This window comes from Equus caballus, chromosome 22 (genome assembly GCF_041296265.1).
Source record: "Equus caballus isolate H_3958 breed thoroughbred chromosome 22, TB-T2T, whole genome shotgun sequence".
Lineage (NCBI taxonomy): Eukaryota > Metazoa > Chordata > Mammalia > Perissodactyla > Equidae > Equus > Equus caballus.
Window position 1 is genome coordinate 46,102,146 of NC_091705.1, and position 69,809 is coordinate 46,171,954.

At 48.3% G+C, this 69,809-nt stretch overlaps 2 protein-coding genes across 8 annotated transcripts; both read left to right on the forward strand.

The window, feature by feature from the left end:
- The first annotated feature begins 5,509 nt into the window (after window positions 1–5,509).
- On the forward strand, window positions 5,510–31,688 carry STX16 (syntaxin 16). Of its 7 annotated transcripts, none has more exons than XM_005604817.4 (9): window positions 5,576–6,478; window positions 14,160–14,171; window positions 21,150–21,257; window positions 21,678–21,818; window positions 22,827–22,992; window positions 24,059–24,150; window positions 24,693–24,836; window positions 26,088–26,168; window positions 28,624–31,688. In XM_005604817.4, exons 1-9 carry the CDS (start codon window positions 6,347–6,349, stop codon window positions 28,726–28,728), a joined length of 981 nt encoding a protein of 326 aa, XP_005604874.1. In that variant the 5' UTR covers window positions 5,576–6,346; the 3' UTR covers window positions 28,729–31,688. The 7 variants fall into 7 exon arrangements, with proteins under 7 accessions (XP_005604878.1, XP_005604875.1, XP_070103372.1 ...); XM_001490678.6 differs by having other exon boundaries at window positions 5,576–6,427; XM_005604821.4 differs by lacking the exon at window positions 14,160–14,171 and having other exon boundaries at window positions 5,510–6,427.
- A 10,779-nt stretch (window positions 31,689–42,467) lies between these two features.
- On the forward strand, window positions 42,468–66,541 carry NPEPL1 (aminopeptidase like 1). Its single transcript, XM_023626811.2, has 12 exons — window positions 42,468–42,701; window positions 43,404–43,589; window positions 44,146–44,316; window positions 48,499–48,588; window positions 49,060–49,141; window positions 50,886–51,028; window positions 57,818–57,895; window positions 62,904–63,004; window positions 63,961–64,084; window positions 64,464–64,640; window positions 65,176–65,286; window positions 65,789–66,541. The coding sequence occupies exons 1-12, from the start codon at window positions 42,552–42,554 to the stop codon at window positions 65,945–65,947; spliced, it is 1,572 nt and encodes a 523-aa protein (XP_023482579.2). The 5' UTR covers window positions 42,468–42,551; the 3' UTR covers window positions 65,948–66,541.
- Window positions 66,542–69,809: the final 3,268 nt, after the last annotated feature.

The following is a 69,809-nucleotide window of genomic DNA, read 5'->3' on the forward strand; positions in this document are numbered from 1 at the left end:
GATTTGGGTTCTGCACTTGCAACCAAAGGGGTCCTGACCCATACAAGTCCACATGGCTAATAAGAGGCTGCTGGTTACAAGACTAGCATTTGGAGAAGACTAGAGTCCAGCTCTGTACTTGCACATCACACAGAATACCACAAGGAGGTCAGTGGTTACAGTGCTGGGAAAAAACCAGAAACGGATGAACTGGCCGTGTCTCGGTACCTGTTAGCGTGAAAACACAATGATTTCCTTTATATTTTTCAAGGGTTGAGTCATTCAGGGCAGCCCTGGCTTGGCACATCAACTTATTGTTCCTGCCAAGGAAGATGGTTAAGATGGGAAGGTTGATTTATTTGAGTACACACGTGTCAACATCATCCTGAAAGAGAAAATAGAGGGCAGAAGATATGCTTTGCTGGCATGAGCTATTAACAAAGAGGTCTCTTTCTTGGCCTCAAAGACTAAAAGCCAGGAGGTTAGATGTTGTTTGAGTCTTGAAGTTGACCAAGCATGGGCACATGGTATGATGAGCCTAGGGCCCTGGGAGGGGATGGTCCTTTCCCAGTGGCATGGAAAAAATGAGGAGATTACTTTATATGGGGTGGTCCGAGACCCACGTCAAGAGAAGGAGCCAGTCACATGAAGAGGCTACGTAGGAGGGAACGGCAAGTGCTAAGGTGGTTTGAGGAATAGCAAGAAGGCCAGTGTGGCTGAAGCATGGTGAGTGAGGAGGGAGAGAGCATCACCATACTCCACCTATGCCACCCATTTAGGGTCTTGACTCTCTGGTATACTCTGGTACTTAATATATTTCATCTCATCTTTCTGTCTATCAATCCATCCATCCATCTATTCCACAAACATTTATTATACCAGACAATAGGTGGCACTAAGGAAGTTCACCGAATAGAAGGAGGAAGACCCATGGTCTAGGCAAAGAAAACCGCATGAGCCAAGGCCTGGAAAGGAAAACCTCACCACTTGGGCGGGGCCTCTTGGAAATGGTCTTGAATGCCAAGCCTCCAACCCAGTAGACAGTCCACCACGTTGAGAGAGCAGAACATCAGGAGACGTTGCTATGTGAAAAAAATTCTGGGATAAATCAGGTATAGTATTATACTATATTCTAATACAGCCAAGTGGTAGCAGGGATGAAAGGCTTAAGAAAAAGTGAGGGGAGAAACACTTAGAATTGAGACTATTCCATCAATTAGCTTAATTTTTTTCTGCCAACCAAGAAAAGACCATCATTAGTTACTATTAGTGATGGCCCGGCTTAGAGAGCACCTGTTTTCTGCTGAGCATCGCTGGTGTGGGCCAGAGGGAGCTGTTTCAGGGCCTCAATCAGGCAGTGACATGATGATATTTGTGCTTTGGAAAGGTCACCGTGGCTTCTGGGTAAAGGATGGACGGAGGGAAAGAGAGAGTGGCTATTAGGAGGCTGTTGGAGAAATGCACATGATGAGAACCATCATTTGGGCAGAGGAGGTGGAGACTGCAAATTCCTTGAAGGCAAGAGTTTTGCTGTTTCATCCCTTTTAGCAGTGCCTGGCAAGAGCTAGGCACAGCCGCTGCTAGAGTTTTAGAAATGCCCACTGCATTGAATTGTCTGGTATAAAAACCTAAGAGTCTAGACAAGCAAAACTACTGCCTTTCTCTGGAGTCTCTCTGCTTATCAGAGGCATCGTGGCTGAAGACAGAGCTAGGGAGTTTTCTGAGGTTGGAAATACTCAAGATTTTGAGGAGCGATTTGGGGAGAGAGAACACAAAGCTTCTGTTTCTTAAATCCGGCCAGAGTCTGCCTGTTATGTCAGGTCTGTGCAAATGAGACATTCATTAGGGTTGGGGGCTTTTGTGGCTCATCTTGATAAAAGAATGACCATCTGTCTTTCAGTAGGTGCTAGAAAGGCCAAAGTGAAAAGGTATCCATTTGAGACTGTTTAAACCCCTCTTCCACATGAGAGTGTGTTGCAGACACATCTGGATTCCCAAGCCACAGAATGAGAATCTTGAAAATGTGCTTGGAGAGTACCCGGTTCCCAGGACCACGCCCTCCTCATTGGAGTCTGCTGTGATGCCTTCCAGGGAGGGTCCAGCCCCCCTGAGCTGTGTCAGCAATAAGGCTGCTGGAACAAACCATGTTGCCCATTTTTGGAGCACTTATTATGAGGGCTTCACGAGCCCTACCTCATCTAAACTTCTTCACCAAAGGGCGAGTCTCGCACTGCTGACCCATTTTCTCTAACCACTGACCTGTCAGCTCCTGAAAACCTTCTTCTGCCCCTGCCATCGTCTGGCTTCAGCAGAGAAATTCCATGTTTATAGTTCTCTTCTGCACTGATTAAGATGACAAGAAGACAATGAAACACTTATCTCCAAAAGTGACTTCTTGGATCCATTGGCTAAATGTTAGAAAGTGGGTATGAAGCCCAAGAAACAGGACACCCAGGCTCTTTGAGCTTGGGGAGTATTACAGAATCCTATCCCAGGCCAAGAATGAGTCACAATGAAAGCTTTTAAAATATAAAACCATCAACCTAGATTTCAATTCCAAGGAAACACATACTTGGCCATGAGGGAATGCTTTAAAAAAAAAAATCAGGCTTAAGCCACTTGACAGGAAAATAAAACAGCCAAGAAACATTCAAGTAAAATGATTTACATCCCCCCCACCCCAATCTCTTCCAATATGGGTCAGGATACATATGGACAAGATTGCCACCAGTGTGCATGACCTCTCCAGGGCTCCCTTCTTTTCACTTAACACTATTTCCCACACATAATCTCTTGCCTGTTCGCAGCCGGGTTATAGCTGCACGGTACTGCCTTTGGGTTGCTATGCCAATCTCATGGATTCTTCATGATTTTTTTTTTGCTCTTGGGCTCTTGGGTTGCTTGGAGTAGCTGTTTGGGGAATATGAGGATTTTTCTTCCATTATTTATGTGTGCAAGCACTGTTCATTTCTCTCAAAGAAATGGAAGCTTGATTGATTTCCTAAATGTAAGAACGAGATTGTCCTGCAATAAATATTTAAGGCTGACCAGGAAGGGCGACCACCATCTGCTGAAACACAAACCCAGGAATTACTTTGTTAAGCTTTCCAAGCGAAGGGAATAAATGAATAACCATCGTATATAATATCTGCTCACCACTGGATAGTTTACAAAGGTTTTCACTTATCTCATTTGATCTTCACAATAGCCCCGGAGAGGTAGACAGGGCACAGGTTACAGGATTATTAAAACCCCGCACTTTTTCTTTTTGAACAGGTAAGGGCTCTAAAGGCTTAAAGTCACTTGAGGGAGGTCAGAGAGTTTGGGGACTAAATCTCGGGTCTCTAATTCATTTATGCACATATTTCAAAAACATTTATCCAGAGACTATTCCAAGCTAGATGAAATGGCAGTGGGTACAAAGATGAATAAAACACGGTCCCTGCGTAGGAGGAAGATCACGTTCTAGCCTGGAGGAGAGAGCCAGGAGAAGTAAACAAGTCCCTGCTTTGCAAGGTGATGAGTGCTCTGGAGAAAAGAACACAGTGCGACCACGTTTCTAATCTGATGTTCTCACCGAAAACCGGCTCAGCTGTTATTTACAAAATCTGTCCTCCGAAGGGGGAGTTGGGGGGCTGAGCCGTGTGTCTGCGGTCAGAGCTCGCTGGGGGGATCTGAGGTGGTGTGGGGACACGGTTCACCCTCATTCGGTAAACATGCAAATATTTCCCGGGGTGCCGAGCTAAGCCTGGGGGTCCACACCCGGGCTCCCCGAAATTCCCTCCACGAGATAACAGAGGGTCCCTGCCTTTAGAGCGACGTCTTCATCCCGCCGCAGCCTCTAGCTCGGGAAAGACCGGCTGCTCGTTGTCTGCGGTTACACGCGGCGGCGAGACAGGCTGCGAGGTTTTGTCTCGCCCGAGCATGGTCCACGGCCGGGAAAAGTCGGCGAGCTAGCGCTCCTTCTCTGCGCATCGCCCTCTCCCACCGCCCCGGCTCTGGAAGCCACAGCCCCTTCCTCGAAATGAACGCGCCAGCTCGGTTCTCTGGCTCTCTCCTTTCTTTTTCTTTTATTTTATGCATTGTGTTATTTCCTCTAAAGATATTTTTAACGTTAATTTTTAGTTACACAACTGACGCATGGAAACATTCTCCTTTAGAAAAAGAAATATACATATAGATATATAGAGATCTATCTATCTATCTATCTCCTGGGTCGCCAGCAATTGGCCGAGGTCCCCGCTGGTGCGGCTGTCTGAGCAGCGCCGCTGTCTCCGCGCCACCCGGGCGCCGTTGGTGAGCGCCGACACCGGCTTTCTGTTTCTCCTTTTGCTTTACCCCTCTTTGCAAGCCCAGCGCTTTGCACGCGGGAAACGCTCGAAAAAGACACACGTGTGTGTAAAGTTTGTTTAATGCAAGAACAAACGCAGGGATGAGGGCCCGCTCCCGGGTTTCGGGGCGATTTTCCTTTGTTAGGACCGCACACCCGAGCCCTGCCCGGCAGCCCCGCAGTGATCTCGGCTCCCCGGGGGAAGGGAAGCGGGTCCTGCCCAGGCCCCGGGACCCGGGCTCCGGGGAGGCACGGCAGCCGGGCTCCGCGACCCCAACCTGCACCGGCGAGCGCGCCCAGCCCAGGCCGCTCCCGGCTCGGGCCTTGGTCTCGGGGTGCCCGTGGGGTGGCCTGGGTTCGGGAGCCCAGCGGGACACGGGCCTCCCTCCAGGGGCGGCCGCCTGGCCCCTGCTCGCGCGCTCGGGCTCGGGCGGCTGGAGCCCAACGCAGCCCCTAGCAGCCCCTGCCCGAACGAATGCTCGGATCCGGGCCCTGGGCGACGTGGTGGGGTCGCCGGCCGCCCCCGGCCAGGTCTGAGCGCGGGAAAGCGGGGCGCGGGGCCGGGGCCAGGCCCAGCCCCTGGCGCGCTGGCCCGCTCGGCAGGAAAAAGTTGTCGAGGGGGAGGGCCGTCAAAGTTTCGGGAACTTTTCCACTTGAGATTCCACAACCCTGCAGTGCCCCCTACAGAAAGCGGCCGCCGGGGAGGGCGGGCGCCCCTGCGACCCCGACTGCCGGCGGCGGCGCGGCCCAGCAGGCCTGGAGCGCCTGCTTTTGCTTTTTTTTTTTTCCCCCTGGTTGTTTTTCGGATACATCTTTTTTTCAGAATTGAAAAAAAGCGAGCGCGAGCCGCCGCCTGCAGTGGAGCGTGCTCGGCCTCCAGAGGCAGTCGTCTCCAACTTTTGCTCTCCCGCCCCAACTCCGCGCGCGCCTCAAACTTCGGCTCTGCTGGAGCCCAAACTTGCCTGCCGCGCAACTCCACTCTAATGTGCGCGCCAAGGCTTCTGGCCGCGGTGGGCAGCCTGGGGGCCACCCTGCCGAGGCCCAGGCCTGCCCGCTCGCCCGCTCGCCGCGCCTGGGCCCAGCTGGGGAAGGGGAACCCGAGCACCCGGGAGAGGGCGGAGCGCTCCCGCGCCCCGGGGCACGGGGGCAGGGAGCTCCCGCGCCCGGAACGTTGCAAGCAAGGCTTGCTAACGTCGCAGGGGGGCACTCGCGAGAGACGGACAGGAAGAGGGCCAGGGGGGACGCCAGAACCCGGGACCACAGCACGGAAACGGCCCGGGGCTGAGCTGCAGTCAGATCCGGGGATGGAGGGAGCCGGAGAAGAGGAGTGAGGAGGCCGGGGAGGCAGGCCCTGCTGCCCTCCTGGAGGCTGGCAGCCTGCTGTGGCAGTGGAGGCGCAGGCCTCCCAGCAAGGGAAGGGGTCAGGAGGTCGGGCCCGGCCTTAGCAGGCTCAGACAAGGCCCAAGAAGGGAGCACCAGGCCCTCTGGAGTTCAGGGCCCAGGCCTGGTTCGCTTGTCCAGAGGGGACCTAGGCCAGGCCTCTAGTGGAGACACAGTCAGAGCCAGAGCAAGGCCTCAGGGCGCGGCCTAGCCGCCTGTGAGCCAAGTTAGGGGTAGGGAGCAAGAACCCTTAGGGGTCTCAGAGACTAAGGCGGGTAGGGGGCTTCAGGGCCTCCCAGTCCACAGCCGGATTGGCGAGTTAGACGCTTGTAGATCCAAGGTTGGATTGGGGTGGGGTCTCTGGGACGTTGGCTAACTGTGCAAGGATTGGGGGGATTTAAGTGCTTAGAGATCGAAGGCAGGCCTTGGGTAGGGGGAGTCAGACAATTGGAAAGCCTAGGTGGTTATTTGGGGAGGGGTCTTTGCGCCTTGGCGAAGCGCAAAGCTGCAACTGCTTGGCTTGAGGCCTGAGGCCTTGTCAAGGGAGGCTTGTGTGCAGGGTGGGCCGACTAGGCCAGGCTAAGGGAAAGAAAGTGAATCAATCTGGAATATAAGTGGGCGGGGGGCCCCTGAGAGGGGTGTCACAAGAGGTGAGACATGGCCACCAGGCGTTTAACCGACGCTTTCTTGTTGTTGCGGAATAATTCCATCCAAAACCGGCAGCTGTTAGCCGAGCAAGTGAGTAGTCACACCACCTCCAGCCCTCTGCATTCACGTAGCATTGCTGCGGTGAGTCTCCCGGCGGCCTCTCCGACACACGCACCGTGTGCACTGCGGCTCTGCCTGTCTGTCTGTCTCTGTCTGTCTCTCTGTTTGAAAAAAGGAGATAAGAATAATAAGACTAAGAGTAATACGGAAATGCAAGGTCCGGGGCATCTATGACCCTGGATGGGGAAAAAAACCAGTTTTAGGCCCCTGCTCCACCTCTGCCTGTGCTCTCTCTCTCTCTTCACTTCCGCAACCCTCCCCATTCCTCACCCCCCCCCGCCCCCCCTCCCCGTCGTCACGACCGGCCGCCTTCAATTTACATATGTTTTAACACTAAGATTTGGAAGCGCTGAGCCTTGCCGAAGCCTTTTTGTCTCTTTTTGTTCTAAACCTCCCTCCCTCCCCCCCGCCCCCCCCCCCCCCACCTCTTACCGGCCTCACTTTGGTCCCGATGGCCGAGTTGCTGGATCGAAGACCCAAATCCTTGCAAATGAAAGACTCCCCCAAATGAGGAAGGAGTTGTTGTTGTTTTTCCGCCCGTTTTCTTTTAATGGCCTCGCAGCCCTCTGTGTGGCCGTGTTGTCTCTGAATAATTGCTTCCCTGTTTTTCCTGGGGGCTCTGTTTGTGAGACTGTAAGGTACTAGGTTCTTCGTTTTCCATATCTCAGACAGGAAATTAAGCTTTTCCCTCCATTCGAACTTTAAAAAGAAAACCTGTGTGTGTATGTGAAAAATAACCCCCTAAATAGCCTAGGTTTTTTGATTTAATTAACCTGGACCTTTCTTTAGCCCAGCAGTACAATCTTTTATAGGGAAAGCCTGGAGAGATTACTGATGTTTTGTTGTTTTTATGAGGGCTGCCTTCCCTTTCTGAACCTCAGTTTCTTGCTCTGTTAGATAAGGGAGTGGGTCTGGATTATCCATACAAGACAATGATGATTAGCTCCGTAATATCTTAAATTGAAAATTGAAGTTATGAAACTAGTTTGTGGTCTGGGGCTGTAGACAGGCTGGGTTTGAAGAGAAGCAGCGTTAGAGGATGAGGGAATCAAGTCACCCCAAGACCACATTCTTAGGGATTGTACTTGAAATATACAGCTTTGGGAATCTCACACTTATTTCGCCTCTTAAGGGCTGTATTGCCTTTTACTTTTTGTCTTATGACCTTATGTAAATGCCTCAGAAAAATTATGCCATGTGTGTTAATTATTGACAGGGCATCTGCAAAGACAGTTTTTCCTTTTTGTAAATCACAAGTGGAAAATGTCTTTGGCCGTATTGCTCCTATAGAAAACCTATTTTAATCCGTGTGAGCAGTTTTAGGGAAAAAATCACATAAACTCAGTCAAAAAGCATAGAAAACAAAACAGGAATGGAGTATGTTTAGTTTTTTGTTTACTTAAGAACTTGAAGGTTTTTTGCATTTGTAAACTGAAAAAGATGGTATTATATTGAAATGAGTGTAAAATGGAAACGGGCTAATTCCCGTTTAAACAGTACTAATTTTGAAAAGAATATTCTGAAATAAACCAAGAATTAGAGAATAGAAATTGAATAAATAAAATTCCTCAGTGGAACTTTAGTTTTGTTAAATAAGATGTAAAAATTGCATGTTCCTTAATGGCTTGATTTTATGCTACCTCGAGGGGGAAAAAAAAACAGAACTAAAATTCCCGTTAATGTTTCTGAGGTATCATTTTTAGTTGATTGGAAAACGTATTGTTTGCTTTTAAATTTTTAATCGTATAAGGTTCAGAACACCCTGAACTGTTGGGTAACATGAGATTTTTTTATTATTATTGTTAATAATTAAGTCAGGCAGTTTAAAAACCTGGTGTCTGAGACAGGCAGCTTTTTAACAGTGCATCTCTAAGTCAAACCGATTTTTAAAATAGTTTTCTAAGTTAGGCAATTAAAAAAATATATAAGCTAAGTCAAATAATTAAAAATGAGTAGCTAGAGTGTACAGTTTGGAAAAATAGATATGTCAGAAAATGTACAGGTATATTTAGGTAAGCCAGACAATTTCTTGAAAACAGATTTCTAAATCAAACTAAAAATACATGTCTAAGTCAGAACATTAAAACATATTTTCTGTATGTCACACCATTTAAAATGTTGCAACTTACATTAGTCTATTTAAAATCTTTTTTAGATCATTATAAGCAATCAGATCATTTAAAATATCCTTGCAATCAATTCAGACCGTCTAAAAAATAGATTTTGCAATTAAACAAAAATAGTTTACCTAAGTCAGAATTTAAAAAAGAAAACACACATTCATATATTTTAATTGTGTGCATTAAAAAACACATGGCATATCAAATTTCTGAAGTGTTTAGGGGTGAAGTATTTTATCTTCAATTTGCTTACAATTGCTTCTACAGAAACTATTTACACACACACACACACACACACACACTCAAATATTGGAAGATGTAAACATGACTAAGTAAATGATACAATTTTTTCAGCTTTTCTGAAAGTAAGAAAAGTGTTACAAACATTTTGGGGAAAAAACCCATGTCTAACACGATTTTTAAAAACTTCATTGAATAACTCATACAATGTTTTTCACTGCATATCTACTCTAGAAATTTTAAAACCTTATTTCTAACTTGTAAATTTCAAACCTGTGTAGCAAATCAAACACAACTGTAGCTGTCAATATGGACTGGGTTTTAGGTGATATTAACAAGTTATTACTTAATTAAACTAATTATAATTAATTAAATTTGTTAATAATTAGAAAGGGTTACTGAAACATTTAGTAATGTCAAAATATCACTTATTTCATATACTTAACGCCCCCAAAAGGAAACAAAATAAGGCAAAGTGTTACTAATTGTTAAATGTCCTGATGAATATGTGGGGGGATGTTTAACATTTTACATACTTTTTGGTATGTTTGAAAAATTATAAATAAAAACTTAAAAGATATATACCTGTCATGTTCAAAACATGAGTAAAACAATTAAAAGGAGACAATTTGTAAATATTTATCTAAAAGTCAGGTAATTAAAAAGGAAGTAAATTAAAGTTTACCTTAACTTAAAAAATCATAACCTGAATTTCTAGGTCCTGGTTAGAAGAAAAAGCTGTAGAAGTTGATTTTGGTGTGTGTATTTGTTATCTCACACACAACAAAAAATAAATCACATCTAAAGTAATAGATTTTATCTTTTTTTTTAGGTTAAACCAGAATTTTCATGTCCTTGTTTAAGGAAAAAGCTGTGGAATTTGACTGTAAAGTGGTGTGTGTGTGTATGTATCTCACACACCTCAAAACAAAGCATACCTAAAGCCAAATCATTCAAAAAATTTAAACCTGCATTTTTTGCATCCTAAGTTTGAGGAAGAAACTAGAAGTTGATTGATGGTGATAGGTTATTGTATGTACCTATACATTCCTGCTAAAACAGGTTTGTGCAGCATTCAGGCAAATATGTCACAGCGAAGCAGGAATTTAAGGAGGACGTGCCATGACAAAACAAACAAAAAGTCCCAAGGGCCAGAGGGGACCTAAAGGTCACTTGGCCCAACATCCTCATCTGTGATAACCCCTATGCCTGCCTTCCTTGACCACGGTTTGCGATGGCGATAGGAAATTCCAGCAGCCTGTCATTCCACCTCTCATACGACCAAAAAAGTCTTTGCCTGTATTAACCCTAACTATGTCTGTATCTTGCGTCCTGTGACCCTACCTCTGGTTCTGGCCCTCAGGGTCTCTGACACAGGAAGCTCCTTCTTGCTTCTGCATGATAACCCGGCAGCCGCCTTCTTCCCGGCGCTTTCTGTAGCTCAGCAGTCCAGCTCAGACAGCGTGGTTAAGTTTCTTGCCTATGAACGAAGTCAGGTTTTTCTGTATTCTTTTTAAAGTTCAGCACCCAGAACTGAACAAAATTCTACTTGTGTTTTTGGTTATGTGGATATTAGTGAAACTAATTGTCAAGAACAGACTGGAGTTTGATTTTTAGACTGTCATCAAGATGCAGTTATTGGCATTATTCATTCTGTTTTGACCTCAGTTTTTGATGCCCCATCGCAGTTATGCCGTAGGGCAGTGTGAAATAAAGGAAAGAGCATTGGACCCTAAGTCTGGAAATTTAGGGCTAAGTCTCACTATGTGGCTGACTCAGAATGTGTCTTTAGGCAAGCTTTTAATCTCTTCCAACACCTTTTGCCTCATCTGTAAATTGAGGGGTTTGAGTTAGGTGATTTCTAGTGGCCCTGTGGATTCAAAAGTGCTTTCTCAAGTTCTGATTTAATACATTGTTTCTTCTGACCAAGGCACACAGCCTTAGCTTTAATTTGAAAAGGAGAAACAGATAGTTAACAACATTGCTGTGCCTGTTAGCCCACTGTTCCGGGCAAAAATCCTTAGAAATAGCCCCAATATGCAAAAGTAACTTTGACGTTACATCAGCCAAGTACAGGTTTTAAGGCAGCACTCATTCAAACAGTTACAGGCAGCTTGACATTAAGAAGCTGAAATGAATTTACAAAGCTAAAGCATTCTTAAAAAATGTGTCTCTTAAATGAATGAAAGTAGATGTTGAGTTGCTGTTCTCATCTGATGAGGTGCTGTATGACTTGTGTGATTACCTTTGGTCTCAGGGAATGGATCTAATAAAGGGTGGGAGCCACTTCGTTAGTGTTTACTGCCTAATCTAGTCTCTGCTTTAAAACAACACAATTTAAAAATGGAAGCTAGAGTTAATTGGTCTTAGATTAGTTTGAAACTAGCACATTATTTTTAATAAACTATGTTGTGCTTTAGGAAAAGAAAACTAAGGTTTAGCTGGGATTATAAGAAGGCTGGGGTGCTTCTTGAGTCTTGACTATAACATCAGCTAAGATTTATGGAGAGCTTCCTCTGTGCCTGGCACTGCTCTAAGCCCATTCCATATGCCACCTTATTTCATCCTCACAGAGCTCTGTCAACTAGGTGCTGTTCTTTTCATGATACAGATAGAGAAACTAAGGTTTAGAGGAGTTAAGAAACTTGCCCAGTGTCGCCCACCTCGTGAGCCAGGGAGTTGGATGGGAACTCAGGCAAACCTGGCTCCAGAGCCCTGTGCTAAGCTACTGGGCCACATGAGTGCTGGCTGCTTTTCCAGGACTTGTGCTGCAGGTCCTGGAAAATGGAAAGACCCATTGTTTAAAAAATTTTTTTCGTGCACTAGGATAGCATCTTTCTTTATCTCACTTTACAACTATACGCAGTCACTTTTAACTTGCATATTGAAAGTTTTAAGTTTTAGTCCAGGCTGAGTCTGTTGGAAAATTAGTTCTCTGTCTTTAGAATCCAAGTATGAAATCATTGTATATTTCTCTTTAGATCTATTTGCTTTTCTATTTCTAAAGATTCCATTGGAGCAGTGAGGCTTACTCGAGAATAAGGGTACTTTGTTGGATAAAGGTGAAGCAAACTTTTATTTTGGCAGTAACGGAAATAAAGTAAATATCACTATAGCATAGACCTGTATTTCCAACTCATTTTGCTCAACTTTTCCAGACTTCCTGAGTAAACACAGATGGGTTTCCACTTATTTTTCAGTTTTATGTAGAAAGTTCTTTAGACTATAAATTCCACATGCTACTTGGAGTTTTCACTATTTGCTTGATTGTGTGCCATTGGGGCAGGTCAGAAACCTCGATTTAGACATTATGAAGATTTAGAAGGTGGTGATGTGTAGTAACGTGTTTTCATTTGGCTATGTTTTGGTTTTTCCTGATGGTAATTCTAAATGTTTTGATTCACGTCTTGACAAAATTTTCTGGTAATTTGGTGGCAGGGGGAGTTTTGAAAACATGTTTTTAAGTAGCAAAGTGGAAGGGGGCGCTCTTCGAAAAGATGAACTTGTGAATTTAATTCCTGATGTGGTGTGGTGGTGGCTGTGTATCACTAGCAATTCCCCAAGTTGTTAATAAAATTAGAGAAGCTGGAAGGGAGGCTGGAAGGAGGCCTGAACACCTGGGTCTGTCTCCATCCCAGCCATTAACAAGTTCTGTGACTTTGGGGAAGTGGATCCATACATTCTGAAGCTTGGTGTTCTTATCTGTAAAAAAAAAAAAAAAGTGACATCTAACCCATGATTCTGATTTCGCCTCTTAACAACTAATAATTGTAGAAACCAAAACATCGGGATGTGTGCTTGGTTAATAATCCAGGAGGACAGGCTCACGTGTAGCAGAGAGCTTCACCCTGGTGTGCAGTAATACTTTGTTCAAAGATTAGATGCCAAGGAGCCGCTGTAGAACCGGCTGATGTGCAGATTCAGATGCTGAAGTTAGGGGGTTGCCTTGTGTCTTGTTTTAATAATAAAAACACTCTGGTGCTTTCTTGCTGAAAATGTTAAACTTTTAAAAAATAGAAATGTTTTTCTTTTTTAAAGTAAAAGGTAATTAAATCAGATTTCCATTTGACACTATCTTTTCTATATCTTCTTATACTACTATAGCAGGGTGTATGTATATAAATATAGTTCTCTTTTGCTCTCATTGTAAACTGTAGAAGGAATGAAGAGGATTCAGTTTTCTGTAATGTCTCCGTGGAGGAATGTTATTTAATTACATTTTTATTGCTGTCATTGTTTAATAATATTTTGGCCCTGATAGACTAGTTTCATTTGCACTATTAATTTTTAAATAAGGAAGTTATGTTTTTTATTTTCTAAATTTACTGCTGAGCATAAAAAATCAACACTGTCGATTATTGAAATTCACCACTAATTATTTCAGTGATCAATACTGTAAAAAAAAGACCTAGTTGTTTAGATTACCTATCATTAGTAAATGTCTGTCCGGAAGCTAGAGTTCCACATTGATCTAAAAAAGACCCTTCAGTTTTAAATGGAAACTTAATCCTTAGGGCTGCAGGTGCTTCCTCCTTCCTACTCCCTCTTTAAAACTCTCTCCTTACCTTTTGTTTTGTTTTGTTTATTTGCTTTTATAATCGCTTCATAAATAACTGTGTGCTTTCTAGACTAGTAATAATATATGCCAAGCAAATGGGAAGCGTTTTTTTTTCCTTTAACACCTGTGTCTCTCTCCGGGGAAGAGGGGTTTCTCGGCTTGCTTGTTAGCACGGATGGAGCCAGCTCTGCGGGATTGAATTTGTGCAGACCTTACATATGTGGTCACTCACGTGCTGTCTGAACACAGCCATAGACAGTTTTTGTGGACTGTTCACTTTCTAATTCTGCTGCATTTGCAGGGCTGATTTACATGTTAAAATTTTACATTTATTCGACATGGTAAAATTACATTTTAGCTTTGGCTCTCTTATTTAATCTTTCTAAGGGAAATTTAGAATATTGTGTGTGATATTTGATATTTATGAAACAGGTAGCATTATATTTTCGTGAAACTAATCAAGTGTGTTTTATTTGTTTCTATTGTATTTTAATTTTTGCAACTATTTGTTTTCTATCTCTTTTACCAAAGCAACAATCACAGTAAATAAAAATTTAAAAAAATGTATTGATGTAGCTTTTTTTAAAAAAAAGGAAGAATCAGAAGGGGGAGATTTTTTAAATGCCTTGTTTAGTGGATCTTTATTTTTAGTTAACTTTAGAGTTGCTTAAAATTTCAGTGTTTTCTCGACTGACCGTACTTTGTCTGTCTGTCTGTCCCCAACCTTCTTTCTTTTTGCTATCCCTAACTGGATGGGACTGATGGGAACAACATATCTCTTCAGGAGCTGGATGAGGTATTGTGTTTTGAATATTTTTGTATGTTCGTTTATAGAATTATCCCTGTTTTTCTGAAGTCAATGGTCATATATAAAATGCCAACAGAGTTTACACATGTTGTAGCATTTGTTTTGATTACTTGTAATTATCGTGCTTAACAATTTAGTATTTAGGATTTATTTAATATATTGTCATACCAGGTGAATTGATGATTTAAAGGAGGGTTTAGGAACATTATTTACTATTCTTGGGAGAGTGTCTCAACTTTGGAAGCAGTAAAGGTTGAACATTTTCTTGAACTTAAAATAAGCCAGATTGTTTTTAGGATTATGTGTGTAACTCTTGATTTCTGAGAAGTGTGTGGTGAGGTTGCTCAGGTGGAATGTAGAAGGACGTGATGTCTGGTGACAGCCCTAAGGAAGTATGACTTCGAGCCACTGGACCTGTTGAGGGGTCTTCACAGTCCCTATGTTTGGAATGAAGTGAGTGACCCTCATTTGTGCTGACCAAGCTACTCATCACATGGTCCCTTTCTGCCTCCTTCCCAGCAGCACACCCTTAGCCTTTTCATTACTTGGTAGCAATTTGCCCAGAAGATGGAGAGAGTACATATTCATAGCACTGTTTCTAGTAGTGCTAATAAAGGGGTTGAGGAAAAAGGAGAGTGAACTGTGATTGTTAATTTTGTGTGTTTCTATTGTCTGTTTCAGTGATGAAGGGGTAAAAATATTTTTCCTGAGGGTAGACCTTTTAAAAAGAATAAGTGGGGGAGTTTTTTTGTTTCTGTTTGTTTTAATTATGAGTATGAACAGTGAGATGGGATTAGGGTCACTATCTTCAAAACTCAGGGGGTTCCTAACTAGTAGATTGAGATCTCCCTGTAAGTTCTTGAAACCTTAACCAGTTAATAATAACCAGATGGGGAACAACCTAAACACCCTTCGCTGAGAATTGGCTAAACCAGTTGGAGAGCATCTTTGATTCTCTGCAGCGGTTAAGAAGCGCAGTTCCCCTATGAAGGCTGCGCTGCGATGAGCTCCCGGACACGTCGCTCAGTGAAGGAGCCTGATGCAAAACAATGTGGACAGTGTGATTCCCGTGCCTTTTTTTTTTTTTTTTTAAAGAAAACTAACATTAATGCTTATATACTTAAAAAAATTTCTAAAAAGAGGCACAAGGAACTGTTAACAGTGGATACCTTCCAGGAAAAGTCTGGGATGGAAGACAAACTTCCTTTTTATTGCAAACCCTTTTCTTAGGTTGGATATATATTTTTAAACCAGGTGCATGTATTACTTTTGTCATTAAAAAACAATTAGTATTTAAAAACAAACCCTTAGCTGGTAGCTCATTGAGTCAGGTGCCATGGCCAGGTCTGACTCAGGAACCTCCTTGCCAGCACCCGGCCTGGGCACTGGGCCCTGGAGAGATGAGAAGTCACTTCAGTTCCCACACAACGAAGTTAAGGATCTCTGAGGCACAGCAGACGTGAGGTTTGCTGAGCAGATTCTAAAAGTGATAAGGCGTGGGGGCTTAGAGAGTAGGCCTTTTAGAATAGATGTTACCCCTTACTGAACAGTTTGGAACTTGTGGCCTCAAAAAGGAAGTGTATGGTGAGGGAAAAATAACAAACAATAGAACAACGTAGATTGAAGAAGCATTTGAATAGTTTTCACACAGGGAGCACGTCAGCAGTCACGTTTACTTAGGGGTCTGCCATCTGAACTGATTTCTGGTCTCTCCGACTTCCTCTTCTGGCAGCAAGTTCCAGAAACTGGCTACTCAGTGTGGGAACTGGCAGGCCCTTTTGCTTTTCTTATTCTTAGCTTCTGGATGTTTAAAGAGGGTCTCCACTTTCTGTTACCAGAGCTCCTGAGTGGAGAGCCACTGTCTTCACCACACACACCTCATATGCTGTTTGAATGCCCTGAGCTCAAAGTCCCAGTCTTTCCTTTCTGGCTTCGCACGGCCGCTTCATCCCCCTGACCAGTTCACTTGCCCCTTCTTGTCCTTTGTCCAGAACCATTATATCTTTTATGAAGTGTAGCTTCCAGAATTGTACATGACATGTGTTTTATTTACTTCATTCATTCATTCCGTCCATTTGTTGTTGACTCATTCAGCTAATTACAATTGTACATTTATTACTCCTAAGTGCCAAGGGCTGAGCTGGGAGCTGGGGATGTATGGGGAATGGTATTCAGAACCTTGCTTTGCCAAGGTTGCACTTTGCCTTCAAATCTGTGTCTTCTGGGAATAGTACAAGTGACCCCTAGCTCCTGGCCTGGGTTAGTTGGAAGCCCACCCCTTTGTAGGTGAGGCCTGAGCAAAGTCCTGACTGCATCACTTGGGCCTCCCAGAGTATAGCCATCTCGTGGCTTCCTGTGGTCTGTCCACATCAGTCTGTCATTCTCCTACTCAAACCAACTCTAAAATCTGCACCCTGGGGCTACCATTCTTCATTCTTCTCCAGAAACACTAAGGTGTCCCTGAGGAGGAAGCCCACCCACCATTCCTTCTCTACGCAGAGAACTGTCTGCCGCTTTCCTTTGTTCCCTGTGCTAGTCTACTTCCCTCCTATGACAGAGTCATCTCCTAAGTTGTTGGGTTTTTAAAATTCATAATAGGAAGTATTAAAAAATTACAAAATGTAAATGTCAAGCTCCCAAACTTTATAGCCTGGGGAGGGCAGGGCGATAGAGTGGGGACATGGAGGGCCACAGGCTAAGGGCGGCTTTGAGAAAGTCTCTGAACTCAGCTGGGCCTTAGTGTCCATATTTGTGACGCAGGGAGCAATCCCCTCTGAAGGTTTGTTGTTGGGTCTAAAAAGATCAAACCAGTGGGAGTACAGCCCTGGCAGAATGCAGGTCATTATTGCCCCCTACTTGTTTATTATATATCAGTTGAGAAAAAAGGAAAATCAGTGAAACTAGCAACATTCATCTGGGTGGTGTGACTCTCAGATTTTTTTATTTCTGTATTTTTTGCACACTTGGAAAAATGTCTATTTTGAACATTTATTATTTCATCAGAAAAAGTAAACACTATTTTCAAACTATCACAGATTTTAAAAAACTGCAGTGCTGACATCCCCTGATTCTCTTTTATCTACATGCTTATTCACTCCTTCAGAGAACTCTGAGATTTCTTAAGCTGCTTGTCTGTTAGCAAAGCCATCGAGCCTTCTGAGCCTGGTGAGTTATGCTTGTGGTCGACTTCATCATACCTGCTTCTAGATTGTGTCACATGGAAGCGAGAGATGCCAGGCTATAATTTTGAGTGGCCCTTCTAGATGTTTTAAATGTTCATTGCCTCAGACAGTGCAGAGTTGTCAGTATTGTTTCTTATTACCAATGGATTATGGCTGAACTTAGTTTATTTTTTTTTAGATGGGGGGAACATGTGTCTGACTTTTCTAATCTCTACAGAGGCTTTGCCATTTCCTTAATCTTACAGTGCTCTAAATCAGCCTTCTCGTAAAGGCAAGGTTTTATCTGAGTAGGAAGGCTGTATATTTGGAACAGCAAGATTTATAAGAGTTTGTGTGTGTGTGTGTGTGTGTGTGTGTTCGTGTTCCTTCCATAGATCAAGAACTTGTCCATACTGTCTGGTACTCTTGAAAAGGACAAATGTCAACGTCTAAAGTGAATCAAGGACAAAAGATAACTTTAGTGAGACTAGCAAGAAGCCATTTGAGTGTGCTGTTTTGAGCATCCATTGGAATTTTCCTGCATTGATGACATAGAATTAGGTGGCCCTCGGTTAGGTTAGTGCACCTCCATAGTTCTTGGAGGACAGAGCTACAAATCAGAGAGATGAGAGTTCTTAAATTCTTAATTCTCATAAGTACAATTTTTATAAAATTTTTTTTATTTAAAAAAATATGAAAAGATTTTTCTACTTCAGAAGCACAAGTTTATAAACGAAAAGCTTTAATGACCAAAATCATATATGCAGATAGGGGACTAAGTTGAAACTCAGCCAGGATAAGTAAAGAGAATTAAATATCTGGCAGTTTGTTAAGGTCTGTATTGACTGAGATGGCAACTTGAAAACTGATATATCCTGGATCTTAAAAAAAGAAGAAAACGTTTTCAGAGAGGAAATGAGGTTTCTGAAGGTGATTGTTTTGCACTTAAAATGCATTTTTTCTGTTCATATTTATTCCCATTTCAAATAATTGACATTTATCTTCAGTTATGTTTTCTCTTCCCAAAACAGAGCCTTTTAAAAAAATAGTGCATATTGTGATACATATTACAAATCCATAGAAAATAAATGGCACGTTTCTTCTGAGTAGGGCTGCATTTCTTTACCGTGATGAGCTATTCCTATAGACTATATCATAAAGGCTATTTAAAGTTTGCAGTCCCAAGAATCTCTTACTGACAAAATCCTGATACAGTGTGTGGGAAGGCTGGGGTAGCTAGATGGGCTGGCATCTGTCTCCTTCATGTGGGGATCTCCTAATGAGCAAGCTTCCTTAGATACTTAAAGAGAATGTTTTTGCCCCAGTTTTGATTTACTTGCATTTTGCGGGCAAGACGTCTGTTGTGTGAAATCAAGTACTGGTTAAAAGAATTGAACCCACTTCAACTGACTTTCATATGTGATTTATAATTTCTTATTTGTTTCAGATAATTTAATACTAATTACTGTGCAGATAAATTTAGATAAATACCACTCTCTCCGTCTTTTTTAGTTTAATGTATATTTGTAAGCAGTAGAAACAGTGCAAAAATAAGATCATGAGTTTAAAACTATAAATAAAACAAATTATTACTATTACTCTATTGAAATATGATATAATAAGAAAATATAGTGCATTAGATAATAAGCTGGCATAGTGGAAATTCTGTGACTCATGAAGAGGTACCTTAGCAATTTTGGGTTTTGTTTTGTATAAATAGCTGGAGGCTTACGTTCAAATTCTGCTCCAGTCTGGCAGCTCTCCTCAGCACCTGCTGTATAGCTGGCCGACGCTGGGAGCTCGCTGTGTGGTTTGTCCCTTCTGCCTTGGTCAGTGTACCCTCCACAAAGTTTCATGCTCCTTGGTGACTGAGGAGCAGGAGTTCTGAGGAATAAACAGCTCTGCCCCTCATTGTGTGTGCCTGCTCTCTCTAGGATGAGGTCTGCAGCTCCCCACAGATGGGCCCCGAGAGAGGCTGCTTTTTGTTTATGCTTATATGCTCGCTCGGAGCCCGTCCTGTGGTCCCTAGTGCCTTGGGTAGGGAATGGATGGGAGGCCTGTGTTTTGTGGTGGTGTTTTAATTGGAGGGCTTGTTTTCTTAGCAAATGGCAGTTATATTTCATGGGCCTGCCAAAGTGATTGGCAGCTTGTGGAGTAGATGGGGCTTCTGGAGTCAGCCGACCCGGGTTTTAATCTGTCACATAATAGCTTTGTGACCTTGGGCAAGCTACTTAACTTTTCTGACTTTCAATTTCCTCATTTATAGATTGAAATAATAGTTCCTAGCTCACCTAGTTTTTGTGAGGATTCAAATAAGAAGAATGTAAAATTCCTGTTAGTGAACTCTTAAAAACAAACAACGTGGCGATGGTTGAGAATCACCACTTCACAGACTCAGAGCCCCAGATAGTGCAGGTTGGATGACACACCGTTTGCTTAAGACCTGAAATGACACTGTGGCCCTGCAGGGTCCGCTCAGCGGCTGACGCCACTAGACTTAACCACGACGCACAGGTGCTGGGGAGCAGTTACGGGGATTCCGGTCCCTTCAGCGTGGCCATTGCGCAAGCGGTGCCCCCTGAATACGCAGTGTGCCTTAAGCAGATGGGGGTAGGACCACTGGGGGGTCGGGGGTGGGGGCAGATGCAAGACACCGACTTGCTTTTAGGAGTTTTGCTATAAATTCTCTGTTCAGGATTTAGGGCTTGTTACTTAAAGAATTCTTTTATTCTAGGTTTTTCCTTATGTGATATTTCTTTTCTCCTTCGTCTGTGGACTTTTAAATTTTGTCTTGTTCCTTTATTGTTAGAAAAGCAAAAAATATTTGCTGAATGAAAAGATAAATTTAGGTAAATGCACGGGGGGAAGAAAAGCAATATAAATTCTTCACCCCATTCTAATGTAAGACTTAGAAAACTTACAAGGTATTACCTATAAAAGAGTTTTATATGCTGTTTTCCATTGCTTTTTGATCATCATTTGGATCTTTTGAAACTAGCATTTATAATTTCTGAGCTCGGAGGGCACCTCAAGATCCTTTCCACCCATTCACTGCCTCCAGGCAAGAGAACAGCTTAACCAAGCCAAACCCATGATTTCCCTCCCATTCTTAAAAGCTTTCTAAGGCAGTGTATTATATAGGTAAAATAAACAAGAACTATTGATATCATTTCAAAATAAGTGAAAATGTTGCCTGTGGACATTTGACTGAAGAAAGGAAACGACAGTGTGAAATTGCTTTGAGATTTTAAGGATTGCTTTTGCCAAATGGTGGATGATGTGTTAACCGTTTTCGGCAGTGCTTTTACACATTTTAGCACATGGTTAGTTATCTTCTGACTCAGGCAACTGGACCAGCCCTATTTCCAAAATAAGCTAAACGTGTGTAAGTAAACTTTGCTGCAACTGAAATTTTGTGTTAGTTCCATTTACAGGCTAGTATTTTTTTTTAATTTGTATCTGCTCACATTAATTGCTGAGGTTTATGCCATTCTATCGTAGTACTAGTACTAAGAAATCTTTCTTTTAAGGATTCCCTGTTGACTTTTTCATTACATTTCTATAGCCAAATCAAGTCAAATTCATGTTCACAAGTATGTCCAAGGAAATTAAGAACTGGTGCATGAAAAGATAGGAGAACAGTTCCAAATCCTAGCAGTATCAAAGCAAGTTTACAACACAGGCAAATGCATTCACTCCTACATTTCTATCTCTTCCTAGGGAGCGACATTTAAAAGGGAGCAAGAGTATGCTTTTCTAAATTGCATTTGAATAATTTTTTAAATGTCCCTTTATTTCCCTTTAGCTTGCTGATGACCGTATGGCTCTGGTATCAGGCATTAGCTTAGATCCAGAAGCAGCAATTGGCGTGACAAAACGATCACCTCCTAAGTGGGTGGATGGAGTGGATGAAGTAAGTTGAATGTTAGTTTCACACTATCTTATTTCTTTAATTATGACATTAAAATATTTTAAGATCTCTGTCATTAAATCTGATTTGGCTACAGGTAAATGCTTGTGCCTGGAAATACTTTAGGTTTCTGCAGTTTACATACCACAAGAAAGGGTCTGTGTGTGTGTGTGTGTGTGTGTGTGTGTTAATGATTTGGGCTTTAGTAATAACTTCCTGAATTATAGAAGTGGAAGAACTGTATATAAGAAAGAGGAATGGTGTTTGAATTTCTGGTAATTTGAATTAGAAGTTGCTCCTGCGTCAGTGAGCCTACAAGTTGTCTGAAGACTGAGCTCTGTATTCTGAGTGCAGCTTATTGTCTCAGAGGCAGACAGGTGGCTGACAGGCGTCAGTGGAGTATTGGTGATTTCATTTGTTTAGATACAGTACGATGTTGGCCGAATTAAGCAGAAGATGAAGGAATTAGCTAGCCTTCATGACCAACATTTGAACAGACCCACCCTGGACGACAGCAGTGAGCAGGAGCACGCCATTGAAATAACCACCCAAGAGATCACTCAGGTGAGGATGGAAGTGGATCCCCAGGTGGGAACGGGCATTTCCCAGCCTTCTGACGACTCTCTCAGAAGCTGGAACATGGTACAACTCCAAATCAGACTACAAGTCAGTTTCCTAGAGTTCCGCTTCCCAACCCAAAGTTCACAAAGGGGCTTCAGGAGGCCCTGAGCTTCTCCACTTCTCAGCGTGTGTACACAATGTCCTGGAGGAGTGGAGCTATTTTTCAGTTGTTGATAGACTCTACTGTGGATTGATTTACAAATTAAATTTCAGAGCATTACTGAGTTCAACCATTCAATTTTAAAATGTATAACTTCTATTGTGTACTAGTGCTTAAAATGTTTTCATGTTAAAAATGGTGCCCCTAATTGAAAAGACTGAGCGCTATTGCCCTGGACTGAGTATATTAGTTTCCTAGAGAAACTTAGTATCCTAGAAAAATTTCTTGTAAAGTGTTGAATTTGAGTAATTTTTAGATAATACGGTGTTTAAACTTTCATGATTACATTTTTTTATTTGTTTAAATCTCCTGGGTGCTAATGATCCAAGGAGGAGTGTGGTGCTGTGGGAAAAGCACTGGGGTGTTGGAATCTTTGAATCCTGGCTCTTAGCAGTGTAACAGCGGCATGATTCTCATTTAATCCTTCTGACTCCAGTGTTCTTGTGTATAAAATGGGAATAATCCTAATAGTAACACCTGGCTCATCGAGTGGTTGTAGGGATTAAATGAGAAGAATGCAGTAATAGAGTGATGCGTGGTAACACAGCCTAAGGACATGTGTGTAGTGCCTAGCACACAGCACGCACGTAGACAACGTTTGTTCACATTATGTTCAGTCTTTCTACATGTGTAAATTAAGCCTCAGGTTACTTTTATCTGTTCACATCTCTCCATGCTGGCCTGTATGAGCAGAGCGTGTTATTTATGTCTCCCTCAGACTTGAGTGTAGAGGCCTTAGCACTTCAGGGCTCTCTCCCGGCTTGCTGTGAGCCGTGGGCTTGTTCCCCCAGCTCTTCCACAGATGCCAGCGTGCGGTGCAGGCTCTGCCCAGCCGGGCCCGCAGGGCCTGCTCGGAGCAGGAGGAGCGGCTCCTTCGCAACGTGGTGGCCTCCCTGGCGCAGGCTCTGCAGGAGCTGTCCACCAGTTTCCGGCGCGCACAGTCAGGCTACCTCAAACGTGAGTGTTGCCCGGGCGACAGAAGGGATTGTGAGGGATAAGAGTTCCAGTGCCAGAACCACAGAACTACTCTTTGTTTTCATCTTTCTTTTTTGCTACTAGTTCTCCTTTTTGTTCTCTACCTTTCTTTGTTAGCTTTTGAGTCCATTCATACCTTCTACAACAAAAGGAAGCCCCCTCCTGCGAAGCTGTGCCTGGACTGAGGCTGAGGACCAGGTGTCAAAATAGTCCACATCTAAGAACATAAAACTTACCCTGCACCAAGCTTGAAGAGGTTGAAAATCAATCTAGCACATTTGAGAACTTGCAGATTTCTAGATGTTGAGGTGTGGGGAGCTGCTAATAAATAGGTAAAAAACAGCCATAATCACAAAGCTCCTGATTTGGTGTTTGCGTAACAACTGAAGTATTTGAGGGTGCCTGAGAACCTGTCCTTGGAACAGTTTAACACTTTCCCTGCTGGCACAGTGATTTCCTCAGCCTACCCTTTCTTCCTAAATAGTGCCAATTGGGTTCCAGCTACATCCTCATTCTAATTATCCTGTAGACTGGTTTTTTCTTTATTGCCAGTATAATCAATAATATCCCCTCATACTCCGAAAAAAACTACTACTCCCTTCCTCTGACAACTAGCATATTTGTATTTTAATTTTATTACTTCTAAAATTTGATTAGGGCCATTTGGAATTCTTACTGGAGATGCTTCTAGAGAGAAATATTGATTTTTTTTTAATGTTTTGTAACAGCAGTTAGATTAAATATTTCTGCTTCACTTAGAGATTCTCAGATGGTTGTAAGTGTCATTTTATCATTCACTTGGCATCAAGTGAATTGTACACATTTACAGTGTGCTGTTTGTCTTGAATAACTCCAAATGCTTGCATATTGTGTGTTTATAATCCTTTACTCTCCCCCCACGTCTCTTGGAGATAGGCTTCCTTTAAAGCTGCTAAGAATATCTCCATTTTGATTGTTGAGTTTTGCTCTAGATTTCCCCTTTTTAATGGTGGAACAGTAACCAGGATGGTTTACATATTCGAGTAAAGTGAATTCCTATCTATGATAGGCATGAAGAATCGAGAGGAAAGATCCCAGCATTTTTTTGATACATCAGTACCACTAATGGATGATGGAGACGATAATACTCTTTATGATCGGGTACGTGAAGGGGCTGACAGTTGACTGGTGTACATTTGCCCTCCTCTGTTTCCTTCTCTTCATAGACCTCTAGCTTCCATGCAATCCAGGTGGATCCGTGCTGGTTGACTTGTACATCATCAAGTAGTTTTTGCAACATGTGGAAGAACAGTCATGGGGCCATACTTTCTTCCTTTCCAAAGGCTACTGGGAGACCCTGTGATTTGCCTTCCAGAACCTTAAGGGAGGCAATCTGCACACCCCATTCTTGGGAGGAACCCAGAGAAGCACAGGGTTGTTCCCCCTGGTTTTGCTAATCAGTCTTCCGTGGCTGCAGACGTGGGGTGCTCTCTGTGCCCCCTGCTTTGGCCAAGAGGGCTCCAAATTTGGGAATTTGGATCTTTCCTGCTAGGGAAAAATAAGTGCTTATATGTTGTTTAGAGGCTTTACAGAAATATTTTCAGAATTCATTTTCTTTAAATTTTATCTAAAATGGTACACCATAGCTTTCTTGAGGGGGGAAAAACCTAACATTCAAATTCTGTATTTTTTTGTTTTGCTAGGGTTTTACAGATGACCAGTTAGTGCTGGTGGAGCAGAATACACTGATGGTGGAAGAGAGGGAGCGGGAGATTCGCCAGATCGTACAGTCTATTTCTGACCTCAATGAAATTTTCAGAGACTTAGGAGCAATGATTGTAGAACAGGTACGTGAGTTTGCCTCCTCCTCAGTGATATTCCTGCCTAGATATCTAGTCCTTCTCCAAACTTCTTTGATTCTGCACTCCTGTCAGGAAAAAAATTTGAACCTACTCCCCCAATGTATGTATGTGTATGTGTGCTTGTATGCACACACGTAGATAGATATATATGTATGTGTGTATGTACAAATGATAGACATCTACTACAGTCACTCCCTGTAAAGCTACTAATAAATGTTTTGTTTCAGATAAAAAATAAATGTCACTAGAGGTTCTCATATTCTTTGCCTGTAGTCCAGGGGTACTCACGAGAGCTCCCTGCTCTGGAGGTCTGGTTGGTTCTGCCTGTGCTTAGTGATTCTGGCAATAGATAAGGTTCCCCTTCGAATTGGGGCAGGTTATTGTGTAATGACGACTGGAACCGCTAGCTTTCAAGCAGAATTCAATTGTTTGTTCACTGTTACAATCTGATTAGGGTATTTTATTATCTTGCCAGCAGGGGTTTGGGTCCTGATCCCCCTGGAACCAGCTGCAGGATGGAGTGTTGAGGCTGTGGAAGACCAGTTACGTTAATTACTCCCACGGTTCCTGGGGAACTGCTCTTGCTATCTCTTCTAACACAGTGTGTTTCCGTTAAGAGCCCTGTTCCTCCGCATAGCCCAGTGTTCCCTTCTTTCTGTTTGAAACAAGAGATTAAACAATTAAAAACAAAATTCTCCTCGAGGCACATGTGTAGTTTTACAGGGTGGATCGCAACTTACCGTCATCGCTCTCACCCAGGGAGACCTGTGTTGACGTTTATAGATAGGATAGTCAATTTCCAGGACTAACCGTAACCAGGTCTAGTTTAACTGGCGTTCTCGGCTTACTTGTATCCCAGTATTTAAGCAGCAAGTGGGCACAGAAGCTACCCCTTCACCACTCAGAGCCTGTTTTCACTGAACTGTATATTTTTTAAAGCCCCAGTAAGGTTGAAATGGCATATCCTATAGTGTCTAAATCCAAAGAGGAAATCTCAGTTTGTCAGTATTTCTTTCTCATGAGCTAGACTTTATTGCAACTAACACAGCACTCTGCCATTGAGTGCCTGATACTGCTTGATGATGGATTCCAGAGCTTTCAGTGTGTACCTTTACAACACAGTTAAGTGAAACAGATAATCCTGTGGATAATGGTGCCTGCAATTTGCATATCTCATTTTTGAAGTTCAGTTTTCCCAGTTGTGGTTGTTGATCATCTCTGTCATTTCTTGCTCAGGGTACAGTCCTTGATAGAATTGACTATAATGTTGAACAGTCCTGTATCAAAACTGAAGATGGCTTGAAACAGCTTCACAAGGTAATATCATATCTTTCACTAGTTGAGAATTTGAGGAACTGTTATCAAATATCAAGAATTCATAAGAGGATTCTCTTCCATCATAACTGTCTTCAGCACTCTTGTCTATCTCGACTCTCAATATAGTAGTGTAAAAATGCACAATATCGTTTTATTCAAAACTGACCACATGGCTTGTTGCCATTTTAGGCACCTCACACTTAGATTTGAAATTGCTGAGAACCCCTTCTGTGATGGCAAATTCTAAGTGAATTGGGGTTTTCTTACTTTTAGAAAATATTTCATCTTTTGAGTCTTCTTGTTTTAGGAAATCAATTGAATGGGCATTTGCTAAAATATGTGTTGAACATTCTCTCTGTTGCTCCTGACTCAGGCCTCTCTTGTTGTGGCACATTTCTGATGAGTTGCTGGTAGAGAATTTTCTGGAGAAGATAAAAATCTAATTTTCCCTTTTAATTACCACTTGTCTGTGTATCTGTGTACTACCTTGAGAAAAGACTGGTTATTGAAGTGAGAATATTAGCTCTCTTATTCTTTGCTAATAAGGTTGCTGTTTCAGGAATATTTTTCATATTTGTTAAAAATAAATGGAAAGCATCTTAGAAATCTTGTAATCAGTCATGAGAAACATATACATTATGCTGCTGAATGGCTCTTGTATATAATCGGGTGCATATTTTCTTTAAAGGGAATATAATACTTCACAAATAAAATAAATTCCATCCATTTCCTGTATCTTTGAGACCCAATGGTATTTCTAGCCATATAATGAGCATTTTTCTGACTCACTAATGTACTACTCTCTCATTTTTCTGAAACTAGTCACTTCCTTTAGCAGAGATGGCCCCATCTAATAGTAGTCTCAGGTTTACAGAAGTGAGAACTTGCACAGGTCTGACGAGAAACCCTTCACTTTCTCTTACATGTGCTTGTTGCAACGTGCGGGGTCAGAATGAGACTCTAGCATATGAGAAAGAAAAGGTTTGCCTTGTGCATGCAGAGGGCTGTGTAAGCACTAAGATTCATTTGGTTGCCAAGCCTTGTATATTAAAAAGAGTGAAAACTAACTTTAGTTTCTCACTCTGTAATACCCAGGTTTTGATATGCTGTTGAATTATGCATTGGTTTTGAAGTTTCTTAAATAAAAACTAGTAAAACATGTTTTGTAATATAACACAGATAAAGGGAAAAGCTTTTTCCATGGGAGTGTACAAATCTAGTGGGAACTAAAAATTTTGTTTTAGGTTCTACTTTATAAATCATTTTGAGAGGTTTTAAAGTGTATCATTTAGTATTGGCTTCCCTGGTGTCTGAATTACTTATTAGGAAAGTAAGCATGCTCCGTCTCATCTCCCAAGTCCTGCTGCTGTCGGCAGCACGGCTGGCTGTTTCCTTGGCAGGCAGCTCATCTGAGGATGTCTGAGCCTTGGGAGTTGCTTCACACAGGCCGGACTCTCCAGATGGGTTAACCAGTCTGTCCTGATGTTTCCTTTCGGTTGATGAGTGGCTCCTGGTGGGTGGGTAGTTTCACTTAGGAAACAAAACTACCAGTCAGAAGGTTGGTGGTGAACGTGGAAGTAGAACAAAAGAGATTGGCTGTCCTTAGCAGGTATATCCATTAAGCTGTCTCCCGTCCTTCACTGTGAAATCGCACCCCAGAAAAGGGCAGGCTGTGCCCTCCTTTGATGTGGCTAGAGCCGCCGCACAACTCCCTTCCCACTCTCCTTTCTCTGGCCGTGTTTCTGCATGACAGGCATGGTATAACTCAGGATGCTGCTCCTGGGCTGCCAGGCTGATGTTGACCCGTGAACCTGGGGAAGCTGTCAAGCTTTTGGAAGCTCCTCCCTGTTGTGTCATCAGAAGCACAGGGAGAGCTTACCTCAGGTGGATTCTTTCTGCACTTGACACCCATGGGGTGCACTTTCCCATTTTTATTTCAGAGGATGAATTTTGTGTTGTTTCCAAATTCAGGGGAGGCAGAAAACAAGCTTATTTGGGGCCATCAGTTCCATACATACTGACTGTAGTAAGTTTAGCCAGTTGTTTGATTTCATAGTGAAGGAGGTGTGTGTTCACCCAAGGAACTATGTCCAGAAATGAGAGCTTTCCTAGAAGGAGGGGGTCATTACGGTCAGTGGAAGTAGAAGTAAGGAGAAGCAGATCCATCTGGACCTGAAAGCAGCATCTTTGACTTCTCCCTCCAGCCTTCATCTTATGGTAGACCCCAAACACGTGCCTGAGCGAAGACGGGATAAATAGGCAGTTCCAGGATCATGGACTGCTTCCCCTCATGTTGATTGAATTCACCTGAATTGATGGAAGGGATTACAGTGTAGCCTGTAGCAGAGATGTGAGTTATGCAGATGGAGCTGGAAGCCTAGAACTAGAAACGAGTGAGACTTGATTTTGGACTTTTGGGAAATTGACTGCTTTTTTTTCCCTCCTCTTTCTGTAGGCAGAGCAGTATCAAAAGAAGAATCGGAAGATGCTTGTGATTTTAATATTATTTGTCATCATCATTGTCCTCATTGTTGTCCTTGTCAGCGTGAAGTCTCACTAAGCAGCGTTGGGTCTGTGTGTGCGGCACGTGTGGATTCCCAGGTGTGAGGGGCTTGGCCGCGCTCCGCGGGCTGCCTGCAGAGGTGCAGCCCCACGGATCTGCGTCAGGGCGGCGAGCGTTTCCATGGACTCCTCGTCAAACAGTCATGCTCGAGCAAGGGCAGTGGGCTTCTGTTTTTCTTTCATTGTCAAGAATTTAAGAACCTTTGGTACTGCTGCAGAATAGAGATTGAGTTCTGTCATCAGTTATATATTTTTTTAGAAAGAGAAAATGAATTGAACGTTTACAGGCACTCCGCAAGCTGTTCAATATTATGTGTGTATATGCTATTTTTTTAGCAGTCATGTCTGAGCAGCATGTTAAAATAATTTTTGGAAAAAATTTTTTTAAAACCATCTGGTTTTTAAGAAATTTGGTACCAAAAATTTATGAGTAGAGGCAAAAATGCCTCTTCATCTTTCTCTATATATTTTCCAGTTGAAAACAAACTGAGAAGTCCTTTAAGAATTTATAATCCATTCCCCATTAACTTAATTTAGCTTTTCCATCACTGTTAATGATCAGAGTAACAAAGTGTGAAAAATAAGAAACCATCATTGATGTTAATTAACACATTTAGATGGGCCAGTTAAAACAGCTTCATAAGTTTAAATTAATGGTAAATGGAGTATTCCTCATCTAAAGTGTGTGCACTCCATTTTCTACTGTCAACCAAAAGGGTTACAGAGCAAAGCCACCTAAATTTAAAAGTTGGTGATTTGAACTAACCTCACATTAAAGGGAAACTTAGCAGCGTCATGAGAGTCACCAGAATCAGCCGGTGTGTCCCTGTGCTCGTCCCCAGCCATCCTTGCTCAATCCATTCCTTATATACTAACTACATAATGACCTGTTCAAACCAGACACCATTTAATGAACTGTGAATTTACACAGAGGCCATTCTAAATGGGTCACCCCATTTAGAACTAGTGGCTCTCAAATTATTAACCAAACATCACTCCATTTCAAGGTAAAATATTCCACCAGTGGTTTGATTTATTGGCTCTTACATTGCCACTTAACATGCCCAGAAAGTAGGCATATTCCTGCGGATTGTGAAAATCTTGACTAGGAAATCCCTCACTTGTGTGAGCGTGAATCAGATTGCCAAAGTAGGACTTTGTCGTTTACTTACCTGGTATCAATATGGTGCTCGAATATATTCCTGAAACTAGAATAATGTGGAAAGTGATGATAACTTTGAAAAACTGGAGTTGTTCATGTTTTAGTTGGTCTTGGGACACCAGTATAGTTTTAATGATCTTTGTATAATTTTAGGTGGCTTTTCCATTGTTTTTACCTCTCTTAAAAAGTTTAAGAAGAGCATGACCTCATTAAATGTGCTACATTTTATTTGGACCAGTCACATAAAATGTCTCTCTAGAATTGACTTTGAAGTTGTTTCCAGAAATTTAAACTCAAGTCCAGAGATTCATGTCGTCCAAATAGAGCACAGGCTTAATACCCAAACCCCTGCCCCACCCTTCCCTTCCCAGGTTGTTTATAACACCAGGCAGCCACTGGTTTTCTTATTACTGATGTGGCTATTGAATGATCTCAAGGTGTCCCTGGCATTTGAGGAAATAGCCTGGTGTTCCCTGACAAACAATTATTTATTAGGAAAGAAGGTCAGGGAGTAAGAATCCAGCACCTCTTTGATCACCCCTGAAATGTGGGGCTTTTACAGATCTTGAGAGTAGCTGTAGGTGTCCGTTAGTCCCAGCAGATTTTAACTCAATGGTGAAGTTGAGATGTCCTGTTAGACCAGCTCCTCCTAAGAGTGGGGCTGTTCACATCCTGGGGCTTCCCTCCCAGGTGGTCTACGATGGTGATGCTGGAGTATTGTTAAAGCTTTTAAATGCTGAGTCTTAGCAACCCTTGAAGGAAAGTGACCCTTTAAGAAGGATCACCATTTATTTATATTTATTTCCAGTGAATAGGGTGATTTAGGGTTGGTTTTTATCCCCCCAACCCATTTGGGTAAGATAATGGATCTGATTAGAAATGGTTTTAAGGATCTCATGTGGGGATGGGGCAACAGTCCCATTCTGACTGAAACCAGCGCAGTGCCAGCTAAAGCCCCAGCTGTCCACTGTCATAACCGTGTCCCAAGGCAGGAAGTGGCCCCAGAGCCTGTGTGCTAACTTGCTGGGCTCCTCAAAACACTGTCTTTTTCTGTTGAGCCTTTATGTGGGGAAAGATCAGCAGCATTGGGAGAAGTAAGAAAAAGTTAGTAATCGTGTCCTTGTACCTTGGGGTAGTTTCTTCCCTCTGAAGGAGACAGGCTTGTTTTCCTGCCCACAGCTGTTGTCTGCGGGAAGGCTGTGCCAGCCCCTCCGTCTCTGTTGGGCTCTGGTGGTGAAGATCACCCAGTCCAGTCTCTCTGCTTGCCTGGGATGTGCCCTGAGGAGAGGACGAGCAGGCAAGGCTCCTTCTGGGCACCTGCCCCCTTGAATGCATCCTGGGATGGGTGACTCCGTTGAGCAGGGCCAGAGAGGAGAAGTGCAAATGTTTACTGTCAGGTCTCCAAGGCTCCTGGTCTTTCCCGAGATTGTAGCTGAAATCTACTGTCTCTTGTTTTATTAATTTGGGGGTGTGGGGGTTCAGGCTTCGCCATGGGCGTGAAGCAGTGTATGTCTCTAATTTAACGGATTTATGGCTTTCTCTGCTAATTGAGAGAGCATTATTTATTTGTTTTGACACAAGTGCTTTCAGTGTTTTATCCTAGCTAATGGCTTCGTAAAGGTAATAAAACCCTTCCAACCTAATTGGTCAGATAAGATTTTTTTCTTGTGTGCTTAAATAAAGCAATTAGTGAAGCGCTTCTATCCAAAATGACTTTTTTTGTCCTTTTTTAAAACTAATTTACTGTTACTGGAAACTTTTTATACAATAAAGCAATCGTGCAGATTAAAGAACAACCTGCAATCCTAGTATTAATTTGAACGATGGGGTTCATGTTTTCTTCAAATGCATCTGTGTTAGGGGAGGGCCCATCTGTGATGAGTCTGGCCAATGGCTGTTTGTTTTGTGCCTGAGGCCTTTGCTTCAGTGTCTGTAAGTCCATCTGTCTATCTAATGGACACTTTCAAAGGGACCAATCTGTTTGCTATCCAATACACAAAAAGAGAAATTGCCTAAAAGGCAGATAATTATTTTTTTATGACAATGTATACTTTATATAGATACCGAGAAACATTTGGAGATCTTGAGATAAAATTGTAGTATGTGTGCCTTGTTACACACAGACTCCAGGAGATTTGAATTTCTAGGTGACTTTGAATGTTTCCTATCCTCTTACAGCAAAAACTTCAGGGATAGTGTTTGCCAGTTGAACTCAAAGGCAGGACTATATTTCTCCCCAAATGTGTCTGTGCCCTGGCTCTTCCTCAAAGGCTGGGGAGGAGCATTAACTTTCACCCGTGTATGCCCAGTGGGAGATGTCATCAAGGCACGTTGGGGCTATGTCTCTTTTTAGTTAAACACCAGAGTCTGTGCATACATAGGAGCTGTCTTTCCAAGTAGTCACCTTGGCAAGCTAGGCATTTAGTCCTGTGATGCTGGTGTTGTTATGGCAATTAATTACCTCCAGAGCCTATTGATGAACCACACAAAAGAAGCAACTCTTCTTTTTTTTTTTGAGGAAGGTTAGCCTTGAGCTAACTGCTGCCAATCCTCCTCTTTTTTCCTAGGAAGACTGGCCCTGAGCTAACATCCGTGCCCATCTTTCTCTATTTTATATGTGGGACGCCTACCACAGCATGGTGTGTCAAGCGGTGCCATGTCCGCACCCAGGATCAGAACCAGTGATCCCTGGGCCGCCAAAGTGGAACGTGTGCACTTAACCGCTGTGGCACTGGGCCGGCCCCAGAAGCAACTCTTCTTACTGTGCTCTCACGTTATTTTTTGACTAGAAATTACATACCCCCAACTTACTCATCAGCCATTGGCTCTGTCCAAGAATCAAATCCATCCTCAAAGGATAGACGTTTACCATAGGCTTCGAGAACATTCTGACCAGTGATAAATACATTGAAGAAGTTCTCCATCCTGATGCGGACTGCCATAACAGTGGCAACATGTGTGAATGTGTAGGCTCTGCAGGGTGTGTGAACTTCGTGAGTGGTGACCTCATGGGTCATGGTTCCAAGTAAGTTTTTGGTGGCTCACTCTTGAAATCATGCTACAATCGGAAACATCGCCTGTTGAGCAGAGAGCTGTGAAGGCTCAGGTCCTGGCCCTCAGGTGTGACTTGCCTAGAGGCATCGGAAGTATGGACCATTGGGTGGCTCCTTTTGAATGCCCACGTGGACTGTAGGAGAACAGGCTGGATGTAGATTTACCCTGCTAAATTTCATGAACCTCCTTTAAGAACTCTGATCATAATCCCAAACTTGAGCAACCTAGAATTCTTTCCGTTCTGTCTGTTGTTGTGTAGCCACAGCAAAACAACTTACCTAGCTTAGCATGATGTGTATCTAATAAGATAGCGTGGTGTTCTCCACGTGGGCTTAATTGTGATCGTTAGGATCCCTTATTCTAGGCAAGACATCTAGGGAACCATATGGAGAGACCCAGCTAATATCTTCACAGAAGGGACGAGCGTTAGTTGGCTGTAGGGAGGAGAGGACAGCACTTCAGTGTTGTTGCTTCTTTGATTAGTGGTTGTAAGTTTCCATTTCTTCTCAGATTTAGGTAGGCAGACTTGGTTCATTGGATGTTAGCTACCTTTTGAAACTTAGCGCTGTGCATACTTACAAATATGGGTCTTGAACTGTATATCTCTGTGTGTTAGCCCTTAAAAACTCCTGATTTTCTCTCTCCAAATTCCCTTGACCACCCAGGTGCCACCACTAACCATGTTGCCTGATGTTTCTGTTTATTTTTGTTTTGAAATCAAGGGAAAACAACCCCCTTCAAAATCATGGGTATTAGAGTGAACTAATGAGGGCGCTCACTGGTGGGCGTGCAGAGACTTTCCGCTCGTCTGAAAGGGCCTCGGATTGGGGGCATGGAGTTAGACAATGGGCATCAGCTGTGTGATGTGTGCGTCTTGTCCCTGATTCCACGCCATCCTCCTCATCATTCTCCCAGTCTATGGCTGGGTCTCCTTACAACACAAAGGGACATTCCACAGAGTCAAATGGCAGAGACTTGTGGACAATTATCTGGTCAATTGAGGCAAAAGAAGATAATCCTTCATCCAATTGTCCGAATTAGTTCCCCAGGACTGTCCTGAAGGCTCAGGATAGTTGTGCGGGCTTCCACTTCAGCTCTGCGATCTGGCTAAAATGCACTATTTAGATGAGACTCTATTCAGCACAATGTACGTTTAAATTGGGCTTAGTTAAAACAGACCACTGGGTTTAGCCTTTTTCTGTTTGCCAACTATTCTTCTAGAATTGCTTTTAGCTAATCATCCAAATTCCGCCATTAGTAATCACTCTTTCTTTCATTTTATAGATGTCCTAATGGAGGCAAAAGGGCTCTGGGTTGCATCATTTGGTCTCTTTCTCGGAAGAAATGCTGAGGAAATGTTTTTTAACTTGGTGTTCTGACTCAGGACACCATAATAGACCTCCCTTTCCATCAACTGTTGGGGAAAGAGAGCACCTTCTCCCCCAAGCCAAACCTCCCCCTTTTCCAGATGGGGAAAGTGAGACCCACAAGAGGGCTTGCTGGGGTCTCTCGACTGATAGAACCCAGGGCTGGAGCTGAAATCTTCACCTTTCTAATTTCCAGACCACTGCTGTTTCTGCTTGTGCCACTTTAATTGTTCATTTCTTTCCATAAAATTAAGCGACCTTCCTCCAGAAAGATTTAATGGTCAAGATGTGATTTGGTAAAAGCTTCCTCAAGGATTTTTCTTCTTATTACAAGGATTAGACCAGACTGAGGCTAAGAGAGATTTGCAAACAGTGGTATGTCATTATCCCTAGTTCAGTTTTTCGTGTAATTGGTGTGAAGAGATTGCTGCTGATGACTAAGCCTGCCACTGAGCAGAGAATAATGATGCTTTTGCTCCATGACTTGGCGTGCATACATGTATATTTATGGTTGTTTATAAAAGGTATATATATACATAAAACGTTTACCAAGATGGAGAATGTCATTTTAAAATTATAAATAATAAAAAACAGTCTTGAGCAAAACTGATTTTACAACTGCCTAAGAACGCAGCACTTCATTTCCACACTATGCAATGGTGAGAAATTGATGTTTTTTTAAATCCAATTAAGCCTCAAGGTTGGTTATCCATTTAAAAGGTCGGCTGAGTTAAACAATGCCAGTACCTTCAGTTCATGCTAATAATTAAATTTACTAGGAACTTCAGTGCTTGCCTCGCGCCTCGTGGAGGCACACGTCGTGTGCTTTTGCATAACATTGCATTGCAGAAGTTCCCAGCACAGTGCACTCACACAAGCAGATCATGAACCCTGGCTTGGTAAGTCCCCGAGCTGGCCACCATCCCGCTCACTCCTTCCCCTCCGATTCCCACAGTCCGCCCTGGAGAGGACTGGTCCTGAGAGACACATGTTTCCTGCTCATCTCCCATCCTCTCTTTTCTGTGGCCCCAAGAGTATTGGGAAATGGAAAGTAGCCTCTCATTTAAATTTTTAAAAAAGAGGGAAGTCTTGCTGTGTACTCTACTTGGTTTCATGTGCTGCCGAGTTTATAATGTAAAAAATAAATCATGTTTTAAAAATGGTACTTTATAGTGCATATTTACTACGCGTTCCCAATGTGTTAAGAAAAAGATTTCAAAATGTCTTTTTATGGTTCTCGTAGGTAATGCTTAAGTATTACTGAATTTATGAAGATGTTAGGAGAACCGCAGACCTGATTGGAATGCTTTTTACTCTGTTTGGGTTATAACGTCACTCAAGTTTGTAAATCATTGAGAAGGGATAAGTGATCTTATTTCAAATCTAGCATTTTAACCTGCATTGTAACATAAGTAAGGTTGCTCCAGATTGAGTGAGAAAAAAATACTGAATTTCCTTCTCCTGGCTCTTAAAAAAACTAACAATTTCTGGTTAGTTGTTCCTTCCCCCACCCTTTCCTCACATTGCTCAGCTGCCAAGGTCCTCGGCAGCAGATTTATGATTCTTTTTTACTTTTTAAAAGATCCACATTTAGATAGTACAGATAGACGTGTTACTTTACACAAGGGTGTTTCTGGAAAAAATGTGACTCAGGTTTTGAAGATTGAATCATTTTCAATGCACTGGAGAAACATACTACTTAAAAGGATCCCAATAGCTGAAGGTTTTCTTGAAGAAAAGATTTCTTGAGCAAAATAAAACTTACCCTCATTTTGTTTTTCCATACATCTCCATTTTCATATGCTAAATTTGCTTCAAGGAATGTGGAACCACATTCGGTCTGTTAATTATTTCTCTTTTCCTTTCAGCAGCCACCTCATCCCCAGGCTCCAGGTCTTCAATATGCCCTTGAAAATTTTTGCAGCTACAAAAATAAGTTTGCTGGTGTTCTGAAGTAAACAGGAATTTAGTTCCCGAGACATGAGGGTTATTACTATCTGACACTGTACCCTTCCTGGGAGAATAATTTAGGCGGTGAGAACAGCAAGGAACCTGCAAGAGCTCCTCGTTCAGCCCCCTCATTTTATTGAGAAGTCCTAAAAACTGATGTCAGAAGGAACGATTTTTGTTGTTAATAAATGATTCCACTAGTACATTTTTATTAACACATTCTCTCATCCCACTGATATCGGAAGGTAAAAACACAGTGCTTTAGATAGCACAAAATGTGCTTTTTAGGCAAAGTGCAAAAGATTACATGCAATACGCTATCTTTTGTGTAAGATCTATGAATATATATAATCTTGTATTTTTTTCCCCAAAATAAACAGGAAAGATAAACACAAAACTAATAAAAATGATTCCCTATGGGAAGATGAGTAGAAAGAAGATGGAGGAGCCATGAGACAACTCTGAGCATTCCTTCCTACAGTTTTGACTTTTGAACCATATGAATGTTTTATGTATTCAAAGAAGGAAAACAGCAAACCCTTCTGTTGAAGTCAAACAGAAACACGAATCTAGATGTACGATAGATGGACCACACAAAAATCAAGTAAATTTTGAATATATCAGTGGGATATTCAAAAGAAGTAAAGAAATCTTGAAGTTTTTGTAGTAGGCTAGTCGGGAGTGGAGGGTATGTGGTGAGTGTTACAGGAAAGGACGACTGAGTATCCACACAAGGGTGATTGGGAACTGGGGTTGTCACCGTGGGAGAAGGAGATCCAGTTATGGCATAGGGGCAGGTGAGGACGAGCCCTGTAACATGGGATTTGAGTTGGAAGAATCAGTACGAACTCATGATATTAAAAAACAAATCCTACTTCTGTCCTCTAAAAGGGTCAGAAACAATGATACCCAAGGAGCAGTGAGGACACCTAGCACACAGATCTGGGTTTCTAAATAGAAAGCTCTCGCTTCCTAAACAACCCTTCCTCTGACTGATAGGAGACAGGGTTCCTTGGAGAAATAGCTGACTCTAGATTTGGGACAAGGAAGGAACAAAGTGAGCCTGGAGATCGTCTTATTGTTCTAGAAAGGGGAAAAGTACTTACAAACTGAGAGAATATGTGAAAAGACACAGGCGCTAGCCTACGTGGAGACACTGGGAACAGTGATGCTGAAAGACACAAATGGACGCACGTAGTGGGGGCAAGGCCGCCTTCGTGAGCGGGCAGCCATTGCAGTCACACGGGGCCCTGTGTTTGGTTTAATGCTCTACTGTTGCTATCCTTGAAATTCTTTTTTTAAAAAAAGGAGGCTCTGCGTTTTCGTCTTTGCACCAGACCCCACAAATGACGTAGCCCAGCCCTGGGGAGGTGGGAAGCCAGAGGTCTTTTTTACTCAAGAATACCAAGTAGTATGTGTAGAAGGGATGGTGCAGCTACAAAACCACTGTGTTGCACCCAGTACTTGATGCAGGCCGAGATCATCATTGGATAGGAAAGCTACTGGGGAAATGTGGTCAGGAAACGGAACATGCTTATACTCTCGGAGCATCACTCCACGCATTACAAAGAGGAAACTGATTTTAATTCTATTAATTATAAAGGGGGAAATGTATCTTTACCATGAAGAGATCTGGCTGACCCCACTTAAACCAAGTAACCAACCTTGACCGTAATGAGAGACACGTGGGTTATGTACCTCCTGAAGAACAGTGGGAGACACAACGTGTATTGTTGCCAAAAACATTTAACCTGAATCAAATCATAGGAAACAATCAGATGAATCCAGGCTGTGCGACCTTCTACGAGACATGTCAGTGTCAGGAAAGACAAAGGCAGGGATTGTTCTGGATTAAAGGAGACCAAGGAGACTTGACAACCAAGCGGAATGCCTGATCCTTATTTGGATTTTGGATTTAAAAATAAAAGGCCATGAAGGCCATTTTTGGGACAATTACAGAACTTTCAATGTGGACTGTATATTAGCTAATAGTATTGTTTCAAGGTTAAATTTCCATGGTGTGATAAGGATATTATAGTGATTATGTGGGCTGATGTCCTTGTTCCTACGAGATACACACTGAAGTATTCAGGGTTAAGTGTATGCAACTAATTTTAAATGGTGCAGAAAAAAATATACATATGTACACAGCCATACACACACAGATACATATATATGGATCTAGGTAAAGGGTATATAAATGTTCATTGTACTGGTTTTTCAACTTTTCCATAACTTAATGCATTTTTTTAAAAAAGTTTCTAGAGAAATGTTATTTTCATGGCAATTAGTTAATTTTTAATCCTTTGGGGAACGTTCCATACATTTGGCGGCACGTCTGATGCAATATTTACAAAATGTAACTGAGGCATCCCTTGACGTCCCCGCAGTTACGGTACGGTCAGGGAAGGCACAGACACACACAACTCAGGCAGTATTCCGGAAGGTCGTGCAAGTGTCACTGTCTTTGTTGGGTGGGGGCTCACTTCTCCAGCTACTCCATGAGGGACGTCATCGGAGCTGGGCCTTCCTTCCCTTCCTCTGGGCACATGAAGCAGCAGATCATTCTCAACCAGGAATGAGCCCTACCTTTGCGTCATGTTAGTCCTTACCAAGGCACTTCCACTAGCTTTCACTTACCCCCAAGGTCAAGTGCAAACTTCGTGGCTCAGCATACATCTCATGAACACTTTACGTGCAGCCACACGAGCTTTTGACAATTCTGTAATGGGGCACGCCCTTCAGTACTTTGGGCCTTTGCATGAACAATTCCTTTGTCAGGGATCAGACTGCCTGGCACACCTCGACCTGCCCTCAAAACTCTGCTCGAATATCTCATCCAGACTCAATCTTCTCCCAGGGATTAGATTCTGGATTTTACTGCTGTATTTGCTACATACATACATACCCACACATGCACGTGTGCGCACACTCGCACACACACACACTCCATTGTATCCCCAAAGCCTGACCTGGCCTGGATGTCTTCAGAACTGATATTCAATAAATATATGTTGAATGAATGAATGAATACACCAGAAAGATGAAGCAAGTGCTCCAAGGGAATGAGTGTTTCTCATATCAAATATAACGGAATCTGGGAACCTCATGGCAATCAGTTTAGTCTAAGCAGGCATTTGGAGATTTTATACAGGTGAACTCTGGCATGAAATGGACATATAAATGGACATTTCATACACCTAGAGCCATCTTACATGATATGACTTCAGAAATGTGTTCTAGAATGTGATCTGTACCAAAAACTTCCTAATAAGTCCTGGGAACTTTATTCTGATTTCTTCCAGAAGTTTTTAGTCTTTTCCTCAACTCCTAAATTAAGTCTGAACACCCAGTTGAGTTTGGAATGGGACTCAAGTCATCAAAAACATAAGTTACTTCTTGGGTTGCATGAAAGATCTGGTAAGTTGTTTTAAATTTTCATTTTTTAAAGAAAATTAAATTGAGGTGAATTTTTCATTGACAGTGAAATATATACTAAGCTGTGGATTAATACCTTCATAAAAATTTATCTGAACAAAGTGCTGCCCGTCTTATTTATGTCGAAGTCTGTAAAGTCTGCAGTGAAAAAGGGAAAGTACTTTCCTGGAATATATTTGTCTCTGTCACAAGCTGCATCTTGAGGAAATTGGCAGGCATTTGAAGTGGAATAATTCCTTAGTGTTCTGTTTAGTTTGGATTTCTTTGATTCAGGGGTGGCTTAAAACCAGAATCAAGAATACCTGCTTTTAACAAGCAACTAATGTTTTCTCTTGCTTTGTGTGTGATAAATGTTCAATAAATGATAGTTGAATTGAATCATCTTGTTCATCCTTTCTTGGGGCCATTGGGGTTATTCAGTCTCTTCTTAAATATGGAAGAATTCTGAAAGGAAAGAATCTCCAAAATAATCTCTCTACTAGCAATTTCTCTCCCCCTCCAACTCCGTGTACACAAAACCCCAAGATCCCACATTCTAAAAATGCTTCTTGGATCCTTCCTCAGGTTGCAAAAGTCTATGGAGTGAATCAAAGACTCCCTGGTCCACCCGCCTCGCCTACTCCTTCCCTATGATCCAGGCCCCCTCTTTTCTTACACATTGTTTTCAGATCCCCACGGGCACTCCGGGTCTGTGCCTTCTTCCCGGGCTTCTCCCCACCTGAATGCCTTTCCCTGTCCTGTTTGCCTGCAGAAGTCCTATTTCATCCATCAGGGTGTAGCTTATGGCCCTCGCCCTCTCGGAAGATCCCCCGCTGCCTCAGTCCCCTCCCAGAGGGCCCTGTGCCTGTCTGCAATGTATTTGCAAACAGAAAAGAGTAATAGATCTTCATATATGCTCTTCATACCCTTTACAAATGTGTGAAAACATTCAGCTGCTGTAAAATCTTTTGAGGAAAATAAGATCCAATTAGCGTCGACTTCTATGTCGGGAAGGCTGGGGATTTCGAAGGGATTCCTTTCACTCATTCAACTATTTTTTGAGCACCTGCTCTGTGCCAGGCACTGGAGAAAAAAAGCAGACAACAAGACCTGCCTTCAGAATGCTGAAGCTCTAGTCCAGTGGGATGTTTTTGACCTGCCCTGTGCCAGGGACCATGGCTCAAAGCTGAGGAGGAGAAATGAAGGGAGTGGACAGGGAAGATGAAAGTATGGCTTGTGCATGGGTTGCAAGTCAGGGAGTAGGGCAGACATGCCCGGAGGTCAGTGGCTGAAAGCCTTGGATGCCTCACTAGGGAGTTGGCTTTCCTATTTTTAAGGCTGATAATGAAGAGGAAACCCAAAATAAGAGGAGTGGCGCATGGAACTAGCTGGTGGGAACAGAGAGGGGTGCCAACCAAAGGCCTTTGAGCAATCAGGATGAGGGCAGGATGGAGTAACAGATTTTTATATTTAAATGACTCCTAGCTAGAGCTTCCTCAACTGGGTCATCACTCCCTGAACCTTGTCTCTAAGCCGGGGCAGGAGCCAGGACACCCCCGCCCGCCCCCAGCAACAGCATACCCACCATCCACCAGATGCCCCCTCTACCCTCACCCAGGGCCCCTCCACCACTCACCACATGCCCCCAACTCCCTCCAGGCACCCCTGCCCCCACTAGCCTTCTCTCCTCAATGAGAGGCGGCTCAAGTGCTGTCTTGTAAACCACGGCTGCCCCTCCTCTTCTCCACCACCTTCTCCTGTCTCCCCAGGTGGGTGGTAGGCTGTGGCAGCAGCCTGCTCAGACTATTGCCAGATGACCCCTCCTGCAAAGGGGTGGGCTGGGAAAGGTCCTCCACTGGCTGGACGAGGCCTGGATTTATAACTGGCCATTCCAGAAGCAGCAATCTGGACAGAAACCCACATCCCTGACACCCCTCTCACATCCAGGACAGTGCCTGGCAAATAGTGGGGGTCTGATAAATGTCAAGGAACTCATTAAGTGAGGAGGAAGAGACTGTTGATGCTGCCATGCCAGGTGGAGGGACCTTGCACAACTCAGGAGCTGGCGCAAATCCAAGACTCACGAGCCAATCCAAACCTGACTGAGGGGCAGGTGTGGTGTGCTAAGGGCAGCCTTGCCAGGGTGGGGTCTCCCAGGACCACCGCGGGGCTGTTCAGTGACCTCTGGGGGGCCTGCGCTAGGGCGGGGCTGGGCCTGCTTAGGGCTTAGAAAGACTGCGGTGTAGTCGGAAGTGCTGGGGTGGACTTGTGGCTGGGCCTGAGTCTGCTCAGGACCCGCTGGAGGTCAGGCTGCCAGGGGTCTGCTGGCAGCCTGCAGGGGCTGGGGCCAAGGCCTCTTCCTGGAACGGCTGTCAGGAGCGCTGTGTTTCCTCACTTTGAGGGCAGGCCCCGCTTGGGGACCTGCCCGGGTTTGGGGCCTGCCGGGGTTTGGGACCTGCCCGGGTTTGGGGGCCTGCCGGGGTTTGGGGCCTGTCCGGGGTTTGGGGCCTGCCTGGGATTTGGGGCCTGGCCAGGGTCGGCCTGCAAGGTGGAGGCCTGCCCGGGGGTTGGGGCCTGTAGCTTGGGGCCGGGCGAGCGGGGCCTGCTCGGGCCGGGGCCTGCCGGGGTCGGCGCCCGCCGGGGTCAGGCCTGTGGGCCTGCTCGGGGTCGGGGCGCCCTCCCTCCGCCCCACCGGCCCGGCGCCCCCTCGCGCCCCGGGCGGGCCCTGCACGTCTCGCGAGCGGCCCGGAGCGGCGGGGGAGGCGGGGCCGGGCGGCCGGGCAGGGCCGGGGCGGCGCCGAGGCCGGGCCGGAGCGGGAGCCCGGGCGGAGCGGGTGCGGCGGCCGGGGCGGGGGGCGCGGGCCGACGAAGATGGCGAACGTGGGGCTGCAGTTCCAGGCGAGCGCCGGGGACGCGGACCCGCAGACCCGGCCGCTGCTGCTGCTCGGGCAGCTGCACCACCTGCACCGCGTGCCCTGGAGCCACGTCCGCGGGAAGCTGCAGCCCCGGGTCACCGAGGAGGTGAGCGGGCCCGCCGGCCGCCATGCGCCGCCCCGCCGGCGAGCGGAGGACGCGCGGGGGCCGGGCCGGCGGGGAGGCCGCGGAGGCCCCGCCTCGGCCGCCCGGCGCCCCCAGCCCCCCGCCCGCCGGCCGCGCCCGGCCAGGCCGCCAGCCGAGGCCCGGGCCGCCTGCCTCACGAGAAGCAGAAGACCAGGCGCCCGTCCAGCGGCGGTGGCCGTGCCCAGCCCCGCCCTGCGAGGCCGCAGGCCCTGCAGCCACCCAGGCCCCCAGGCTCGTGGGGAGAGCTGGCAGATGTGACCAGCCTCTGAAGAAGTGCCTTCGAGGGGCTGTGCCCTGGCAGCCCTGCTGGGGGATCGCCCGCCTGCCTTGCAGAACCCCCGTGGCAGTGCCCACCTGCCCCCGTGTCAGTGGCACCTGGCTGGGTCCCACCCCAGTGGGGGTTTCCAGCGTTTGAAGTAAAGCAGCCCCCAAACTGGCCTTTTACATCCCCACTGCTTAATCCCACAAGGGTGGAGTTGTGCCAGCAGACACACACAGCTCTAGCAAGATGTGACACATCTTCATTAGGGATCGTGGGTGCCCGGGGAAGCTGCACAAGTGCCCTTTTAGCAATGCCAGCGTCCACACACAGGCACGGGGCTCCTGGCATGCGGACTGTCTGAAGTCTGGTGTCTGTCTCTTGTCTCTCCCTTTTTGATCCAGCTCTGGCAGGCTGCTCTAAGCACGCTCAACCCCAACCCCACGGACAGCTGTCCCCTCTACCTGAACTATGCCACCGTGGCTGCCCTGCCCTCCAGGGTGAGCAGGCACAACAGCCCCTCGGCCGCGCACTTCCTCACCCGACTTGTGCGGACCTGCCTGCCGCCGGGAACCCATCGGTGCATTCTGGTGAGTGCTTCTGAGAGAGGATGGCCCCACGGGGCCCCTGAGTGCCAAAAGCCATCCTAGTCATAACAGGGAACATGTGTCTCCCTTAGCTCAGCCCTCGTGCCTGGAGAGCACTCTGGCCCATAGTGTCTCAGAGGTGCACGGTGCTGCCACAACTGGACACTGTAACCCCTGCTTTGCAGACAGGGAAGCCGAGGTTGGAGAGGCTAAGCCATTTACCCCAGATTGGTTTTGGTGGCAAATCTGAGACTCAGACCCAGCTTTCCTGAGCCCATATCTCTTGTTCGTCCCTCCATGTCCTGCCTCCCTGGCTCGGAAGGCAGTGGACAACATCTGGTGGGTGACGTTTTCTTTTCTCACGTAGCAAGACATTGGTTCCGGGAAGGCCCCTGGGCTGTTGGCTTTGTTGGGGCACCTCTGTCCAGATTGTATCCACAGTGGCCTCTGACCCAGCTGTGAGGCCCCAGCACTTCCTGATCGCAGTTCCGGTGGGTTTGCTCCTGTGTCCTGTGCCCCTCTTTGCCCCTCATCGTGGCTCTGCCTCTCTCTGCTGCAGATGGTCTGTGAGCGGGCTGATGCGTTCGCCTCTGCCTGCGCCCTGGCCCGGGCTTTCCCGCTGTTCACCCACCGCTCGGGTGCTTCCAGGCGCACGGAGAAGAAGACTGTCACGGTGGAGTTTTTCCTGGTGGGACAAGACAACGGGCCAGTGGAAGTGTCCACTTTGCAAGTGGGTGACTGGAAGTTCAGACTGTGTCCCCAGGCTCCCACGAGTGGGGCAGCCGAAAGAGATGTTGGGAGAGCTTTCTCTCCCACTTACTGGTGGGAGGATGGGAGGGCCGCTGTAATTCCTGAGAAGGCCCCAGAGGCCTTTCTGAGCCCGGGCAGCGGGCTCCCTCGCCCTCAGGGTGGTCTTTGTTTTCAGGATTCACTTATGTTCTGCCAGTGTTTATTGAGCACCTAAGCAGTGCCAGACGCCTTCATGTTTTAATACTAGTAATCCTGTCCGTGCATATATCACATTACCCTTTATGGTGTACTTTTACAGATGTTATTTCATTTGCTCCTCAGAAGAATTCTTTTGAGACAAGGCAAGGCTGGAAGTGATCTCCAACTTAGAAATCCTTGCATGGGCTGAATGTTGGGTTCCCTTCCCCATGGCGTCTGTCCCAGACCCTGTCACTGTGGTCTCACCCTCCCTACCTCCAGCCCCCATTCTAACAGCCAGACACAGCTTGTCCTTTCTCCTGCCTCATCCTTCACTTCTGTCTCGGGAAAGCTGTCGCAGTCAGTCCCGAGAGAGCACCCCTCCTCTGTTCTCTCCTCCCGAGGTCTGTAACTTCTCCCTGTCCACCTGGACTCTTCTCCTTCGAAGGAGAGGACGTGCTCTGACCTCTCCCATCTTGAAACAGCTCGTCTTTCTCCTTCTCTTCATCTCCGGACCTTTAAAAAACATGGTCTAATTGCTTTGCCTTTCTTAACTCTCTTTTCCCCCTCAGCCCACCAAAATCTAGTTTCCACCTCCTTCCTGACATTGTTTTTTTAAGGGCCCTGTCTACTGGACTCAAACATTTATCATCCTTCCTTGAAGCCACCACCCCACCCAATGCCGCCCGTCTTTCCCAGTCTTCCTCTAGCCGAGGCCCCTCATTCTGACCTCACTCCTCCTCTCTGGGCGGTTTCAGCACCTCTGGGCCCCATCCTGCAGTTGGACAGCAATGACTACTCCTTCCTTCTAGCTCCAGGGAGTTCCTTCTGAGTTCCAGGCCCACCATCCATCAGACCCCAGGGCTGGACGCCTAAGCATCAAGCCTAGATTCACCCACCTCCTCCAAGCCCCACTCCTCCTGCCCTCATCCCTGCCCCTCCTCCCCTCTCTCCCTCCCTCTCTTCCAGCAACAGGGACTGCTGTCCCTTGGCCTTGCCACGCTTGGTCCTGCTCAGCTTCCCTCTCCATCCTGCTCCAGGCCTGCCTGGTCTCAGTCTGGCTTCTGCCCACATCCCTTCTCCAGGGAGGCCTGGCCATCCTGTCGAATATGGCTCCTCTCACACCAGCAGGCCCTCTGCAAGCTGAGTACCACCCCCACCTGACGTTATTTATCTTTGTTTAGCGTCTGTGCTCCGCACTGGAATTGGAGCTCCCGGAGGGCAGGGACCTGGTCTTGTGTGCAATAATCCCAGCACCAGATCAGCACATGACGAGGGCCAGTGGGTTGGGGGTCTCCGTGGCTGCTACCTTCCATCTATCCTACTCTGTCCACTGCTTCTGCTTTGGGGCGCCCCCACCGGTACCCCACTGCTGTCCTGGACCATTGCAGCACAAGGTCTTCCTGCCTCTGCATGCCCTCCCTCCAGTTCCCCCTTCCCACCACCTTACAAAGGTAGATCTGGCCACGTGAGCGCCAGTGTCTTCCAGGTGTTTGTCGGTATCAGGCACTGCTCTGAGCACGTGTGCGCACACACGGATTGGTTTACTTACATCTCAGCAGCCTGTGAGATGGATCCTATTATTATTGCCGTTTTAGAGTTGAGCAAACTGAGGCTCAGAGACATTAAGTGACTTACTGGGGCCATGCCAGCAAGGGGTAGAGCCAGGTTCTAACTGCGGCCGCCGTCTGTCAGCCCTCTTTCCCGTCTGTCTTGGATCTTGAGCACATGAGGTTCTGACACCCCGTGGGGCCTTTTCCTCCTTAGCCCCCATCCAGGTCCTGGTCCCCTCTGGGTCCCTTTGGCCTCTCATCCCCTCCTCCTTTGTAGCACTTAATGGAATGGTGTGTTGTGACTCTCTGCTGGACCTGAGTCCCTTGGATATCTTTGGATTCTCAGAGTCTAGCTTGGAGCCTGGCACACAGTAGGTGCTCACATAAATGTGGATGGAATGAATGAATAAATGAATGATCCTGCTTTGGCGATGAGGAAACTGAGGCACAATGAAGTGCAGGCTCTCCCCCAGTGCCACGCGGCTGTGCTGTGGTGGAGGGGCACTGGGAGCCTCCCCGGCCTCCCCCGCAAGTGCTCTCTGCCCTCTTCCCCGGAGCTGCACTGCGCAGAGGAGCTCTGAGCTCACCAGAGGTCTGTGAGGCGAGCGCCTGGCCTCCTCTGAGACAAGTCTCAGGGCATTGACGCACTTCCCAGACAGCAGCCCTGGGCTGCGTCAGAGATGAGCAATGGGTCTCTGTGACGCCCACAGACAGGGACCCTCGCCCTCCCAGAGGAGAGTCCACTGACAGGCGGCAGGGACCACAGGGGCGCATCTCATATCTGAGCTGTCACGTCTTGTGTCTCTGCCTTTGAGACTTGGGGGTTTAATTACCTCGGGACAGGCAGAGGCTCTCGCAGTGATGCGACAGGGTCTGGGAGGTGGCTGGGCTGGCATTATTGACCCAGAGCCTGCCCTCCCTGACACTGTGGGACTGGAAAAGGTGATGATAAACTTGATGCTGTCTGCACCCCCGCTAAATCCGTGCTGCTTTTCTCTTTTAATATCGCCTCTTTCCTGCGTGCTGGGAAAGGCAGCCAGGCCAGCCTGCTGTCTGAAGCTCAGGAGTGGGTGGAGGGGATCAAGGTGGGGCAGGAGGCACTGTGAGACTCAGTGAGAGCAAGGTGCTGTGGGCAGAAGTGAGGCAGAGACAAATGAGAAGGCACAGAAGTTCCAGGGTCAGGGCTGAAGCAAAAGCAGGACACAAGCAGCCAGTTTCTGGGACAAGTGTGACTTCTGCACAGGTGCATATCCCCCTGTCTGAAGTGCCTCCCGCTGCAAGGCCGAGCATGGTGGGCGGGGTCAGGCTCCTGCTCCATCCGGGGCACTGGGTCGAGTGTGAGCTGCATGAGGCAGGTCTGTCTGTGTTTTTCCCTCTGTGCCCTGCGCCCAGAGCAGTGTGGCATCAGACAACCAGGAAAACAAGGGTGAGGAGTCTATGATACGCTCACACGGGGCACCTGTGAGAAAAACACCCCCACTCTGGGCTGGAGGACGGCTAGGAGGTGCAGCGGGTCCAGGGACTCAGGACATAGAGTGCTTTTACTCCCTTGAGAGGATCTGGAGAAGCTTCTGGAGTTTATGGCCTTTGAGAAGTGCCTCAGACGACGGCTGGGATCTTGATGAGAGAAGGGAGGGTGTGTTGGTCTGCTCAGGCCACCATAAGAAAATACCCTGGACAGGACGGCTTCACCAACAGACGTTCCTCATGGTTCTGGAGGCTGGACGTTGAGGTCCGGGTGGGTTCCAGGAGGGCTCTCTTCTTGGCTTTCAGATGGCCGCCTTCTTGCCACGTCCTCACATGGCAGAGAGAGAGAGGGCTCTGGCCTCCTCCTCTTGTAAGGATACTCTGGGCCCATCACAGGGCCCCCATCCTCCCCATCCTCTGCGCCTGATCCCTCCCGAAGGCCTCCTGACACCATCACGTTTGGGGTGGGGCTTCCACACACGAGTTTGGGGAGACTCAGCCTCTCGGTCTGTAACAGGAGGCAATGCCTCCCCCTGAGAGAGGGCATGGGATTGGCGGAGGCTGGAGCGAGGAATGCCCAGCATGCATTCAGGGCCAGGCCTGAGGGCCACCTGCCACCGGGATGAGGAGAGGAGCAGGAGATGAGGCTTGGAAAAGAAGGTGGGCCCTACTTATACCAGGTCAGGACGCCAGGCTGGAGGGTGACTGTGAAATTCTGGCAGTGGGGTGCGGAGCCATGTGGAACTTTCTGTAGATTGCTCAGTGGGTCACGGGCACTGAGGAGCGAGAACAGGCGGTGTGACTCCCCTCCACCTGCCCCTTGCTGCCCTTTCAGCAGCTGCACAACCTTCCCCCGGTAACGCGTGCCTCTGATGCCTTTGGGTCCCTGGGGGAATGGATGAAGAGGGACAGCCCCCTCACACCTGGTTCCAGGGCCCCAGTCACAGCCTTTGGTTCTTTTCTAGTGCTTAGCAAATGCCACGGAAGGCGTGCGGCTGGCAGCTCGTATTGTGGACACACCCTGCAATGAGATGAACACAGACACCTTCCTAGAGGTTCGTGGTCCTGCGGGTCGTGCCAGGGGTGGGGCCAGGATGGGACGGGTGTCAGTAGACCCCAAGGAGAGTCAGAGGAGACCTGGGGGCTGGCAGGGGGCAGTGGCCACAGTCTCTGCACCTTGCAGGGGAAGCCTGGGACTGCCACAGACAAAGTCCTGCTGTCCGCCCAGCTCCATGGGGCCTGCAGGCCTCAGCTGAGGGCGTGGGGAAGACAGAGCCTCCTTCTCAGGCCCCTCTTCGGGACTCTAGCCATGAGCTGCAGGAAATTGCAGAGTTTGGAGGGCGAGCCTGCTCTCCTGGGTTTAATCACTCTCAAAGCCGGGAGAGTTGAAGCCTCTGGCTCCCACGCCTGGTTCCTCTCCCGCTGCACAGGCTTCGGCTCGTCCTGGCTCAGACCCTCGGCCTCTCCTTGACTTCAGCTGTTCTCACGTGCCTTCTTGTTGTTGTTTTTTCCATGAACATGTCCAGGAGATTAAGAAAGTTGGAAAAGATGTGGGGATCACCCCAACCATCATCCGGGACGAGGAGCTGAAGACAAGAGGATTTGGAGGTGTGTGGGGCTGCTCCTTTCCGGTCTTGGCCCCAGGGAGAGGTCCAGGGTACCTTGGGTGGCAGGGTGGTGGTGGGCCACATGGTATGTTGTCCCACGCTGCATCCTGAAGGAAACCAGCCTGTGTCCAACCCCAAGGCCAGGCCCTGGGACGCAGACCTTCTCTGGGGGAGAAAGGAGGCAGTGATTCAGATTCTGGAAGCCGCAGGATAAAAGTCCGTCCTCCACCCACACCCTCTCCAGCCTCCTCACGCGCTGCTGTCCTGGCTCCCTGGGCCAACTCAGCAGGGCCTTTCTGTTCCTCGAATACAGAAGTTCACATCACATCAGGGCCTTGAACTTACAGCTCTTTCTATCTAAAATACTTTCCACCAAGATACACTCTTTGCAGGGGCCATCATCCCCTGCATATCTCAGCTCAAAGCCACCTCCTCAGAGCCCTCCCTGATTACCAGGCCCATCCTCCCCAACTCCCTGGGCATGGGAGGTGTGGTGACAACTAGGACAAGGTGCTTTCAGACTGGTTGGGGGAGAGTCACTGTATTTGTTATCCATGGTTGCAAAACAAATTACCGCAGAAGGTAGCAGCTGAAAGCAACGCACATTCATTATCTCACAGTTCTGTGGGTGGGGAATCAGGTCTGGCTTAGCTGGATCCCGGGCCCGGGGTCTCTCCCAGACTGTGATTAAGGTGTTGACCAGGGCTGCTGTCATCTGAAGGCTCAACTGGGGCCAGTGATGTGCTCAGCAGGGCTCACTCACAGCACTGCCAGCAGGCCTCAGGTCCTCACAGGCTGGTCCTTGTCACGTGGGCTTCTCCTTGAGTGGCTCACAGTGTGGCAGCTGCTTCCCTGCGAGTGAGGTCTCTAAGCAAGAGAGCAAGAAAGAGCAAGCAGCAACATAGAGGCCAGGTCTTTCTTTGTAACCTAAACTTGCAAGTGGTGTCTCCTCACTTCTGCTCTATGCAGAAGAAGTGAGACAAGGTCCTGCCCACACTTAGGGGGACAGCGTCCACACCGTCATGAGTGCCCAGAGGTGGGGATCACTGAGGGCCATCTTCGAGTGCCTACTGCAGACACATAAACCGGTTGCAAGTGGTGGGAGAGGCCACTCCTATCAGGGAAGGCTCACAGAGGAGGTGACATTTGCAGTGGGTCTTGCAGGACAAGTAGGAGTTTGTCAGGCAGCCATTATTGGCTCTTGTCCTGGTTGTTGTGATTGTTCAGGTCAGTTATTGGGGAACCTTGAGGCATGGATGCTGCCCACAGCAGGACATGGTTTTCTTGAGAAGCTGGGGCGTGTAAACTGAACAGCAAGGCAGTGGTGGGTGCGAGCTTGGAAAGGGTGGTGCAGTTCTGAGTACGTGGAGGGTTCAGGGAGGAGAGAACAAGCGTGGGCTGGAGCAGCCTTGAAGCATTATCCAAAAATCATTTCATTCTGCAATTCTGTTCATTTCTTTCTGGGAAGGATACAATATTTTTTTCTCAGCGGGTTTTCTTGCCTAACAGTACTGTGCATAGAATTTGTTCGCAGTCCCAGAGCATTGGAACTAATTTGCATTCCCCTCTCATGCTGGCCAGGGGGCCGGAGCTGGGGCAGGGAGCTCAGGCTTAGACAGCACAGCTCTCCAAGAGAAGACAGTGGATATTTCTGGGGGGAGAGCTGGGGTTTCTGGGGGGCTGCTGGAAGTCCTCTGTTCAGTTCAAAGTGAGCCCAATCGCCCCTCTCCCTGTGCTTTCTGTAGGAATCTATGGTGTTGGCAAAGCCGCTGTCCACCCCCCAGCTCTGGCCATCCTCAGCCACACCCCAGACGGAGCCACTCAGACCATTGCATGGGTGGGCAAAGGGATCGTCTACGACACTGGGGGTCTCAGCATCAAAGGGAAGGTGAGGTGTGGGTCTGGCGCCTGGGCGCGTCCTGGGCTGGGGAGGGCTCTAGGTGGCCTCACCAGCTCTCAGAGGCGTCAGAGGAAGGCAGGGAGGTTTCCAGGAGCTCGGAGTTGGGGTGTGCCTTTGGGGAGCCAGGTTCAGGAAGAGAGTCGATGGGGCCAATTCCCCTTCTGAGCAGGAGATGATTTTGTGCCCACACTTCAAACAGGAGTCTGGAAGCAAAAAGTCTGGACGGGATCCAGAGAAAAGCCACAGAAATGATTAAAGGGCTAGAAAACAGAACCCAGGGAGGCACGGTTCAAGAAGTCAGGTGGTTGTGTGAAGAGAAGTGTGTGGGGTGATGCTCACTGGCTGCACGACCATCTGAGGTTTCCATGGAGAGAACACTCAGAGTGGTCTGCACGAGACTGCTGAGAAAGCAGGCGCCCTCATTAATGCAAGGGGAATTTGGACTCAGAAGCAAGCTCCCTGTGAGCCTTGCCTGGGAGGCTGGGAGTTCCAGAAGTCTTTCCTATGGATGGATGGCCTTTTCAGTCCAGCCATCTCAGGAGGACAGTACATGAGGACCACCTGTCAGTGTCTGCCCCTGGATGGCCTGCCCTCCTCCATGCTCAGCACGTGCAGGGCCCGCTGTGCACCAGGAGCTATGCTGGCACCAGGAATAGCAGGAGTGAGGGTCTTCATCTGCTCATCCCACAAACTCATGTTAAGCGGCTGCTGAGCACCAGGCCTGAGCTAGTCTAAGGGGCAAAGACTGGGAAGGAGCAGAGGAGTGAAATTTATGCCCCAGGAGATCTGGAAGAAGAGAATCAAACATCCCAGAGAGGGAGCTTTGGACAGGAGAGGACAAGCTAAGCTCATGCGGAGCAGACGTTGAAAACTGGCAGCCCACATGGCTCACAGATGTGTCTTGTTGGCCCAAGTGGTGTTTTAAAATTTGAATTACTTACCAACATTTAAAAACAGGAAGAATTCTCACAAAAGACTAGATTTCTGACCTTTTGTGAACTCAGAAGATCTGGCAATGCTGGTCCTATGTTCCCAACTGGTGGTGTTTTGCTGGAGCCAAGTGGCAGCTTCCCCCATGGATGTAGTTTACATCCTCCACTTTGCCACAGGCCCCACCACTCCCTGTCACCTCTCTGACATTGCAGCCCAGTGCTTTTGCTGCTTAGGGCAGAGCTGTGCAGCTGCTTTTTGCACCTCTAGCCTGTCTAGTGTGAGTGGCACCCAGAGTGGACGATCTTTTTTTTTTAACATCCCTCTTCCTCTAAATAACAGAATTATTTTCAGGACTAATCAGGAAATGAAACGAATAATAATAAAGGTTTAAAAAACAAATACCCAGGGGCTGGCCCCGTGGCTGAGTGGTTAAGTCTGTGCGCTCCGCTGCAGGCGGCCCAGTGTTTTGTTGGTTCGAATCCTGGGCGCGGACATGGCACCGCTCATCAAACCACGCTGAGGCAGCGTCCCACATGCCACAACTAGAAGGACCCACAACGAAGAATATACAACTATGTACTGGGGGGCTTTGGGGAGAAAAAGGAAAAAATAAAATCTTTAAAAAAAAAAAAAAAAAAAAAAAAAACAAATACCCATAGTGAATTCTCTTTTATTGAATTCTGTACATATTATCATGCTGGTAAAAAATTAAAAATAAGTATTATAGTACAAATGAAGAAAACTAATGGAGTAACACTTAAATAGCATTAATATAATTTTTTTAATAGAAAAAACTTATGCCTTCGTATTGATCTCTCGTGGCAGTGAATGTTAGCATTATAGTTTCTGTTTTGGGGCCTTCGCTTCTGCAGATTTGTCACTGACTTTATCAGAATTGATCTTCACACCTCTGTGTTCACTAGACAGACAGAAGTCCCAGATTTGTCGTCTGTCGTCATTCATAGTCGATCCAAAAACAGTATTCATTTTAATTTTGAAGAGTTTCTGTCACATGAAGCAACCGATATGCAATACTCAGGAAAAGTCACTTGGCAGAGACTGCTGAAGTCCCATTTCCCAAGAACCTCCAGAAATTGCAAGACTGTCCACGTCTTCAGTGCTCTGAGATTGATTCTAGCAGCTTTCAAATGTCTGTGGAGTCAAAGCACTTTAAACACAACTCCAGTTGTTCACCGTTTGAAGGCAGAATGTGCGACATCGCAGGACCTGCAAATCCTGGCTGCATCCACAGGCAGACCCCACTATCCTCACCTGTCAGGACTGTTCTCAGAATGAAGGCGCGTCGCTGAGTTTGTGCATGTCAGGCTAGCTGTGTAACTGGCAGTTATTAGCATCCATGTAGAATAATGTTTCTAAAAGGATAAGTAATTAAATTGGTGGATTTGAAGCTTTTCACAACAGTTTTTTTTCAGGAGGAATATTTTGCCACTGATGACAACAGGCAAACTGACTTTTAGTCGGTTTATTATTGTTTTTAAATTCTCCACAGACGATGCACCCCCTCTAGCTGCATCTGGTCCTGGCCACCCGCCCCTCCTGCCTTTGACCCCGGCTCGTGCCCTGGAGGCAGCTGAGTTCCTGCTGGTAGCATTGCTGGCTTGTTTCTCTGGGGATCAGATGCTTGTTTTGGCCGTTGGCTTGTTAGAGAGTCAGAGTGAGAAGCAAGGCTTCCTGGGAATTAGTCATTTTGCTGGTGGTCCTGATTTTGTAGGAACAATCACAGCTCCATTTCCAAAGATTTCCAAGGGAAATCAGGATCAGCATGAACTCACAGGTCTCAGATGTGGCAGTCTAACCCCTTACACTCTTAACAAGTACTAGTCCCAAAGAGATTTTGTTTATACGGGTAATGTCTGCTGATATTTGCCCTACTAGAAGATAAAATTTGGAAATTGTAAATATGTTTATTAATTCATTTAAAAATAACAATATAAGCCCATTGCATGTTAATGTAAATAATATAATTTTGTGAAAATAACTATATTTTTCAAGATGAAAAAAATAGAAGAGTGGCATTGTTTTATGTTTTTGCAAATCTCTTTTGTGTCTGCCTTCATAGAAGACAGCTGTGATCTGCATGTAGTTTATTGTGATATGTTATTTTAGTTAAAATGTAAGAAGAAAATCTGGCCTCATTCATTTTGTAGTTAGAAAAGGGAGAAGTATTTAGTACCCTTTTCAGACAACTAAAGACATTCTTCTTTGCTATTACACCAAAACTCAACAAGTGGCAGTTTCTGAAAGGTTAGTTATAATATGAAATCTGAAACCAGATCAGTCAGCTTTTGTACCCTGTTACTTTAAAATCTACTGGTCTATCTTGCACTTTGAATACATGATTTTGTAATATCATGCATAGATCCTTTGGAAAATAGTGTTCACAGAGTTTTGCAGAACCCCAAAATCTTAACACATTTCATTATGTAATATTAAAGAAAATCAGCTTCGTTAATATCACCATCCATCTCATTTAAAAAGTCACTGAATATTAGGAACCTGTCATGGAGGCAAATACGAGTTTTTGAAAATTCTCATTTTTGCTTGAAAGCTCACACATTTTACCATTGGCAACAAATAATGTCAGCTGTCCTGGAAGCACGAGGCTCACTTTGTTCATTTTTGAGAAAACACCTACTAGCTCCCTTAGTGTGAATACCCAGCATGTATCACTTGATCGTCCAAGTAAGAATGACGTTCATGAACAGAGGCTGGTTGAACTCAGAACTCAGACGACCTGGCCCGGCTTCCTCTCTAACCAACCGTCGAGCATCCAGGGGGCGCGGAAGTGCTTTTCCAGGACCTTCTGTTTCACCACACAGAGTATTGAAAACGGATGTACTCAATGGTTGAGATTTTTAAAAGTTAATAATTTTGCTGCTTCAGCAAGGAAACAAGTGAAATTGGCAGTGCTTTATTTTCCTGGAGGGCTGGAAATGAATCCAGTGACTGCTGGCTCATGGGTGCCACACCTTGGTCCGAGCTGCGGCCCCAACCCATCATTACTTTTGCTCCATCCATACAAGTGTCAACCCAGTGAAAAAAGGCAAATACATCTTGGTGTTTAAACGGAAATCGTTTCTTTTTTAAAGATGGGAATGACATATGGGGGAGTCTGCAAAGCTTACACGATCAATTGAGCTCCATCTGCAGTTGGACATTTGTTCTGCCTGTGGGAGACTACGTGGTGACAAGGGGACACCATTTCAGTAGCCATTTCGAGTCATTTTCTATGTGGGCCATTTTGTAAGTGTTTTGATTCCAGATCTGAGGCCCTGTTTTTCCATTTAAACAATCCTGTGCTTCCTCAATTAGGTCAAAAGAGACAGCTTGTTTTCAATAGTGCTAGCTGGGTCATTTTCACTCGACTTAATTGTAAAAGCAGCTCCGTTAGTGTCTGAAAATACTTTCCATTAAAACTCGAGGCTCATGTAATCCGATAAGGATTCAAAAAGTCACTCAGTACATTTCAAATCCAGATCCTTACATCTGATGACCTGTTGTTAATTTAAAATATGAACTTGTCAATTCGAGTTGGGAGCCTATAAAGTGTAAAAACGTGTAACCGCTCTCCACTAGTTTATAGAAAATCCTGTTTGCCTCTGCGGCAGCAGGCGCCTCTGTTTCCAGCGCCTTCTCATTAGACCCGTCTACACAGGAGACTTGACCGGAGGGAGGGGCTGGGTGGTGGGGTGGGATTGGTGATGTGACAGTGACATTAGGGAAGGGTTCACATTAACCCAAGAAGATCATTCAAGATAGTGACATGGAGGAGCAGAGAGAGCCGAGACCGAAAGTGTCGCCGAGGCCAGACAGTGACGGGTTTAAATGCCAGTGAGAGGAGGCGGGGCCTGTTCCCTGGGTGGCAGGTGGCCAGGGCAGGGTGGTCTGCTTCAGAAAGGTGGTCTTGGCAGTGACATGAGCGAGGGCAGAAGGCCCACGTGGGAGAGGCTGGAGCAGTCATGTGGTGTAGCGAGGGACATGGCCTGGCCTGGCAGAGAGGGCTGGCTGGGTGAGCCAGACCTTCCAGAAGGGCAGGCAGGAGGCAACAGAAGAAGCAGAGATTTGCTCTTGGGAGATGGGTGGGGGCTTGGTCCCAAACAAAGATGGAGGGAACAGGGGGAGGAGGCAGTGGGGGTGAAGACACATGGTGCCTGGTTTTAACTTGAGTGGCTACAGCAGGAGGCCCCTAGGATTTGGCTGTGGATTTGGGTGGGGGTGAGACCTCAGGGGCAGTTGAAGCTTTGGGGCTCTTTCCTTACACCAGGGCTGTGGAAGAAGAGTGGTAGAGAGAGGGCTGCAAAGGGAGATGGGGGTGTTTGGGGGAGGCCATTGTGGAAACCAGAACAAGACCTGGTCCTCCTGTAGGGCCTGGCTGCCCCAGGGCCCTCTGCTGAGGAGCACATGGGGCTGGCCCAGCTGTGGGCCTGCAAGTGGAGAGCAGAGAGCTTCAAAAGCAAGGAGAGGCCATTCCCATGTGCCCAGCGGCCAGCTGGAATTAGAGGGGCTGAGAGCCATGGTGCTTGGCATGGGGGGCACCACCGACCCAGCAGAGCATGGCGGCCTTGGGGGACAGGCCACTGGGAGAGGCGGGCGGCAGGTGAGCAAGTAACGTATCCAGAGAGCTCAGGGACAGAGAGGGGAGTCTCCGTGGGCTGTCTCAGATGAGGGTCTCAAGGGTGCCTGTCAGCTGAGGGGTGGGAACCAGGGAAAAGGGAAAGGTTGGCACCATGGGAGGGACCCACGGCTGGGCCCCCAGTGGAAGCAGTGGGAGGGACAAGTTGGGGGACAGCACAGGTGGAGGTGGCTCCGGGTAAAGGCCCTGAGCGTGGAGGGAAGATAAGACTCTGATTGCTTCTGAAGCAGAAAGCAAGCTGAGTCCTGAGCAGGGTGAGGCTGATGGGGACAGAGGCTAGAAGGTCGGAAAGGCCACCGTGGGAGCAAGGAGCTCTGCCTGGGCTCCAGAGGATGAGTAGACGGAGCGCCGAGTGGCCATGCCTCCAGCTATGGCTGGAGGTCACAGTACCCGTTAGGGGCAATCAGCCTGTGTGTGGTTTTCTCCAACAGGGCTGTGGTGCCTGGTGCGGCAGCCAAGCAGATGGGGGTCGTGGGGCCACTCTAAGGTGGGAGGCCAGTCCCAACCTCGAGGCAGGGGGGCCAGGGGCCTGCAGGGCATCTAAACATAGCAGGACCTGTGATAAGTGGAGAGTCCAGGTGAGGTAGCCGTCCCCTCTAGGATTTCACACCCCGTCCTGGCCCCTGGAGGGGCCCCCAGCTCCTTGTACCCCCGGGAAGCCTGCTCCAGAGCCCTGTGGTGCTGCCTGGCAACCTCAGGCAAAACTTGGAGACTTCCAGACTCAGTTTCTTCCTCAAAAATCAGGCAGAGAAGTAGACAGAGAGAGGCATTGCAGACAGACCCCCAGGGGGCCGTGGCAGCTGCGTGAAGAGGTCATGGCCAAGCCTCTGAGCCAGGGCAGCTGTGTTGGTGTAGGAGCCCAGCCACGGATAACATGGCAGCTTGGGACATCTCACCCGCATGCCCTTCCTGTCCCTTCTTCCCCTCCTCCTCTTCTCCTCCCACCTGGTAACCTCTAAAGCTCTGTTCCAGCGAAAGGAATCCCGTCGTCTTAGGCTGTCACTTCTGGAGAACACCCACCTGACCAATGGAAGTTTCCTGTGTTCTGTGGGTGCTCGGGTGACCTGGCACCAGGTCCTGTGAGAGTAGGGGTGCCCCCTCTGGGCCCTAGTGTGCCGGGTGGGGTGGGGCAGGGCTGGGGCAGGTCAGCATCCACTCACCCCTCTCTCGACCTTCTTGTGCCACCTCAGACCAGCATGCCAGGGATGAAGAGGGACTGTGGGGGCGCCGCAGCCATCCTGGGGGCCTTCCGAGCAGCCGTCAAGCAGGTGAGTGAGATCTCCGCAGTCTAGGGGAGGAGGGCTCCCTGAGCTTCCTCATCCCAGCTCCCTGGGGAGCTGGGCACCTTACTCCTCCTCTGCACTCCCACCTTGGGCCCCTCCCAGGCTCCCAGAGCTTCCTGCCTTCTCTCAGGCTTCCTCTGCCCAGGCATTTGGCCTCTGCGTGAGAGTGTCGCCTTTGCCTGAGGGTGTTGCCTCTGCCTGAGCGTGTCACCCGAGAGCAAGGTTCACCCATGCCTGCCACTCAGGGCCCAGCATTTATGGGGCCCCCAGTAGTGTTTGTTCAATGAAGTAGCCTCACCTAAAACCACATGGCAGGATCAGGTGTAACCCAATGTGCCAGGCCCTGGACTGAGCTCATAGCGTAGGTTTTCTTCCCTGACAACCTTTCTCCCCGTCAGAGTGACCCCTGGAAAATGATTTTGCCAGGGCTCGCCCCCTTCTTCACTCGTCCTCAACAGACACCTGGAGCTCAGGCCAGGAGGATTGTCCCTGAGGGTCCCCCATGGAGTGGGGATGGACTTTAGATTTGCACCCAGGCACCCCATGGAAGCCAGGTCCCCCCTGCTGGCAGGGAAACCCTCTGGCAGAGGGTCCTGCTCTGTTGGAAGCCAAAGGCCGGCAGGAGGGGGTCCTTGAGCTGGGAGGACAGCAGTGACAGCCCACACTGGGCCATGGGGACTTGATTTTCCATTCTCTGGCCTGGGTGATGCGTCCTATGACAGAAGGAGGGCCTGTCTAGTGCCACCTGCTTCTCTTAGCTTTCCATTGTTTATCTTCACATAAGACGCAACCCTTGCCGTCAGCCAACGATCTCCCAGTCACGTCATGGGAGTGCCGTCTGTGCTGGTGGGAACCTGGGGCTGCCATCTTCCTTCTCTGCAAACCTGGCCATCCAGGGTCTGTTATGGCCCAGCAGCAGGGCTGTCCTCTGGGGTTGGAGTGGCAGTGGTGCCAATGGTGGGGGAAAGGTGGCAAGAGGCTGACTGCCAGGCCTCTGGGAGCGACACTGCTTCGGCCCACTTCTGCCAGTGGGTCACCTTGTGTGATTGTAGTCTTGGCCCTGTGCCATTCAGGCCAAAGCATCTGGCTTCACAGGTCCCCACTTATTTCTAAGTTCAACCAAAAGGGGATGGAGTGCTCTGGAGCAGGCTGCCCCAGCCTGGCCTGCCTGCTCATGCTCAAGGGCGCTCAGCGTAGGGGTGTGGGGAGAGGCTGGCTGGCTTTTGTGGACCATGGCCAGGTAGAAGGGGACTAGGGTCTGCTCTGGGAATAGCCTGCATGACCACTTTGAGCAAAGACATCCAAGGGAGTCAGGGGGACCCCATTCCCCCCCAACCCCCGCCATACGTCAGAGATTGCTGAGACTCACCAGCTCGCCAAGCAGCAGGTCTCTCATCCAGAACACGCCTGGCCTCAGGGAGCCCGACAGTGGGAATCAGAGTCTGAGCAAGGGGGAGCCCCCATAAAAGGGACCGGCAAGTGGTAACTTTGAGGAGACCCCGGTTAAGGGACCCCCAGGTGGTGACTTTGGGAGCCCTGGGTTAAGGGATCAGCAGGTAGTAACTCTGGGGTGTCCTCAGTTAAGGGACCAGCAGGTAGTGGCTGTTCCCTGCCTGTTTGCCCCAAGGAGGTAGCAGGTACTCGCTTGCTGAAGGCTCTTGTATTAAGGATGCTGCCCAGGAAAGGGCCCCTCTTACGTTCTCAGGGCATTGCGGCCTTGTCCCCAGGAACATGGACAGCCACACTAACCAGGTGCGTCACCTCACCTGGGGCATCCGCACCACTAGAGGCCAAAGGCTCTGAAATGGGAGGAAACAAGGGCTCCCGGGAGGCCCCTCCCTGCCTGCACAGCTGTGATCTCTCAGGGCTTGGGTGAGGTCCTTTGGAGCTCAAAGTCCTGGTGCCATAAAGAGTGTTTATTCAACCAAGCGTAGCATGCCCTGGCCACCACAGGGAGACTTTCTCTTTAGTGTAGCTCCTTGGGGCCTTGGTGTCATAAAGTGTAAGACCTCTGTTCCCACAGGGGCTACCTGTGCAGTGGGGTTCCAGGGGTAAATTTAAAGTGAAAACAAAAACTAAAAGGTCTTGGCAAGTAGTTTCTAATTGAGGTGGTCAGGAGTCCAGCCTCTTTCCTGAGAGAGAAGCAGAAACTCCAGGTGGAAGGAGGGCCTCGTCTATGGGGTGTGGGGGCGTCCTCGACTGCCCTGGCGGCTTCTCACAGGGCACAGGGCTGGGGCTTCTCAGAGCTGGGCCCTGCAGCCCACTGGTTCTTGCTTCTGCCCTGCACAATTAACGCTGATTCATCAGCTGGTGGCCATGAGTGGTCTCAGGACTCCTCTGGACCCCTCCACCTCAGGGGTGCTGCAGCTGGCTGCTGAGGAACCCCCACCCCAACAAGGGCTGCAGCCTGAAGGCTCCACTCTTAACTCTAATTTTTGTCGGCCTCTTAAAAAGCAACGTGCCATAATTTGAACCACAAAATAGATAATGATGGTAATGGATATAACCCGCAGAATAAAATAAGAATCCATACATCCATACCAGTAGGAGTAAATTGTTGAATGAATAAGGAAATGGGGGAGGAGAGAACTATTTCCTACAGTGGAATTCCAAGTTCTAACTGTAGAAGGAGTGATGGAAATAGAAAATCACCATTTGGCAAGCTGCACAGTAATAATTGTTTCAGGTAGGAGTGACCAACGGATGCTAAAATCAGAGCGTGAAAGTGTGATAAGAAATGGGATGGTTGTGACTGCAGAGCACATCCATACAAGTATGCACAGTGACTGTACTGCGGGGCACCTGGCAGCCATCACTGTGTCCCGTGGACCTCACCAGGACAGGCACAGAGCCCATGATGTGCCTCTGAGATGAGGCGCTGGGAAGGACACACCCCTTCTCTGAGCTTCCTGCCAAATGCATGCCCTGAGTGTAGCACAAGGAGACAGTGCAAGCACCAAGGTCACCAAAGACAAAAGGCAGACCTCAGAGGCTCCAGACTGAGGAGACAGACAGGTGACGACAAGTGCAGTGTGTGACCCCAGACTGGATCCGGTCACCATGTCCATGATAACTCCCTAGTGTAGACCATGCCAGGCATTTCCATTAGAAGAGTTGCCATCAAGGGTATCCAGGAATTGTTTGTACCATTGTTGCAAAATTGTTTGTAAGTTTGAAATTATTTCAAAATGAAATGTTTTAACCTTTTTAGAAGGGGAGGACGTGCCATCCTGACACGAGGGTATGCTGGGAGCAAGGTGGGGCTAGGTTCTGCCGTGGTAATGGCCCTCCAAGCCTTACTTACTAAAACCCCTGGCTGCCTGCAGGTTTTCAGTCCCCCTGGTGAGCCCAAGACCCGTGTGCCTTGTCCCTGCACCCTGATACCTGGCAACATGAGCCTTGGGACTGCCTGCCCAAGGCCTGCAGTCCTTCTAAGGCGGCCTTCCCAGTGGGTTCCCCACAGCAGCAGCAGGACCCCAAAAGCCTATTAGAAATGCACATTCTGCCTCTGACCCAGACCTTCTGAATCTGAAATTACGGGGTGGGGCCAGCATCAGGTTTCCACAGCCTGGGGAACTCAAGTTGGGAACTCTGGTCTCTCCTCACAAGCCCCTGTCCTGTCCTCATGTTCTGCAAACTCCTCTACCCTCTGGACCCACATCCCTCTCTCTGGGAAGACTTCAGGGCTCCCCTCCTTCGTTGGTGGGTTCACCTCTCTGGCCTCAGTGGCCTGTCTCAAGGGTCATCTTGTCATCATTCATTTGTTCCCAGCACCCACTCCCACCTGGATGCGAAGGGCTGGAGCCCTGGCACAGGCTGGGCTGTGGTCACTGTGTGCTGCCTGAATGTCAGTGATTGGGGGTCTTAGGGAGGGGAGCTCTGAAGGGATGAGGCTGAGGGTCTGGAAGCCCCTGATGCCCTGTTCTCACGCAGGCTGGCTGTGAGCGTGGTAGTGGCAGCCTCAGGGCCTTTGGGAGCTGACAGGTGGCCCAGTGTTATTGCCCCCAGGAAGCCAGTGGGGCTCTTTCCCCCGTGGTGGGTGTTGGGGTTCAGGGCCATCTGCGGGGCTCGGGCTCAGGGTGTAGAGCTGGAGCAGGGGCTGTGCTGCTGTGTGTCTCGGGGCTCGCAGCTGCCCCTAGCCCAGCACGGTGCTTCAGTGCCTGCTGCTGACTCCACCTGCCCACAGGCCCATGTTTGTCTTTGCTGGATGCTCTGCACCTGTGGTTGAAGAATCACCTGTTCCAGGAGCCGAGGAAGGTGTTGGATCTGATAGAGCTGTTTGTAAGAGCCCTCGGGGCGGCAGGCAGGGGGCCGGGCACACTCCGTGCCAAGGGGAGATGTGTCTTGGTTAAGGGCTTGTGTCCGGGAGCAGCGGAAGGGCAGGGACGGGTGTGGACCTCTGCTCCGCCTTCGGCTGCCACCTGGGTGAGGCCTGCTTGGGGTTTTCTGAGGCCTGCTCAGAACCCGTGTAGGGCAGAAAGCACCTCCGCCTGTGTAGTGCACTTTTCTCAGTGTACAAATGTTGCGTTTTGGCATCAGAAAACCATCACTTCACACCTAAATTTCCGTGAGGCCAAGTTCTTCCTGACCCCCTGCATATGCATGTGTGTAGTGTTCTGTCATACAGCGAGGCAGAGCCCAGTGGGACACTGACCGCTGGCCACATTTTGTGGACAGGAGGCAGGGGCTAAATGACTGGCCTGGCATGTACCCCTGGTAAGCAGCAGGGCCGGGATTCAAACCCGGCAACCCAGCCCCACATCTGGGCTCGTCCCTGCACTGCGTGTGCTCTGGTGGGGAGGCTGGGACTCCCCAGGTGTGGAGAGCCTTGGCCTTGGAGCCCGCGGCCAGGACTGCCAGGGAGTGGCAGGGAAGCTGTGCCTTCTGCTCCCTGGAGTTCTGTCCGTCTATCTGGCCATGGTGGGTCCTCTGGCTTGTCCTTCCTCTGCGCGTTGCCAGCCTGTAACTGGGCCTCTGCCCTCATCCCCTCCAGGGTTTCAAAGACAACCTCCACGCCGTGTTCTGTTTGGCCGAAAACTCAGTGGGGCCCAATGCTACGAGGCCTGATGACATCCACCTGCTGTACTCAGGAAAGTAAGGCTGGCTGCCCCTTCTCTCACCTGCATCACAGCGCCTGCTTCCCTCTGGGCATGTGGTCCCGTTGTTGGAACTCGCGACCCCTTCCTTCCCAGGGCCAGGCTGGTCAGCCTGGAGCCAAACCCGGCTGAGGGGCAGATTGCACCCTGCTCACCCCTGCCACAGGCAAATCCTCTGGGAGGATGCCCTGTGACAGGAACCCCATGGGCAGCAGGCTGCTTGCTCCCAGGGGTGGCCAGGAGGGTGGGCCACGTCACTGGACGAGGTGTTGTGTTCCCTCAGGGCGTCTGGCTCAGGAGCTCAGGATTCACCCTGCCTTGTGGGGAGGAACCCTTCCCAACCCTTAGGCTTAATGTTCTTTGGGTGTCTGAAGCCCTGCCCCCCAGATTCCCTCCTTGGGGGTCTCTCTGCATCTCCTCCTTGAGTTTAGCCCTTAGACCATTCCTTCTCAGCTGCAAAAGGACACACTTGAAAGTCACAGCAGGTGGCAGCTGGAGGAACAGGTGGCCCAGAATTCAGAATAAAATTCTGGATTCAGAATAAAAAAATCCATTCGCCCCCTCCCCCTTCCCACATACACACGGGTGCCGGTCCCCAGGGTGACCCTGAGAGGTGCTTCCTCCTTTGCTTTTATTGGAGCCAGGCACTCTGTGCCAACGGCCAGCCCAGTGCATGCTGCCCACACAACCCTGCTCTCCCGTCTTACAGATGATGAAACTGAGGCACAGGGAGCTGGGCAGCTTGCCCGGGCTCACAGCTGGAGAGCAGTGGGGCTGGATTGAGCCCGTGCCCTCTGCTGCCGACCCCGGCACTGCATTGCTGTAGGATTTGGAGGCAGCCTGGCCTCCCAGAGGGAAGAGGGGCTTTAAACAGGGTCTCCCAGTTCCAAAGAGACTCACTCCCAGTGCTCCAGGGAATGCCATCCCTGAGCCGGGGTCTCTGCTGTGCCCCAGGACTGTGGAAATTAACAACACTGATGCTGAGGGCAGGCTGGTGCTGGCAGATGGCGTGTCCTATGCCTGCAAGGACCTGGGAGCTGACATCATCCTGGACATGGCCACGCTGACTGGAGCGCAGGTGGGCCCCTTAGCTGCAGCCCCCAGGGAGCCTGAGCCCACCTTGACTCCAAGGGGGGAGGGGGCCACTGTGACTTCATAACCTGGCTGAGGAGGCCAAGGAGCTTATCTGTGGCACCCAGTGAGGGTGCAGGCGGTGGAGCCCGTGGACCAAGGCCTGTACAGGACAGGAAGCCTTCCACGCCTGCTCCACACTCACGCTCCTCTGCCTTTTCCTTTGCTTCTCCCTGCTGCCCCTCTGCCCCTCTTTTGTTTTGTGTGTTTCTCTCTCTTCTCCCATGGTGGACACTTCCCGTGCGGCTCTGTCCATCTCTCCCTCACCGCTGTGACTCTCCCTCTGTGTCCTCCTCCCTTTCCTCCCATGATGTCCACCCTCCCAGAGCATCGCCACAGGCAAGTACCACGCAGCAGTGCTCACCAACAGTGCCGAGTGGGAGGCAGCCTGTGTGAAGGCCGGGAGGAAGTGCGGGGACCTGGTGCACCCGCTGGTCTACTGCCCCGAGCTGCACTTCAGCGAGTTCACCTCGGCCGTGGCCGACATGAAGAACTCGGTGGCGGTAGGTTTGGAATGCTGCCCGTGCTGGGTGGAGCAGGACGGGAGCATCATGGGAACTGGGGAGACAGTGACCCCAAGAAATAGCAGCAGTGCAGATGAGGGTCCTCTCATGAGGCCCTAGATCCATGCTGAGGCGAGAGCGTCCAGATGTGAGACATGCGTTTCTCTGGTCTCCCTGCCAGCGCATCCACCATAGCAGCCGCTGAGGGTTTCCTCCCCACTCTGGGGTTTGCCTCGGTTGCCCCCCATCAGCTCCTTCCCCGGCTCCTCACTTGCCCCGGGGGGAAGGCAGACCCCTTAGCCCACATGGAAGGCCCTGGGGTCCCTCTCAGCTGCCTCTCTGCACTGGGCCCTCCTACCCTCCAGGCCCCTTCTTGCAGAGGCGGTGGCTGAGGATGGGGAGTTGAGAGGGTTTGGGGACGTCCACAGCAGGCCCAAGAAGCAGCAGCCCTGAAGGCACTCTTGGTGGAGCCCCTCCCCCCAACCCTCATTGCTGGGAGTGGAAGGGTCACCGTCTGTCCTCCTGTCCCCCCCAGGACCGGGACAACAGCCCCAGCTCCTGTGCCGGCCTTTTCATTGCCTCACACATTGGCTTCGACTGGCCCGGGGTCTGGGTCCATGTGGATATTGCTGCACCTGTGCACGCCGTGAGTCCAGCCCCTCTGTGGGTGCCCTCCCCTCTCATATTAGGACACTCCCTCGGCCTGTCAGCCAATGTGCTTCCCCACCCATCCCCTCCCCACTGGCCTGGCTGCTCTTGCCCTCTCATGAGTCCGGACCCTCTTTCTGGCTCCAGTGCTGCAGGCTGAGCGCACTCGAGAACTCTTTGTTGAGGGTCTCACTGCCCTTGGCCCAGCTGTGGTCCATCCAACCTCTGGTCTCCTCATCCCTGGGAACAGAGTGGCTGCTATGTGCAGTCCTGTCCCAACCAGCCCATCTTGGGCATGAGGCCCAGGGCCCTGGGTCTCACCCCTGCCCGCCCCCAGGAGACCTGGGAGTTGGGGCCAGAGCACTCGGCCCTGAGTGTGGCAGGACAGTAGAAGGGGGCGGCAGGGCAAGTGGGGGTCCAGAGCCCCTCCCTGCAGAGGCGGGCTTGCTTAGCGGGTCTGGCTCAGTGGCAGAGAGTTTCCACCCACCCATTGCCCACAGGGTGAGCGCGCTACAGGCTTCGGGGTGGCTCTCCTGCTGGCACTCTTCGGCCGGGCCTCCGAGGATCCTCTGCTGAACCTGGTGTCCCCGCTCGGCTGTGAGGTGGACGCCCAGGAGGAGGATTCGGAGAGGGACTCCAAGAGGCGCAGGCTTGTGTGAGGCTAGCAGCGTCTCCCAGCCCCCAGCAGCACAGGGCTCTTTACCTCACTTTGCACTGATTAATTTTAAGCAATTGGAAGATTATACCTTAAGGTCGGCTTTGGTTTGTTTTTTGTTTTTAATTGTCGTGGTGATGGAAATGGCTCCTTCTTATGTCTTAGAAAACAGCTTAGGGTTTGGCGGGGGCCCCAGGAGAGGGACGGGAAGCATTAGGGCTTGTTTCTGCTTGAGTTACCCGCCGGCCTCCCCGCTACCTTCTGCAGACTGTGCTCCCTCCTGGGGCCTCTGCACGACCTTGGAGCCCCAGGACACATGGGTGGCCCTGACACCCTTGGCCAGCTGGCCATCACGCCTCCTGCGTCTTCTTGGTGCCAGTGGTGGGTGCCCGTGGCCCTGTCTCTGGCCCCAGGCCCGGTGCATGGTACCCACATTACAGAGAGCCCACGCCCCTGCTGCCACCACCTCCAAGCAGCCCACCCCTTTGAAAGGACGGAGGTGACTTGTTTCAGGAACCCAATTTTATGGAGCAAGAGAAGTCTCTACTCTGGCCCCTTAGAATTCACTGGAGGTTGAATTAAATATGGCTGTACCACATCTCATCTTTGCCTCGTCTCACTCTTTCTCCCACCCAATTTTAGAAACTGACATTGAAGCCTGCGGGTGGGTCTGGGGCTCTGGGCTGTTGCCACCTTCTCCCAAACCAGCATCTGGCTTTGAGATGCAGCTCGTGACCTCATTTTTGCAGATGAGAGCCCTGGGTCCTGGGGAGGAGGGCTTTAGGGGTGGAGGGGGGCAGCCTGGGGCCCGGGGCCAGGCCTGCACTGCCTGGGCCAGCTCAGTTTTCTGTGGGTGCGCAGCTCAGACTCCAAGGGGAGGCCATGGGCTTTCCAGGGCTCTCTCATGATCCTGCACTCACAGGGAAGACTGTCCTGACCCCAGAGCACATCACAAGGCGAGGCCTGTACCAGGTCAAGTACCTTTCCTCCTCACTGAAGCCCCCATGGGCACAGTCCCAGGTGCTGAAGGGCAGGGCCTGGTCAAGATTCAGGGAGACCCCCCCCCCCCGCCCCCCCCCGCACCTGGGCCTAGTGTAAGGCAGGTGAGGCTGGCCTCAGGGCACCTGGTAGCCAGCTTCCCCCTAGTTTGGGTGAGAGTGCAGGCAGGGCCTTTGTCCCCTCCTGTGCTCCATCCTAGCGGGCAGCCTGGGCCCAGAGGAAGAAATTGGGGACTTAAGCCCCACCTGGCACATGGGTGGCTGCCCACACTTCTTTTCTTGAAAACAGGGGGGTGAGAATGTGGCTGCAGGACACATGTCCCCAGGCTGTGCTCTGGCCCACTGACTACCTCACCCCTGCCCAAGGGTCCCCAGGCTCCGAGTCTCTTCCCCAGCCCTGGAAATCAAGGTGACTCTTTCTGGGCTTGATCCCAAGCAAATATTTGTTAACTGCCTGCTGTGTGCACAGCCCTGGCTGGGCCTGGAAAAGGCAAGCAGCAGCTCTGGGGCCTGGGCCCTGTCTGGGAAAACCGTGGCCCGACACGTTAGGTAACAATAACAGCGGTCACAAGGCGGTCGGTGGGCATGGGCTCTCTGAGCCGAGGGGAGGCACGGCTGGCAGCCGGAAAGGCTGGGAGGCTTCATGGCTCATTAGCTTGCTTAATGGCCTTGCAATAGGCAGCTCTTGCCAGCTTCTCTCTGAGATGCCCTGGAGGAGGCAGAGGTCACTGAGGTGGTGCACCTCCTTCTCTGGGCAGCTAGCAGTGTCTGCTTCCCCCCGCCAGGGGGCTGCAGGATGGAGGGTCAAGGAGCAGGAGATGAACTGAGTCTCCCTTATGCAGGCGCAAAGGTGGCCTCGGCCAGGGACGCAGCTGGGGACCAGCTGCAGGCTCAGGGCCTGGCCTGAGTGCTGGCGTCAAGGGTGACCATGGGGGTGAGCCAAAGGCCTTGCTCTCCCAAGGGCCAGGGAAGACCCAGGGCCACTCAAGGTGACTGCATCAGGGGAGTTATCTCTGACAGGCCCATGATGGATGTTTAGGGAAGCAAGTGACTGTCACCTGGCTCTTAGGAGAATGAGGAGGCCACGAGACCTTGGGAGAAGGGCAGCCACCCGTGATCGCTGAGATCCCAGGCTCACTACCCACCCATCCCGGGATGATGGAGCTGTTGCTTACCCCCCACCCTGGGCGTGAGGGGGAGGATTCCTTACCATCCAATCCCTGGCTTCTACACCCTCAAAGCTGGGCTCCAGGAAGCCAGTCTCCAGCAGGAGGAAGAAACTGCAGGCCAAGAATGTGTCCTTGTGAACGTGCATAAACGGAGCTGGGGTGTAGGGGCCCATGGTGTGCCAGCCTGTGCACCAAGGGTCCCCACTAGTCCCCACAGCCCTTGGTCCTGCCGTTCTCCCCTTGGCACGAGTGTGGGGTGGCCGGTCAAGTAGATGCAGGGTTAGGCGAGCCCTCCATCTCCACCTCCCATCCTGGCCCTGGACATGAGAAACCTGACCAACCCCCTAAAATGCCCACACACATTTCCGGCTGTGTCACTTCACCTTTCTTTCTGTGCCACCAAAAATGGGAGAATAGACTTATTTCAAAGAAGCTACTCAAACTGACCAAAATCATTTTTATTTTGGAAATGCTGATGGCCATTTGATCATCTCAAAATATCCCACCCCACCTCACTGCTACAGAGTAATCACCCCAAGTGCTACTCCAAGGGGGAACCTCCAATGCTCCCCCCCATAGGCAATGCAGCCTCCACTCAGACGCAGCATGGTCTCAAGGTCCAAATGCACCCCTCCTCCCTGCCTTGCTCAGGGGTCCCCCCCACCTGGAGGGCCCCCTCCCCAGCCAGCTCCCAGCAGCACCTCCCATGGCTCAGTGTTTTTGCTCTGTGGAAAGATCAACCTTGTCTCCTGATGCATGCTGGAATGCCCCTTAAAAGCTCTTAGGGGCCCCTCATGAGCACATCTGTGACTCCAGCAGGCCCCTCTCCCAATACACGTTTGTTGAATTTGAATTTGCTGCATATTTCCCTGCCCAGAGCCTCTGTTCAGACTGTGTTCCCTGGTGAACTGACGTTCAGCATTTTTGTTTATTTGTTTGTTCTTTAACAAAAGGTTGTTTTGGTTTGAGATTCAGCAAAAACACACGCTGCATTCGGCTTCCTCTCCATTCAGGATTCAGTAAATTAGTTGTTTTCCAGTCTGCTGAGTTCTTGCCTCAAATGAGCCTCCAACAAGATAATGCATTTGAAAGCCTTTGGAAAAGTACCAGACCCCACGCACATCTGAGATATTGTCATCAGCCCCGCACCCCTGAGCCAGGCTCAGCTCCTAGAGAATGCTGGCCCAGGTGGGGGTCCTTGTGCACAGCTGTGAATAGGGCTTAGGAGGGAAGGGGGCTGCCTTCATGCCCTCCTACAGCCAGCCAGGTCCCCAAAGCCCAGGCCTGCCCTCCCCGCTGACGGCTTGGGGTTTCTCTCTTCTATGGCAGCAGCATCTTGGGGGGAGGGCGACAGGGATGTGAGGGTGAGAATATCCAGGAAGGTAGTGCTCCCTCAAGGAGTGGAATGAGTTCTTACTAACTTCCAACTACTGGGCCGTTTTTGCTTTACTTCAGTCCCCACTGTGGTCCTGAGAGCTCTTGGGATGAGTCCAAGGGGCATTCTTCAGAAAGGAAAACAAAATCCCCAAATTGAAAAGCTCAGAGGCCTGGTTCACATTCACCATTAGCACAATTAGAACATGAGGTGGCCTTGAGCCGAAACTGTGGATTCCTGTTGGCTGTGTGAGAAATTCCACCTGGTTCGGACTCCTTCCCCCTCCTCCTGAATCAATTTAGGAAGTTTCTGCTAACTCCGTAA

Excerpts from the sequence above, each read along its gene's own strand:
- STX16 (XM_005604817.4), top strand. The coding sequence starts at position 6,347 with ATGGCCACCAGGCGTTTAACCGACGCTTTCTTGTTGTTGCGGAATAAT. Across the intron at positions 21,258-21,677 it reads GGGTGGATGGAGTGGATGAA|ATACAGTACGATGTTGGCCG; the intron begins GTAAGTTGAATG and ends TCATTTGTTTAG. Across the intron at positions 24,151-24,692 it reads ATAATACTCTTTATGATCGG|GGTTTTACAGATGACCAGTT; the intron begins GTACGTGAAGGG and ends TTGTTTTGCTAG.
- NPEPL1 (XM_023626811.2), top strand. The coding sequence starts at position 42,552 with ATGGCGAACGTGGGGCTGCAGTTCCAGGCGAGCGCCGGGGACGCGGAC. Across the intron at positions 48,589-49,059 it reads ACACAGACACCTTCCTAGAG|GAGATTAAGAAAGTTGGAAA; the intron begins GTTCGTGGTCCT and ends GAACATGTCCAG. Across the intron at positions 57,896-62,903 it reads TCCGAGCAGCCGTCAAGCAG|GGTTTCAAAGACAACCTCCA; the intron begins GTGAGTGAGATC and ends CATCCCCTCCAG.